Genomic DNA, 70,361 nt, shown 5'->3' with positions numbered 1-70,361 from the left:
CTGATCAAACAGATCATCGATCCGAGGAAGTGGATACTTGTTCTTCACAGTCACCTTGTTCAGCTGTCTATAATTGATACACAACCTCAATGACCCATCCTTCTTGCTCACAAATAGAACAGGAGCGCCCCAAGGTGAAGTGCTCGGACGTATAAAACCCTTGTCCAAAAGCTCCTGTAGTTGCTCCTTCAGCTCATTCAATTCTACTGGTGCCATCCTGTAAGGTGGCATCGATATGGGGTTTGTACCCGGCACAACATCAATGCAAAACTCTATTTCCCTTCCTGGTGGCAACCCTGGAAGCTCCTCTGGGAAGACATCCATAAATTCTCTGACAACAGGAACATTTTCCATGCTGATACCTTCTACAGATGTATTTCTCCCAATGCCAAATACCCTTGGCATCCACGCCTCAACATTTTTCTAGCAATAATTGCTGACACCAAATTATATGGAGCCACGCTCCTGTCACCATCAAAGCTAAACTCTTCCACACCAGGTATGTGGAAATACACCTTTTTGTTTCTGCAGTCTAAAGTGGCATAATGAGTTGCCAACCAATCCATCCCCAAGATTACATCGAAATCCATTACTGGTAAAGGAACCAAGTCTGCTGGGAGGATCTTTCCATCCACTACTACTGGGCTACCCGGAAAAATCATATCTACATCTATGTTGTCGCTAAGTGGGGTAGCTACTGACAAAGGGCACTCTAAAGTTGTAGGGTTTCTACCCAACCTCATGGCAAACACAGGGGAGACAAATGAGTGCGTAGCATCCGGATCTATCAAAACACGAGCCTCATAAGAATAGACCAGAAGAATACCTGCCACAACTGCATTTGAAGCTTGAGCATCCTGGTGGGTCAGGGTGAAAACCCGAGCTTGACCCCTACCTTGAGTGGCGTAACTCGACATCGACTTCTACCTCCCGACCGCCTCCAAATCCACGCCCCTTGTCCTCGCCTGTTGGCCATCGAATCGATCGCCGCCATGTTGGAAGTACCGGATACAATCAAGAGGAACATTTGCAATAGAACCTCGTGACCCCATCTGTGGCTCATCAAAACGGGCATTCTTCAGCAAAGTGACTGGTTGGCCACACTGGCATACTCTGATCCCATCAAACAAGGTTCTCAATGTCCTCTTCCACACTGTGCACAAGGTGCCAAGGAGGATCTGAACTGCACTTAATCGGCCAGACTGAATCTGTGACACCGCCGGATCCATACCAGTCCGAATCCTCGAGGTTTGTGTCTAAAACCACTCTTCTTGTTCCTACTTTTTCCTCTGTAATTACTCTGGCCACCACTGTCCGAGTACCCATGGAAGGAACACCGAGGAACCCTCGCTCTGCTTTTCTTTGCCCTTCCATTGTCATCCACAAAGATAGCTAATCTTTATCTGCCTAGCTCGATCAACTACCACATTAAAAGATCGACGACATAATGGCCGTGTTTGCATACCTCCCGCCCCTTTAGGAATCTCTTCACCTTCATAGTTTCAGTAGCTACTCAGTAGGGGCATACCGCTCGATTCTAGAAATTGTAGCATACTCATCTACTGCACTGCCATTCTCGCCTTAAGGCCTCAAAGGCCCATCGCTTTTGATCAAGCTTTCGCACAAACCGATTGATAAAAAGTTCCACAACCGAGCCCATGTCAAACCCTCCATCCGGTAACACGTAGTCATTCATCCATTGTCTAGGCATAGGCCCCATGACATGCCGCATACACTCTATCGCCTTCTATCACCAATCAGAATTCTATTCCCCGCTTGTCTCAGGAATCCAAAACCGATATGCATCGCCCGACACATCATAAGTACCGTGCACCAACTTCTTAAAATTGATGATCTGCTTGTAAGGTTCTCCTCTTGGTGCGGTGGATCGCTTTGTGGAGGGTGGACCATATATTGTGCCATCATATCGATGGTTCTCTCGCAACCCAAGAGTAGTCGCCATGGGGTCCATGGGACCTGTGTCATAAAGGATCGATCTCAGATCGGGGTGGCTGCTCCTCTACTTGAGCAGCTCTAGGCCTCCTACCCCGCCTTCTCAGGGCAGGCGCCTCATCCTGTGCCGACACCTCGTCTGGCACATCTGGTTCTGGTGCAGTGGTAGCTCTCCTGCTTCTACGCATTTCCCTGAAATTCAGCAGCATTAGCCCACAAAATTCAAAACTGCACATTACATAGCTCTATAGACTCATGTTTACACACAATATATAAAGCAGAAACTAGAAGCAAAGATGACAATGCAAGACGAATATGGACCCTATTTTTCCGCATGTGACTCCTAGTAGACTCTTCCCAACACTTAGACAATTTTTCCCTAAGAATCTGGAGCCTAAGCTCTGATACCACATTTGTCACGACCCAACCTATGGGCCGGACCGGCACTAGGACCTGGGCCAGCCTAAAGCCCCCGAGGCCCGTAGTAAGCCTAACTGTTCATTTACCCAATTCTAAGGCCCATTTGGGCCCAATTTCAAGAAACCAAACGGACAGAGTCCGGCCATAAAATGGACTTTCCAACGGGGAGTTTTCGACTCACCCGACCTGTAAACACAATAAATACTCAATTGGGGAGCTCAGCTCACCCTCCACATACTCATCAGCATAAAAATAAATGGGAGCTCAGCTCCCTCATCCAATCCATCAAACATGCATAGAATATTAAGTTTACAGGTCCAAAATAATAATTTAGTTTACAGACCCAAATCAAATAAACATTTCTAACACATGCGGAAATTCTAAGATTTAACAAGTTTATACAAACATTAGTAATTGACCTGCGAGGGAGAAAGCAGGTTAACCTCAAAAATATCCTCCTGTGGCCTGGAAAAATTTTTGAACAGGAGTGAGCGTTCGACTCAGAGAGTAAAATATCAATTTTACCATAATCTCTATAACTATCTAAAACTAATGCACCATGTAGAGTGAAATGCAACATCAACAATATTTTCACATCATAACATCAAAAAGGTAATTTGGAGCACTCACGCACCCTGTAGCATCAATCATAATATATGGGAGCTGATCCCCTATACAGCTCTCTTAAATCCAACCTGGTGCCAGCGAAGAACTCAAGTCGGACTTTCGCTTAATAAACCAAATCGGGGGTCCCAGCGAAGAACTCAAGCCGTGACTACCCCCCGAAGGATCGGGTCCCAGCGAAGAACTCAAGCCGTGACTACCCGTCCTGTCCATAGTCCACACCACATCACACGCACACCAACGCACGCACACTGCTCCAAATTACCACAATAACATCATGGCACTTTAACAGTTATCAATGCAACATAAATCGTGCCTAGAGTTTAACTACATAAATATATGCATATAAGTGATGCATGGGCATGCTTGAACATATAATAATAGTGAAATTACAATTAAAATTAATATTTTACTCACAGACTTGACGATGGTCACTGAGGCGGCTGGGTGGAGGAAGAAGGCTGTCCCGGCTCACCTGACAATTTTTATTACAATCATTTAATAAATTTGACTCAATACAAACAAAAAAAAAAGACCAATATGTCTTAAGTCGTGCCGAAAATCCGGCAAAGTCTCCCCTATACCTAGGACCTACCCAACCTGCAAAAGGGCTCAAAACACACTTCTATATTCACAATCCATATGTCCACAACTCAATCACATCACACAGCCCCTCCTGGGCCCACCAAATCAATCATCCATCACAACATGTAAAATTTCAATTTAGTCCCTATAATTGACCATTTTTGCAAAAACTGCCCAAATAAGCTCTAAAAATTCTAAAACTTTGCCCCGCGGTCCTTAGCAATATTACTAGGCTATTGCAAAAAGAATCATAATTTTCTAAGCTACCACGAATTTTTTATGGATTTTTAATCCTATTTAAGCACTAGAAAATTACGAAAAAGCAAGGTTCGGGTTTACCTTTGCCGATTCCCACTTTGGGGACGCGCTCAGGACGTTTGACAATGGGGGGATAGCCAAAACCTCGATCCAATTCGGAGGCTTTTCCCAGAATCAGTTCTGCCGGAAATTCACGCATCTTATTAACCGAATTTCCACAAATTGAGGATACCTACACGAAGCCCATAACACGGGGGTTAGTACATAAATTTTTCAGAATTTTCTAAGCTCATTTAATGCTCGGAAAAATACTGCGAAGTTCCGTGGGACCCACCGAAAACGGTGTCGGAAAATTTTAAAATTTATATCCCCGCGAAGCTCTCGATGTGTGGAGTGCTCTGGTACTCTCGGTTTTCTCGTGGGATTCACGGTTTTCGAGAAATCTAGCCCAAAAGTCGAAATGGGCTAAAAACTTCCCGAGCAAAAATTGGACAAACCGCTCGATGGATTTCGGCGTTCTTGGTGTCTATGGAAAGCTCTCGCCGAGTAGATGATTTTAGACACAAGACCCGGTCCAATTGGTGGCCGAATCGGCCGGATTTTGGCCGGGGAAGCCGAAACGCCGCGCTCGCGAGGGAGGGAGTTCGCGCGCGTTTTTTGGCCGTTTGGGGAGGCGGCCAGCTGGCTGGGGAGGCTGGGAGGCGGCGCCGGTCGGCTGGGGTGGCAGGGGGAGGTGGCTGGCCGGCGGCAGGGGCAGGAGGAGAGAGAAAAGAGAGAGAGAAGGAAGAAAGGTCGACGCGCGCGGGGAAGGAAAGAAGAAAAAGGAAAAGGCCGGTCCGATCTGGTCCGGTTCGATTCGGCCGGTCTGATTCAAGATACAAAATTTTGAATTTTTACTCTGCCTCGGGACCGAAAACGAGGTCCAAAAATTCCGAAAAAATTCCAGAAAACTCAGAAAAATACGTAGACTCCAAATATATTTTTAGTTTTGCCACGTGGTCTTTAAATTAATTTTTAAAAATCATCAAAGTTTATATTTTCGGAAAATCGAACTCGATTTTTAAAATCCGAAAAATCTCAAAAAAATTTCTAAAATTTAAATAAAATTAAAATACCAAAAATGCTCATAAAATTTAAAATTTTGAGTGTTACATGACTACCTTAGTGAAATAACGGTTTTATTAAAAATAAGATAGAATTAGTATGAGTTAAAAAGTTCAGAATTTAATTAATAATTTTTATAATATATGGTAGAATTACAAAAATTTGAAAAGCATATATATATATATATATATATATATATATATATATATATATATATATATATATATTTTTTTTTTTAGTAGTTATCCCTTTTTTTTTATTAGGAATTGTAATGAGGTGCATTAAGAGTAAGATCACTCCCCCAGTCTTTGTCCCATAGGAGATCAGGGTTAGAGTGAGACTTTCCTATAGAGAAACAGTATAGGATGGATTTCATACAAAGATTTTTCTTCCTAATTTTTATTTTAATTTATCATTATATGATATAAATTTATTTGCTAAAAATAAATTATAAGTTAAAAATATAAGTTTTAAATATAATTTTAAAAATATACATTTTTAAAAAAAGTAATATATAAATATATAAATTAAATTATTTTTTAATAAAAATAATAATATATTTTTATGTGGGGTTATAGAGATTCAAAATGAGGAGACCTTCTCCCATCCCTATCTTACACATTATCGAATTAAGAAAAATTTGATCAAGTGTGGTATGGGTCACATTAAGTTCGGCAACAATTGTCCTTCCTATTTTTTATTGAATAGATGATATAAAATAAAAATAAAAATATAAAAATAAAAATAAATTATAATTAAAATTTTCATATATATCGTACAATGGAATAGATTAAAATCTGAATAATTTTAGTTTTTAAATTTTAATATTAGTTTAAATTAATAATATTTTTAAAATATTAATGTTATATATATATATATATATATATATATATATATATATATTTTGAAGGGAAAATAATAATGAAAAAGTATATAGAAGGCATTTGAATATGTCATCTCAAATAACTGTTTAACATGACAAAATGTAAAGCAGATTCAAGTTATGCAAACTATAATCAATTCATCAACAGTGACATTTTAATGATTGAAAATTACACATTGTCCTTAATAGAAAGAAAAATAAAAAGAGATTAAAGGTGGATTAAAAAGAAAAGGCAATGACTTTTCTCAGTAGTAATAAGTACAATAATTAGTATAAAAATATTTTTTAAAATTATAAAGTCTTGAATTTGAGTTATAATTAAATTTAAAATATATAAAAAAAAAATTGCAAGTGATGATGTGGGCATGGAATTGAATGGATGGAACCATAATGGAATTTTGGGGCCATTTTGTGATTGAGCAAAGAATCAGACAAGTAGAGTAGGGTTGAAGATGAGATTTGCTGGATTAGATTACCACGTGGGGTGGCCATGCTCAATCAAACTCATGTGGGGTTTATTTTGCCTTTTTTTTTTTAATAAAAAATTATAATTTTTTAAAAAAGAAATGCCAAAAATAATAATAATAATAATTAATTTTTTAAGTAAAAAATTATTAAATTTATTAGTACTGTTAATCAAATGTTAATTTTCTAATTTAAGTTGTTTTTATAAAATTTGCTAATTACATCACTTTGAGTGGTTTTAATGTCTTTCTATTGCGTCTAGTCATTGTAAATGTTGTCCTTCTACTAGTCTGTTGTGTCATTAAAATGTATTATATTATATTTTATTATGAATATAAAATATAAATATATAAAATACACATACTTAATAGATAGATTTTAATATATATATATATATATATATATATATATATATATATATATATATATATAAATCAAATGAAATACATCAACACATCTTGCCAACTAGTTGAGTACCTTGATGGATGATGGTAAGTGGGCTTGATTAGAAAGGGCTACAGTTACATCAAGAGATGAAAAGGATGTCTTTACTCTTATCCTAACAGTAATTTGCTAGAGACATCAACCTAATCATTCTAATATATTAGAGATTTTTTCTACCTTTCTTTCCAAGAAAAAAGATATTTAGGCTTTTTTTTCTTAATTAAAAGAAGGAAAAAGAATTTAATTCTTACACAATAATATTATTTTTTGATATATTTTTTTAAATTAAAAAAATAAATTCTTTTATTTATTAGGTACAATATTTTTTCAAGAAAAAAAAGTAAAATAATTAATTTAATTTAAGCGACTTAACTAATTTTTTAGTAGGGATAGCAACAGGTCGGTCGGAGCAGGGATCGCTTCTGTCCCTACCCCACAAGAGTTTAGGATTAGGGTAGAAATTTATTCGTCTAATAGCGATTTTATTTAGCAAGAACTTTTTTTTATTTTAATTTATTATTATAAAATATAAATGTATTTATTAAAAAATAAAACAGAAATTAGAATTATATATTTTTAAATATAATTTTAATAATATATCTATATTTTTTAAATTATAATCTTTAATATATATATATATATATATATATATATATATATATATATATATATATATATATATATATTGTGTAGGGTGGGTTATGAGAAATTAGGATGAGAATAACTTTTTTCCGTCCTCATCCCACACGATATTAGAGTCGAGCAAGATTGAAGAAATTGATCGAAGCAGAGCGAGATAAGTTGGATTCAAAAATAATTGTCATCACTATTTTTAAGCCTTTAATTCTAAAATATTAATTTAAATTATTTTAATAGTAATTCAAATAGTCTAATCTCAAATAATCATTTCTTTATAATTCTAATTCAAACTTGACTCTAATATTAATTATAACGCTCAAATTTAATTGATTTAAATAACTTTTATCCCTAAATTATTAGTGCCAAAATGATAAGCACAAAGTGATGTGTAGGACGGGGCTTACTTGTACAGTTGCATAAGTGTTTATGTGGCACATGAGTTGCACAAAATTGGGGCTATAAACAAAGCACCGAGCATAAGCATAATGTGGGTAAGCAGACATATGTGTAAGGTATACATGTGGATGATGTCCCTATTATAAATACTAATAGACATGTGCACCAACCATGAGTTCTTCACCATCTAATATTTGGATTTCTTGCCATTTTTGAACATCACAAAACATTTCTCAAATAAATAGCTTCCATCACTTCATGATTTTGTCTTCTCATATCTATATATTGCTTATTTTCCCATTCAATTATTCTTATGTTTCAATTATTTCATGTATATATATTAAATTACACAAACAATATTTCAATTTAAAAATATATAACGTTAAAATACTTAAATTTTAATTTATAATATAAAATCTTGGTCTTTAATTTAAATAATATAAAACTTAAATGACTTTCCGTAATTTATTTTTAACTTATTTATATTGATTTAGCATTTGTCAAATTATATATATATATTTTGGTACCTTCAAATAAATAGATTCGAGGTAAAGGTTATTAAAATATCAATTTGTACAATTTAGATCAGAACAGGAGAGAGAGAAACTAGAAAAAAATTAATTATGAAATATTATTTTAATTAATTAATTTTTTTAAATAAATATCAAATTAATAGAGAAAAACATAATTTTTAAATCTAATAAATATTACGTTAACAAAAATAATATAGAAATTGATTACTGAAAAATACGAAAAAGTTTTATATTACGTAAATTAAAGATACATGTTTTATATTACAAATTAAAATTAAAATTTAGATACCTTATTATTACATACTCTAAGTTTAGTAGTTTCTCAAATCTCATTAAAGGCAACTCAAATTTTTTTTTTCTTTTTTTAAGTTATTTGAAGAGTTTTTAAGCCATTGGGTAAGAAATTTTAAATTTTATTTGAATTTGATTTACATAATCAGGGGAATTTATTTAGTGTAATTGTTATATATAATAAATACCCTCTAATCATTAATTAGGATAGATGTCATATAAAATTTATCATATGATATAATAAAACCGTTATACAATGACTGTATTGTAAATTTTTTCTCAACAAATGAGTTTGAACACAAATTTTATACAATAATGCAACTTTAGTTTGAGGGAAATTATGGGATAAATTGAAATTTATTTGAAAAATAAAAGTAAGAGAAGGCGAGGCATATGCGAATGCTTGCATATATAGTTCCCTGTGAATTAGGCTCCTCTCTAAGAATTTAAAATTTAATATTAAGAAAGTTTCTCATTACTGAGAGCTAGAGAGTTCATGCTTGATAAGATTCAAAGTAGTTCCTTGCAATTTGATATTCAACTCTGTTTCACATCCACTGTTATACTACTTAATGAATGAAAATTGAAGGCTTTTTTTAATCAATTCTTTATTGTTTTTAGAACATTACAAAACTATGAAGTCCAATTCTCCTTCTCCTAGATATGGTAAGAGCACTCTTTATATGGTAAGAATGCTCTTTATGAACAAGTACCTGAAACATAAACCACAATCTATTAACCTTTATTATTGGATTGGGTGAAATGGAGAGAGTTGAAAAGAAAAGATATTGCTAAAATGATAAAAATTTAAGTTGCATGCATAAAAGAGAATGAATCAAGCTTGATTTCATTTTAAAAACTAGTTTAAGAGAAGAAGATTTGTCCAAATCTTATATATAACACTAGATAATACATTCTCCTCACACCTAGATATGAACATCTGAAATATGAAATTTGCGTGCAAACACATTTGCAGGTGACTCAATATTAAAATAAGGTAAGCTGTAATACCATGTAGAGAAAATAAATTGTACATAAGGACGGAGCTATTTGATATTAACTTAAAAAAAATTCTCATATATAATAAATATAAACCATTTAAATAATTTTTTGACCCATTAAAATATTATTATATTTAATAAATCTAAATTTATTAGAAACTTCACTCTAATATTTATTATTTTAATTTTAAAATAAATAATAAAATCTAAACAAAAAAGTTAAAATCTATCTATTAAAAACTCTAAAAGATTAACTTTCCTTTCTATTTTTCTTTTTTTTTTTTTAACTTTCATATAAGGACGGAGCTATTTGATATTGACTTAAAAAAAATTCTCATATATAATAAATATAAAATTATTTATATAAGCCATTTAAATAATTTTTTTACCCATTAAAATATTATTATATTTAATAAATCTAAATTTATTGGAAACTTCACTCTAATACTTATTATTTTAATTTTAAAATAAATAATAAAATCTAAACAAAAAAGTTAAAATCTATCTATTAAAAACTCTAAAAGATTAACTTTCCTTTCTATTTTTCTTTTTTTTTTTTTAACTTTCATCTCTTCTCGTCTCATCATCTCATTTTTTTTTAAATTCTTTTCTCTTACCCTTTATCAATTAACTTTAACTTTTTTTCTTCTTATTTTTTTTATGTTAACAAAACTATATTAGACAAATTTAATTTTATAAGTAAAAATTTATTTTTTATTTTATAATTCATATTCTGTTATTTTACTGAAAGGACATTTTCTACAATAAAAATAGTATAGTCTCATTAACTAGGGGCAGATCTAGAAATTTGAATTTGAAGCTAAAAATAAATATTAAAAAGAAATTAAATGAAATTTCAGTAAAAATATAAAAATAAAAATATAATATATTAAGGGATTAAAATTACATATTATAACAATTTAAACGAAATTGACATATATTGAACAGGCCAAAAGTAATTTCCTTTAAAAAAAAAAATACTAAAAATTATAGACAAATTTATGAATTAAAAAATTTTGGGTGGGTGAACAACAATTTTTTAAAGAAATAATAAAAATTTGTAAGTAAAATTTTAATTTTAAAAAATCCACCCTTGCACTTAATTCCACCCTATTGTTGACGAAATTGAATGAGAGATCTCTTATAAAATATTCTTTAATTTTATTTATATATATATTAAAAAATATTTTATATAGTATTAACAATGAAATGATTATGCAAAAAATTTTAAAAAATAAGAAACTACTTATTAAATTTAATTGTAAATTTAATTCAATTATAAATTTAATATTATTGCAAAAATTTATTATTTTAAGAAATTATTTTTTATACTCAATTATAGTTATATATAAAATTTTGTATGTATTATTATATTAATTTTCTTTTAGTTGATAGTTTATTATTTTATATAGTAAATAAAATAATATTTTTTTGATCCCATTGATTCAAATTTCTAGTCATACCCCTATCCGGACCTTAGCACAAACACTTAATCCCAAATTAACATGGTGGAACAAAGTACATAATTACTAAAAGACCTAAGCAAATGACAAAAATTTATAAAGATCCCAATTTGTGCTGATAAACTAAAAATGATCTATTGGTGTTATTAATTACATGCAAAACAGAAACAATGATCTTTGGTTTAACCCAAAATTTGGGGAAGTTTGAACTTGTAGAATTTGGATTAAGTGCACATAAACAGTTATGTTATAGAGAAGCCAATCCAATCCTTCATCACACAATCCTTTTGGAGCAAAACAGAAAGCAAAAGGAAGGAGCTTATGAACTATCAACACCCAAAAAAAAATAAAGAAATAAAGAAGAAGAACAGAAAAAAGAAATGTAAAAAACCTCATGTAAAAAACCTCTAACAGAGATATTCCCTATATATCATCTTAATCACTCCAGCAGAGAAGCATGATAACACATCTTTTAATGAGGTAAAGTCTGCCTCTTCCTTCTCTGAGCAACCCACTAAATCCTTTATTACAAGAAAATCTTTTCTTAGAATCTGCAACTGAAGAACTTTTCATCTTCATGATCTTTGTAGGCAGATTCCAATAGTTTTGTTACTCTCTTGCAATGTTATAGAATGATGATGATTTATGAGGGTTCTGGTGAGAGGTTGAGCTTGCAGGAATGAGGTATGGTTAAAAAGAAAGCTGGAAGGTTTTTATAGGGTAGGAAGAGAGGATGTGGTCCAAGCTCAAAATGGTCCAATAAAAGAACCAAGTGCGGCTCATCAAGGTCACATATAATGTCCCTATTTATCGCCAGGCTGCACTTTGGGTCCCCACCTCTCTAAATGTTCCGCTTTACTGGCAGCCAATGTTCAATAGATAGAAATGTATTTAAAAAAAAAAATTAAAATGGCCAAATAAGTTTTTATACATTTTAATTAAACGCAAATAAATTTACATTTAATAAAATATTATTTTTTAAATTTTAATAATAAAATATTAAAAATAATAAATAATTTTTAATATTTAAAATTTAAAAAAATAATATTTTATTATTAAAAAAATATTTTATTAAATATGAACTTATTTATTTTTAATTAAAAAATTTATAAATTTATTTAATCCAAAACTTAATTTTACTGTTACTTGAACCTCAATTAAAAATATAGACATTTATTTGATATTTTTTAAAAAAAAATTTAAAAAATAAAAACTATCAAAATGAATGATATACTTTCTAACTATAACTGTACCAATTAGAAGTCAAATAATCTTACTCTATTTCTCTCTCTTTCCTTACCTTTTACCACGCTTTTCTCAATATTTGTATTTTTTTTGATAAATAAGTATTTTATTAATAATATTGTGTATTAATAATATTGTCCATTTTTACTCGTATTTTTTTTTAAATATTAAAAAATTCTAATATCCTAATAGCATGCACCAAAGCCGTGTCCAATAAAATAATTCACCTCTCGAAAGTCCTCGACAAGCAAATCGATTTCTTGATCACCTTTCACAGCCAAACCGATGAGTAAAGTTGCCGCGTACTTTGCCCAGGCCTTCCTGTTCATTTGAACAGTGTAAGAAAGGGTTTTTTTTTTTTTTTAGTGGGATAAAATAAGAATGGTACTCGTTTGCTTAAAAAAAATACATCTCAATTATTAAGAAAATACATAATCATATAACAGAAGGAGAGCGTTTGATTTGACTTTTTTTTTTTAAATTTTAAACTTAAAATTTATTTCTTTAATTTATAAATCAGTTTAAAAATAAATAGATACTGTGATTTGATCTCTTAGTTTTAATTAATATTATAAATTATTTTCTGTAAATTTTTAAAATATAAAAATTAAATTATAATATCAGTCGAGCTAAATAATAAATATTTTTTAATTAAATAAATAATATATTTATCTTTTTATTTAAATTAATGATAATATTAAATAAAAAAATATTTAATTTTGATAAAGGTATAAAGAACTCAATCATTTAATTTTTAAAATATAAAATTAAATTATAATATCGATCAAAACTAAATTTTCCTTTTTTATACAAGAACTTCAATTAATTGAGCTCCAAACTTCAATTAATTGAGCTCCAATTAGATGTTTATATCTTATTTTCTTGATCTTATATATTTGGGCATGACTGTGACTTTCCAGATGATAAACAAGACAGCTATATAATTTAATTTTAGATACATTAAAGTGTATAAATTATTTTATATACTCAATCAATCAAAAATTAAGGAAATGTCAACAAAAAAACTCATTATTATGCATCTCCTAATAGATACTTGAACTTTTTTTTTTTTGGCCCATCTCATACTTGAGTTCAACGAAAACCTATTGCTTAAACACAAAATTGCAAATGGACACGAGTGGGCTAGACGAGCATCTCATGTGGCAAGTATTTACCAAATGGACAAAAAAAAATCTACGGTGGCAAAATAAGCTATGAGAGAGATTTTAGATCTAAAAGACTTATTATAGGGAAAAATCCCCAAATAATATCAATCTCTCAAAATTTTGCTCTTTAAAGAATTTTAATCTCTTAGTCTCTGAAAATCTTTTTGTTCTTTGATAATTTTCATCTCAATCTTGCTCAGTACCCATATAATTTGAAGGAAAATACTCAATATGACCTCCACTACCATCACACCATGCAAAGGCGAGGAAGGATCAGAATGGTGGAGATGCGAGATATTATCACCATCGTCATCATTAGAATTAGAGTGAGAGTAAGGTGGGAACCAAAGTTGGAGCGTGAGTGGTGAGCTATTGTAAGAAGAATGGCGTTGATCAAAATAGGTCTGTGCAAATTGGACGAAATGGGTATAAGTGACGTTGTTGGTGCAATGAGTATATTACGTGGTGTTACTGAACGACAAGGGGATAGAGGGCCGCCTAGAAATAAAAAGTGCTAACAATCGAGCAGAGGAAGCTGGATAATGAAGACCCATGTGTAGTGGCAAACGATAGTATTGAAGACCTTGATGTCCGATTGGAGTAGTGAGCTATAAGAACTTGTAGGGGAAGAGAGGGTGTTGTGTGTGTTGACCCCGTGTAGCTCAAAATGAGCATTGATTTTGATGATAACAAAACTCAAAAAGAATCTATCTAACCTAACCTTAAAGTGATGTGTAGATTCTTTGTCTTATGCATAAAGAACCTTTGAAGTTGTATCTAAGGAGAAAGGATACTCAAAGGTATTTCAAGACAAATCCAAAATGAGAAAAAGGCTATGGAAATCAAGACTCAAAGCAAAGGTATGAAAAGCATAGTGTTAGAGTCTTAGGTCTTGTGTGAAAAAGAATGGATGAGAATTTAGTCATATGGAGCTCAAAAATGAAAATTTATTTTCTGATTACTTTTTCTCATCATGACCTTGAACACAACTATTGAAACATTTTTTAAAGGTCTAAATCATTTTGCATTGCAAGTTGAGACATGCAGCTGTTGACTTAGTTTCCTAACTGGTTTGCTAAAATTTTCGGTTTGCTAATGTGTTTGCTAAAAACATTAGTTTACTAACCAGTTTACTGACTGCTCCTAAAATTTTATTAGTTTGCTAATTTATCAGAGCTGCTCAACTTCGCACAAAAGGACAAAATAACGGCTATTTTGTCTTGGGCAGTATGTATAACGTTCCAAAAGGGTTTCAAACGGTCTAAAATGATTTGGGACTATAAATACACATTCTTCACTTCATTTACACTTAATGAAAGCTTACATTTGAACTCCAACATTGATTTTTCATTTATTGCTTTCATTCAAGAGCTTTAAAGATTTTGAGCTTCCATTGGCAAATCAACTCATCTCTTCTTTATAGTTTGATTTGTATTGAGTAAGAGTGAGTGTTGAAATATTAAATTGCATTCAAGAGAGGTTGTACAAGCACCTATTGAAGCTTGGGAGAGTTAGTGCTTGTGATTGCACTTGAGAAGGTTTCAAGCTACCTTGGTGTAAAAGCTTGGTGTTGAGAAATTGTAAAGGGCTTTTGGTCTCTTGCCTTCAAAAGAGCAAATAGTGGAAAGAAGACTCAAAGAGGGTTCTTTGAGAGAGTGGATGTAGGCTAGTTAAGCCGAACCACTATAAAAATCCTTGTGTTTGATTTCTCTAACCCTTACTTCCTTACTTTTGTGCAATTTTAAATTTTTCTCATATACATGATATTGAATGTTGGTTAAATAGATTGAGTTGATAAATTTGTTGACATTTTGAGTGACTTGAGAAATTGGTTGTATATTGTATGATAAATGCTTTGTTAGATATTGCCATATTAATTGATTGAGGCTTGAATTGAAACTTAGGAACACATTGTTGAAGCACATATTACTTTTATTTTACATAGAGAAACACCTAGTTGAACAAAGCCACAATTTTTCATTAGGCTACAAGCAAGGGCCGAAAAATTGTTAAAGTCCAATTCACCCCCCTCTTGGACTATTTTGGGACAACAGTGTGGGTTAAGATGGAGGAGATGGGTTGGGTTCTTTGGTTCTTGTAGGAATGATGAGCAGAGTGCTTAGATAAAGAAGAAACATGGATATGATTTTTTAGAAGTGGTGGTCGAGTTTTACGTCTTGAGTTTGCGTCTTTTTGGAGAAATGAGGGAAATTTCTACTTTGTTTTGAAGGCATCAGGAAGAAATGCCAGATTGACTAGATCGCCTTTTCTTTAAGAAGATAAATTAAGTTAAGAGATAAATGAACAAACTTAGAATCAGCAGAGTAATCTTGCCAACGTTTTCTTTGTGCTTTTCTGTTTGTTTCTTGAGAAAATTTATGTTAAGGTTAGTAGAGGTAATCTTGCCACCATGAAATGTGACATGTGCCCAGTCAGCAAAGAATTTCACTTTCACTTGCTTGTAAACACATGAAATTCGCCTTTTTATTGACTTGTGTAAATTTGTGTTTAAGTAATATATTTTAGCTGAGTTGAATTGTGAGATATATAAAAGAAAATGTTTAAGTTTCTATTAGACAAAAGCGTAATAGTTCATGTGTCTAAAAATATATTTAGTCTAATTTTTTTTTAATAAAATAATAATGGAGGAAGCCAATACAGGTATACCTCAGTGGCTATGGCACCCTTCTTCGAATTTCCGCATGGTAAAAAAAAGTAATGGAGGATATAATCATACAACCTCCTCATGACTGGGAGAAACATGAACATAAATCATAATCTTATCCGCTGTTTCATGAAAAGCTATATTTATAGAGGGAGGGAGGGGGCCCCAAAAAGAGTGGTTCCATACTTCAATAAGGAGAGGTCCCCATGCATTAGCAACCAATAGTTTCACATTTCATAGAAAAAAACTAGCTGTATAAATAGTACGGACAAGATCAAGGGTACACGTGAAGTTCACGAGAGAGACATGGCCTGTGTCCTTGACATGGAAGACAACCTAGTTTATGACATGTTTTTGAGCCACATTCTTTATTTGCTATACCCATTACCCCTACTTGTGTCTGTTTTTTATTTTATTTTTATGTGTGGAGAGCTTCAGCTTCCCATAGCTTTCCCTTTTTGGTAGAATACGGACCTCTTAGCCTCTTGTTTTTTACAAAGCTCCTTTTAATTTATAACTGGGAGTGTGTTTCTACTCTATGTGATTCATTATGTGATTCAATTTATTTTGAGAGTTTAACTAAGTTAAGGATAACAACGAATAGGGGATATAATCTAACTCTAGGGTTATCTGTATTTATTTATATAAATAAATAATTAATATAAAATATATATTTTTTTAATAATATTTATAAATATTTTTTATATTATATTTTAATAAATATATTTTAAATATTTTATAAATACATTAATTATTTAAAATATAAATTATGCATAAAAATGTATATTTTATAATATTGTTAATTAAAATATATAAAGTTAAACAAGTTTAAATATTAGTTAGTTATTAATTATTGAGTTTAGGATAAATTCGGATAATTTAAGATGAATTTTAATCGAATTTGATACTGGTTGATCACTCGAGTAACGAGAATAATAATTATATTCAAATAAGGTAATTTTTATTAACGTCTTATTCATTATTTTTCCTAAATCGAGGTTGTATGTACAGTAAATATATTTTTTTTATACAACACTAATAAATACACTTTAATCATTAATTACGATAAAATTTATTATAATTAATAATTATCATAAAATTATTTTACAACTAAAATTTCTCAAATGATATCCACACTTGCCTTCCAATTCTCTTGCATCAATTATTTCCTCTACCAGATACGAAAGGATGAGACGTAACTAGGCTTCACTTGGCTGGCAATCAAATCGTTGTTCCATGACCTTATAATTATTATTCTTCATTCAAGTTAGAAATTTATATTTATAATTTGAAGAAAAATTTCCTTATACGTAATGATTATTTATTTATATATATGCATTTTTTATATTGAGCCCCTCAAAACTTTTTGGGGTCCTAGCTTTATCAGCTTGGCAAAATTATTCCTAGAAGATGGCATCATCAGCCACAACATCTAAATGTTGAGATGACATATGATTTTTTTTTATTATTTCATTTGGTTTTAAATTTTTTAAATAAAAAATAATTAATCATTTAAGCTTTGTTTAGTTAATTTATTTTGTTATTTTAAAAAAAATAATTTAATAATTTTTTTATTTAATGAAAATATAATAAATTGAGTAATAATTAATAGCTATACAATACCCCTTCTCTCACTATTAAAGAAATAATGTTAAAATAGATAAATAACAATACTCAAACTTTAGACTTCTCATTTCTTAAATTTTAAAAGTGAAGAAAAATCAATCAAAATATTTAATTGGCTAATGTGAATTATTATGAATTTTACATAATTAAAGGTAAAAAAAATATTATTGGATATTAATTTTCTTTAATTTTTTACTTTGAAAATTTGATATTTGGTAAAAAAAAAAATTAAAAAAATACTAACTTTGTTTGGATGATGTGGACAATTATCACCCAGTTGGATATCAATAATAAGTTTTCAACCAATTTTGCTAATTAAAATTCAACTTAGAATCGATAGCACCGAATCAAATCTTTATTTATTTATTTATTTATTTTTATATTAAAATCAAATCTTCATTTCATCCCTTTTCTTTCAAGAATTTTTATGTACCTAAATAAAAGAATAATAAAAAAAAATTCAGTGACCAAGTAGTGTAATAGGTAAGAAATTTAAATCTTGATAATCTCTATCTTAAAAACATTTACAATATATATATAAAACATCATTTGGACGGCTTAATAGAAAACTATATTAGTAGATGCCATTATTATGGTGATCATCAGGACAAGAATAGTACTGAACATTACCATAAATGAATTTTGGTCTCCTCTAATATCATCCGCATGTTTGTTGAAGAACCATAAAAACAGGATCATAGCTAATGTCTACGAATCTACCTCTCTGTTCTGCTAAAATTTTACCTATTTGTAAGCAGTAAGCAGCCAAAGTCTCAACCAAGACGGACCCCCACCTGAAAGAGACCCAACAGGTATACACTTGGCGATAATGTACCAAAACTTGCAGTGAAGCCGGTACCAGACCCCTACCCAGCACTGACAACAGAAAAAGAGATTTGCATAACGATTCCACTAGGGCAAGAGCCTGTTGACCAGTTCTTCTGTCTGTAAATACTGTATCACTGCAAAAGCTTTTATAAGCTTGATAGCTCCTCTTCCCTAAGGTTCTATCAGTGCAAGTATTTGAACAGAAACAGTCAAACTTTAAATGAGCCGTAGTACTACAATAGTGTTGAGCTTTCTGCTAAAGTTTATAATATCACCGCTTGTAAATATGCTTCAATTTACCTCAGGAAATGTGTGCACATTTGGCACTGTAGTATTGCAAGAGAAGATCTTTCTGAGTCATAAATGCGTACAAATGATAATAATGACCCCGCTTGTAAATATGCTTCAATTTACCTCAGGAAATGTGTGCACATTTGGCACTGGAGTATTGCAAGAGAAGATCTTTCTGAGTCATAAATGCGTACAAATGATAATAATGACCCCGCTTGTTGTAATTTCACTCCAAACTGTTTCTTTCAAAAAAAAAAAAAAAAAAAAAAAAAACTCCAAGCTTTTCTACCTTCACAAGTTTATGGAATTCAGTACTTGAAGTGCAAGACTGAAACACTATGTTTATTGCCTCAAGCTGGTAAAAAAGAATGCTTGCTCAGAAAATGTGTAAATTTATATTTATATTTAAGTTTCCAATTATAATATATAAATATATTCACAAAAAAAGAAAATTTATTTCATGCAACATGTGCACCAAACTCGTAGCTCTTTTGTTTTCCTATTTTGTTGCTTAGAAATAAATTAGACTATTATCTTCAGACGGTATGCAGTAAAGGTTCTTTCAAAAAAAACAAGGTGTTTCGTGTTTGGAGAAAAATGATGAGAATTGCCTTATGGCCACAGCTTATAATAGGCCATTCTGTTTATAAGTTGCTGAGACGGTGAGGTTGATAATGTATTATTTAATTAAAAAATTAGCACATTGCTATTTAGCATTGCATTGAAACTGCATTTAAAGAAAATAAAATTTGCTTTGATATTTTAAGGAAAAAAAAATTAAGAAATGCTTTTGAGATGTTCTAGAATTTTTATAACAAACATTCCAAATAGCATTAAAATCAATTTTTAATTGCTTTCATTCAATATAAGAACAATGCCAAACATTTTATATATAAAATCTCAGTTGAAAATTGATGGAAAAGCTCAACCCCCTCTCCCCACACCCAACTTCCACAACCCAAAAGAAAAATAAAGAAGAGGAAAAAGATGCATCTGTCCATGCAAATATAACTTCAACTGCTTTTAGAGTGCATTTCTCTTAACTTCTACTTCTCACCATTGACAGAAAGAGAGTGAGACAGCAGTAGATATAGGCTAACTCATATTATATTTGCGTAAGATCATACATTACTATAGTCCATAGCATAGAAAAGATAGAAATTACTAGAAAGCAGTCATAAAATTGAGATTAAGACTTACCATTATTAGTTAAGAATGATGGTAGTTGAAGTTTGAAAGCAACATAGTCTTCAAAAGTCATCAGTATCCTTGAGCAATTTCTCATTGTCGTGGTTCCTATTTTGTATCTCAGCAAGTAAAGCTGCAGTTTAACAACTTGTAGAAGATCACTAAGAACATGATTATGATAAAACATATTTAAAATTTAAATATTCATATCCAATGCATAACTATACCACAAACAAATAGTCCAAGAAATATAAAACCATAAAATTTCTAACAGTGTATGATTTATGTTATCTACCTAATAATTCAGCAACTTCAATACCTAATCCAATGAAACCAAGTGGCAAAAACAAAAACATGATCTGCTTACTCAAATCTTTATTGTCTTTTTGAATGGGACAGCTAATCTGAATTCTGAACTACAGTTAAAATCTTAGATTAATTATGCTTCAGTAAAGTTACAATCTAAACGTGATGCTTCACAAAATCAAGATGAAGTTAGATGCTGATCCAAACATCAAGTTGAGTTTACAGGAAAATGACCAGATTTGCAATTAAAAAATGAGTACATTATCAAACCAAGCAACGTTAGTGACAAAAGTTAAACCCACTATCATGTATAATTTTCTTCTCTCAAACATATTGAATGTATCCTTTACATCATCCTGGTCATAGGTCATATCCCTTTAACACCTTAAGAGAAATATGTAGGATAGTTTGAGAGCACTAAACGACGAATCCAAAGCAGGGCGAAAACTAAAAAGGAATAAACTTAATGTAGAAAGAGATGATTCTCCTTAATTTCAATTAATCTGTACATGAGTATATATATACAATTGATTCCTATAATTGTGTTCTACTAATTAGAGAAATCCTAAATAGGAATACAGAATACAGAATATACAGAGAAATAATATAATGATTGACTTTCCATAACACTCACTCTCAAGTTGGAGTATAGATGTTAATCATGCCCAACTTGTTACAAATATAGTCAATCCTAGCTCCATTCAGAGCTTTTGTGAAAATATCTCCTAACTGCTATCCAGTTTTGATGCGTCCTGTTGAGATGATCTGTTGTTGAATCTTTTCACGAACAAAGTAACAATCAATCTCAATATGTTTGGTCCGCTCATGAAATACCGAATTAGAAGCAATATAGAGAGCAGCTTGATTATCACACCACAATTTCGCAGGCAGGGAGGTCTTAAAACTTGTCTCATCTAGTAATTGAAGTATCCACATTACCGCAAATACTGATTGTGCCATGGCTCTGTATTCGGATTCGGCATTAGATCGAGAAACTACACTCTACTTCTTGCTTCTCTAAGACACCAAATTTCCTCCAACAAAAACGCAATATCTAATAGTTGACCTCCTGTCAACCTTAGATCCAGCTCAGTCGGCATCTGAAAAACATTCAATATTCAAAAGCCCATGATTACCATATAACAAACCTTTTCCTGGAGCGCCCTTCAGATAACAAAAGATTTGTCCCAAGGCTTCCCAATGAGCAACAGTTGGGGAAGACATAAACTGACTTACCACACTAACGGCATAAGCAATGTCAGGACGAGTGACTGTAAGGTAGTTTAATTTTCCTACCAATCTCTTGTATCTCTCTGGATCTTCAAACAACTCACTATCCCCTGCTAACAGTTGTAAATTTGAAGTCATTGGTGCACTACAAGGCTTAGCACCTAATTTTCCTGTCTCTATCAATAGATCGAGGACATATTTTCTTTGAGACAAGAAAATACCCTTCTTACTTCTCATAACTTCAATACCCAAGAAATACTTTAACAATCCAAAGTCTTTGGTTTGAAACTGGGTTTGGAGGAAGGTTTTAAGAGATGAAATACCTGCAGAGTCACTCCCAGTGATGACAATGTCATCCACATAGATTACTAGGAGAATTAGACTAGCCTCAGATTGCCTATGAAATACTGAGTGATCACACTTACTCTTTTGCATGCCAAATTCCTGTACTGATTCACTGAATCTCCCAAACCAGGCTCTAGGACTTTGTTTCAAGCCATAAAGAGACTTCCGAAGCCTACAAACTTTACCCAACTCTCCCTGAGCAACAAATCAAGGTGGTTGCTCCATATACACCTCTTCTTGAAGATCACCATGAAGGAAAGCATTCTTGATGTCTAATTGGTGCAGGAGCCTATCATATGTAGTTGCTAAAGAGATAAACAAGCGAACAGAAATAAGTTTAGGTACAGGAGAAAGAGTGTCAGAGTAATCAACCCCATATGTTTGAGCATATTCATTTGCTACAAAGTGTGCTTTTAACCTAGCCACAGAACCATCTGGATTTACCTTTACTATAAATACACATTTGTAACCAATAGCTTTCTTACCAGTGGGTAAAGGCAACAGTTCCCATGTACCATTAGCATCTAAAGCCTCCATTTCCTCTTTCATAGCAGCATACCAGCTAGGATGAGACAGTGCCTCATCAACAGTATTAGGGATAGGAACAGAGTCTAAAGAAGTAACAAAGCACCGAGAACAAGAAGACAATTGATTATAAGAAACAAAAAAAGAGATAGGGTAAATACATGAACGTTTACCTTTACGAAGAGTAATGGGTAAGTCTAGATCAGAATCATGATCAGTATGAGGTACATGATCTCCCAACGAAGTAGCTGGTGGAGGATCTGAGTCAGGAATCTCCAATCTCCTGGAATAAGCATGAACAACGGGAGGTCGAGTAGGTTTAGAGACAGAAGGAACAGGCTGTGGGAGAGGACTAGACATTGGTTAGACAGTATATATTAAGAGATCATCCTCCTCCCCCTGACTCTCATACACAGATGATTGAGGAAAAAATGGAGTGGACTAAAAAAATATGACATCTGTAGAAACAAGATAACGATTAAGAGTAGGAGAGAAACAGAGGTACCCTTTTTGGAGCCGATAGTACCCAAAGAAGACACATTTGAGAGACTTTGGATCCAATTTAGTAACCTGTGAACGAACATCACGCACAAAACAGGTATAACAAAAAATACGGAGTTCAACAGGGAACAAAGATTTTGTAGAAACAAAGCAGTATAAGGAATATCCCCATTAAGGACAGAAGATGACATACGATTGATCAAAAAATATACCGTAGAAACTGTATCCGCCCAAAAGTATTTAGGAACTTTCATCTGAAAAAGAAGAGCACGAGTTAACTGAAGAAGATGCCGATTTTTTCTTTCGGTCATGCCATTTTGGGATGGGGTATCCACACAGGAAGACTGATGAAGAATGCCATTTTGTGTCATATAAGACTGAAATTGTGCTAAAAAGTATTCTTTGGCATTGTCACTTCCTAATATGCGCACAGAAATATTAAATTGAGTTTTGATTTCATTACAAAAGGCACGAAAGATAGAAAACAACTCAGAACGATTCTTTATTAAATATAACCAGGTAACACGAGAGTAATCATCAACAAAAGTAACAAAATAACGAAATTCAGTTTTAGAAGTAACAGAACAAGGACTCCAAACATCAAAATGAACTAACTCAAAAGGGGATGGGGCCCGTTTATTGACTCTAGACACAGAAGGCAAATGATGATGTTTTGCAAACTGACACGACTCACATTCTAGTACTGATAAAGACTAAAACGGAGGACACAGCTTCTTCATGGCAGACAAAGAAGGATGGACCAATTTACAATGAGTTTCAAGAGGTGTTAAGGTACTAGAGCAAACAAGCGACCTCAGTACATGATTTTCATAATATAGAGACCACCTGACTCACGTCCTCTACCAATAATCTGCTTCGTCGTAAGATCCTGAAACAAACACTGGTTAGGAAAAAAAGAAACCAAACAATTTAAGGTATGAGTAAGTTTACTAACACAAAATAGATTAAAAGAGAATTTTAGTGGACACAAAATAGATGACAAAGAAATTAACGAAGTCGGGTTTGCAGTTTCAGAACCCATGACACAAGAAGTAGAACCATCAGCTAAAGTAACAGTAGAGGAAGTGAGATTAGACTAAAAAGCAGATAGAAGACTAGAATTACCTGTCATGTGATCTGTCGCACCAGAATCAATAACCCATTTGGATGAGGAAGATACAAGACATGTAGTAGATTTACCTGACTCAGCAATCGCAGTGACAGGGGAACTGGTAGGCTTTAGAGATGCCTGATACTGGGAAAACTGTGCAAAATCCTCTGCAGATACCAAAATAGTTTTCTCAGAGGAAGATACTGTAGAATCCTCTGCTATCATATTTGCCATCTGTGAACCCTGATTTTTCCTCTGAAGTTGCGGACAATTATATTTTGTATGGTCAGGCTCATGGCAATAATAACAAATGACTCCTCTTGAGTCCTGATTAGAACTAGCCTCTCTATTACGCTGATTACTTCTGTTGCCTGTAATTCCTCCTCTACTTCCTTTTCTATTACCCTGTTGTCCATTTGGATTACGGCTAATAAGAGCACTACGGACAGGCTGTGAAGATTGGGTACTCTTTGTACGAAGGACCTGTTTGAACGTTTAATGCAAAGAGGAAATCTCAGAACTGGAGAGAATATGAGATTTAGCAGTCTCATACTCTGAAGGAAGACCTGCAAGAAAACTCATAACAGCCAGTTGCTCCCGTTGGGCCTGCTGAACTTTCACATCAGGACTAAAAGGCAACAATACATTAAGTTCCTCATATACCCGTTTAAAATCCATAAAATAAGCCGTGAGAGACTTATCCTCTTTCTCAACACGGTAGAATGCCTTCCAAATATCATAAATATGGGAAATATTCCCTTTATCAGAATACAGAAAATCTAAGTAATCCATCAATTCCTTAACAAATTCACAGTGATTAATTAAACTAATTATCTCACTGTGAATCGAGTTCCGAAGCTGCAAAAACAACCGAGTATCCTCCCTTAGCCAAGTTTGTCATGTATCATCAGTGGGTGGATCTTTAGTAAGGTGATCATCCTTATCAATGATACGCAAATAGACCCTAACAGTCTTACTCCACTCCAAGTAATTCGAACCATTAAGTTTGTGTTTCGTGATCTTAGTTATCACCAGAATCACATAAAAAATAACATTCTTATTGTCTGCCATTTATTGAGACAAAGAAAACTAACCGAAACGCTAATGCAAAGTGCTTAGCGCAGCAAAATAACCCAAAATCACAAATCAAGCAAATATTGAAATAGGATCTGCGAGCCAAACCTCAGAAGTCCATTAATGGTGTACTGGATCAGGCAACAGCACACAGTGGTGGAATGAGGGGGTTGAGGCGACGCTGGCGATGTTAATTGGAGTCGAAACGGCCGGTCGGCTGCCAAGGTCTCTCCTGAGCTGGGTGGTTAGAACAAATAGTCACCTTAGATAGATGACCTGCTCTGATACCACGTAGAAAGAGATGATTCTCCTTAATTTCAATTAATTTGTATATGGGTATATATATACAATTGATTCCTATAATTGTGTTCTACTAATTAGGAAGAAATCCTAAATAGAAATACAGAATACAGAATCTACAGTGATTGACTTTCCATAACACTTAAGAAGAAATATTTGGATAAATGAAGCACTTCACATGGGTTCCTACACTAACACATGGTAACCATCTAGATAAATTTCAAGTTTGATTACAGCCTTACTCTTTTATCTAGAAAATTCTATTATCTATGGACCTCATCAAATAAAAAGCATTGAATTAGTCACCCAAGAAATGCACAAATGTAAATTATGCAAACCAGATTTGTTAAGCTAAAATATCAAAGAATTAAACTGAACTGAATTTGAAACATAAAAAAAGGTAAAACCAAAACTGTAAACTCAATTTGGTTCTAATTCTAATGCAAGCCGCTACAACCAACGATGAGAATGGTAGTAAATAATAATGGTGGTTGATAAGAAGAGGAAATAATACCGTTGGTAGAAAGAGATGATTCTCATTGATTTCAATTAATCTGTACATGGGTATATATATATAATTGATTCCTATAATTGTGTTCTACTAATTAGGAAGAAATCCTAAATAGGAATACAGAATACAGAATATACAGAGAAATAATATAGTGATTGACTTTCCATAACATAGTGATTGACTTTCCATAACACTCTCCCTCAAGTTGGAGCATAGATGTTAATCATGCCCAACTTGTTACAAATGTAGTCAATCCTAGCTCTATTCAGAGCTTTTGTGAAAATATCTCCTAACTGCTCTCTAGTTTTGATGTGTCCTGTTGAGATGATCTGTTGTTGAATCTTTTCACGAATAAAGTGACAATCAATCTCAATATGTTTGGTCCGCTCATGAAACATCGGATTAGAAGCAATATGAAGAGCAGCTTGATTATCACACCACAATTTCGCAGGCAGGAAGGTCTTAAAACCTGTCTCATCTAGTAATTGAAGTATCCACATTACCTCACATACTGATTGTGCCATGGCTATGTATTCGGATTCAGCACTAGATCGAGAAACTACACTCTGCTTCTTGTTTCTCCAAGACACCAAATTTCCTCCAATAAAAACGCAATATCCAGTAGTTGACCTCTTGTCAACCTTAGATCCAGCCTAGTCGGCATCTGAAAAATATTCAACATTCAAATGCCTATGATTACCATATAGCAAACCTCTTCCTAGAGAGGCCTTCAGATAACACAAGATTTGTTCCAAGGCTTCCCAATGAGCAACAATTGAGGAAGACATAAACTGACTTACCACACTAACGGCATAAGCAATGTTAGGACGAGTGACTGTAAGGTAGTTCAATTTTCCTACCAATCTCCTGTATCTCTCTGGATCTTCAAACAACTCACTATTCCCTGCTAACAGTTGTAAAGTTGGAGTCATTGGTGCGCTACGAGGCTTAGCACCTAATTTTCCTGTCTCTGTCAATAGATCGAGGACATATTTTCTTTGAGACAAGAAAATACCCTTCTTACTTCTCATAACTTTGATACCCAAGAAATACTTTAACAATCCCAAGTCTTTGGTCTGAAACTAAGTTTGGAGGAAGGTTTTAAGAGATGAAATACATGCAGAGTCACTTCCAGTGATGACAATGTCATCCACATAGACTATCAAGAGAATTAGACCAGCCTCAAATTGCCTATAAAATACTGAGTGATCACACTTATTCTTTTGCATACCAAATTCTTGTACTGCTTCACTGAATCTCCCAAACCATGCCCTAGGACTTTGTTTCAAGCCATAAAGAGACTTCCGAAGCCTACAAACTTTACCCAACTCCCCCTGAGCAACAAACCCAGGTGGTTGCTCCATATATACCTCCTCCTGAAGATCACCATGAAGGTGATCAACCCCATATGTCTGAGCATATCCTTTTGCTACAAGGCGTGCTTTTAACCTAGCCACAGAACCATCAGGATTTACCTTTACTGTAAATACCCATTTGCAACCAATAGCTTTCTTACCAGTAGGCAAAGGCAATAGTTTCCATGTACCATTAGCATCTAAAGCCTCAATTTCCTCTTTCATAGCATCACACCAGCCAGGATGAGATAGTGCCTCATCAACAGTATTAGGGATAGGAACAGAGTCTAAAGAAGTAACAAAACACCGAGAACAAGAAGACAATTGATTGTAAGAAACAAAAGAAGAGATAGGGTAAGTACATGAACGTTTACCTTTACGAAGAGCAATGGGTAAGTCTAGATCAGAATCATGATCAGTATGAGGTACAGGATCTCCCAACGAAGTAGTTGGTGGAGCATCTGAGTCAGGAATCTCAAATCTCCTGGAATAAACATGAACAACGGGAGGTCGAGTAGGTTTAGAGATAGAGGGAACAGGCTGTGGGAGAGGACTAGACATTGGTTGGACAGTATATATTAAGAGATCCTCCTCCCCCTGACTCTCATACACAGATGATGGAGGAAAAAATGGAGTAGACTCAAAAAATGTGACATCTGCAGAAACAAGATAACGATTAAGAGTAGGAGAGAAACAACAGTACCCTTTTTGGAGCCGGGAGTACCCAAGGAAGACACATTTGAGAGATTTTGGATCTAATTTAGTAACCTGTGGACGAACATCACGCACAAAACAGGTACAACAAAAAATACGGGGTTCAATAGGGAACAAAGATTTTGTAGGAAACAAAGTAGTATAAGGAATATCCCCATTAAGGACAGAAGACGGCATACGATTGATAAAAAAACATGCCGTAGAAACTGCATCCGCCCAAAAGTGTTTAGGTATTTTTATCTGAAAAAGAAGAGTACGAGTTACCTCAAGAAGATGACGATTTTTTCTTTCGGCCATGCCATTTTGGGATGGGGTATCCACACAGGAAGACTGATGAAGAATGCCATTTTGTGTCATATAAGGCTGAAATTGTGCTGAAAAGTATTCTTTGGCATTGTCACTTCTTAATATGCGCACAGAAATATTAAATTGAGTTTTGATTTCATTACAAAAGGCACAAAAGATAGAAAATAACTCAGAACGATTCTTCATTAAAAATAACCAGGTAACACGAGAGTAATCATCAACAAAAGTAACAAAATAACGAAATCCAGTTTTAGATGTAACAAAACAAGGACCCCAAATATCAGAATGAACTAACTCAAAAGGGGATGAAGCACGTTTATTGACTCTAGACATAGAAGGCAAACGATGATGTTTTGCAAACTGACACGACTCACATTCTAGTACTGATAAATACTGAAATTGAGGACACAGCTTCTTCATGATAGACAAAAAACGATGACCCAATCTACAATGAGCTTCAAGAGGTGTTAAGGTACTGGAGCAAACAAGCGACCGCGGTACATGATTTTCCATAATGTAGAGACCACCTGACTCGCGTTCTCTACCAATAATCTGCTTCGTTGTAAGATTCTGAAACAAACACTGGTCAGGAAAAAAGAAAACAGAACAATTTAAGGTACGAGTAAGTTTACTAACAGAAAGTAGATTAAAAGAGAATTTTAGTAGACACAAAACAGAAGACAAAGAAATTGAAGAAGTCGGGTTCATAGTTCCAGAACCCATGACACAAGAAGTAGAACCATCAGCTAAAGTAACAGTAGAGGAAGTGAGATTAGACTGAAAAGCAGATAGAAGACTAGAATTACTTGTCATGTGATCTGTCGCACCAGAATCAATAACCCATTTGGATGAAGAAAACACAAGGCATGTAGTGGATTTAACTGACTCAGCGATCGCAGTGACAGGAGAACTGATAGGCTTTAGAGATGCCTGATACTGGGAAAATTGTGCAAAATCCTCTGCAGATACCAAAATAGTTTTCTCAGAAGAAGATACTGTAGAATTCTCTGCTGCCATATTTGCCATCTGTGATCGCTGATTTTTCCTCTAAAGTTACGGACAATTATATTTTGTATGGCCAGACTCATGGCAATAATAACAAATGACTCCTCTTGAGTCCTGATTAGAACCAGCCTCTTCATTACGCTGATTACTTCTGTTGCCTGTAATTCCTCCTCTACTTCCTCTTCTATTACCCTGTTGTCCATTTGGATTACGACTGATAAGAGCACTACTGGCAGACTGTGAAGATTGAGTAATCTCTGTACGAAGGACCCGTGTGAACGTTTCATGCAAAGAGGAAATCTCAGAACTTGAGAGAATATGAGATTTAGCAGTCTCATACTCTGAAGGAAGGCCTGCAAGAAAACTCATAACAGCCAGTTGCTCCCGTTGGGCCTGCTGAACTTTCACATCAGGACTAAAAGGTAACAATACATTAAGTTCCTCATATACCCATTTAAAATCCATAAAATAAGCCGTGAGAGACTTATCCTCTTTCTTAGCACGGTAGAATGCCTTACAAATATCATAAATACGGGAGATATTCCCTTTACCAGAATACAGAAAATCTAAGTAATCCATCAATTCCTTAACAAATTCACAGTGATTAATTAAACTAATTACCTCACTATGAATCGAGTTTCGAAGTTGCAAAAACATCCGAGCATCCTCCCTTAGCCAAGTTTGTCATGTATCATCAGTGGGTGGATCTTTAGTAAGGTGTTCATCCTTATCAATGCTACGCAAATAGACCCTAACAGTCTTACTCCACTCCAGGCAATTTGAACCATTAAATTTGTGTTCCGTGATCTTAGTCATCACCAGAATCACATCAGAAATAACATTCTTATTGTCTGCTATTTGTTGAGACAAAGAAAACTAACCGAAATGCTAATCCAAAGTGCTTATAGTAGCAAAATAACCCAAAATCACAAATCAAGCAAATACCGAAATAGGATCTGAGAGCCAAACCTCAGAAGTCCTTTAATGGTATCTTTGGATCGAACAACGACACAGTGGTGGAATGAGGGGGTTGAGGCGACACCGGCGATGTTTATCGGGGTTGAAACGGCCGGTCGGCGGCCAAGGTCTCTCCTGAGTTGGGTAGTGAGAACAAATAGTCACCCTAGATTGATGACCTGCTCTGATACCATGTAGAAATAGATGATTCTCATTGATTTCAATTAATCTGTACATGGGTATATATATACAATTGATTCCTATAATTGTGTTCTACTAATTAGGAAGAAATCCTAAATAAAAAATCCTAAATAGGAATACAGAATACAGAATATACAGAGAAATAATATAGTGATTGACTTTCCATAACATAGTGATTGACTTTCCATAACAGTTTTATATGCTGGGTAACGCGGCTTCAAATGAAGGCTCAGAATGAAATCACATGAGCCATTCAACCACAAGAAAAGAAGACTGCCAAGTAAGAGAGAAAAGCCTCTAAGGTTAATTCCTTCCATATATATGTAGATTATCATTGTCAAAAAATGATGAAAAAGAAAATTGATCTTCCAAAAATCCTAATCTGTGCATTACAAATTTACAAACATCACCAAGGCGAATACCCTACATCAAGGATACAACTTTTGATTGCAAAATCCAACCAAGATTCAAGTCATGCTTTCCTTACAAAAACTAGTTGGGAAGGCAACCAAGACTTGTATATTCTGCTGCTCTATCATTAATTACACTGGACTGAAGCATATATGGATCTATTTCAAGTCTTTACGCAATCATGTATGACAACTTGGTTCTAAAGATACACGTATGCCAAATCCAGAAAAGCAGGAAGCATAGTTACTTGAGTATCTCCTCCTGATTAAATGGTTTAATTGGCCTTTTCTCTTGACCTTGAGGCCTTCTGATTACATGGTTGCTTCTGCATGGGCTCCACAAGCAGCAAGCATGACATCACATAGGCTAACAGTTCTTCGTGGTGAGAGAATGTGAAGTCCAAGTGAGCATATTCATACTCTTTATATGATACATCCACACCAGCATCCTTCATCAACCTGTAATGGACTTGCACCATTGAATGCCGAATCACATTGTCCTTCCTTCCAGCGACCAGATCAACAGGAATATCAATGAGCCCATAGTATTCACCCAAGTCCAAAGGTTCTGGGGATCCGTACAATTCCATGTTGGCAGATGCACTTCCATAATCATACATTATAAATTTTTTTGCATGTTTAATTTGTGCAAGGTGGTGAGCTACATAGAATGAGAGTCCTGGCATGTCATTCATGTTGTAGTGCGGTAATCCTAATACTCCTATCCAATTTGAGCTGTCTCCACCGACAACATAACCCATTAGGGTCTGAACCAGTCCTCCGACTGCAGGGTAGTTATGAAAGTCTCGAGCCAACTTGTTCATCAACATACGGAAAAATTTTGTTGGTATGTACAAGCCAGGTACAATAGGCCCTAGAATTGGGGCCAAAGGAAGCATAAGATACTCCATAGCTGTAAATAGCAGAGGGGAGTCATGATGGAAACCAGCAGGTGACAATAGAATCAACCTGGAAAGTCTATGAGACTTTTCCTCAATACGGCGTGTTATAACATACATCAGCATGGCAGCTCCTCCCAAGCTATGGCTAATTGCACAGAGTTTGTAAGGCTGATCATCATTCATTTCTTCGTCAAGTTCAGGCTGGCTAATTTTCAATTCTGTAGTTTTAACTTGGTGAATCTTCTCTATCATTGCTGGGATATCCTCGATCCCATGCTCATTGACAGAATACCTCCAATACCTACATTAATTTGCTACAACTGAGTCATCACGTATTACAAATTGTTATCAAGTACACAAAAGAAACTGAGAGATCTATTTACATAAATTCCCCTAACTTCTCCTTTCCACATTTCAATGTCAAGATGGAAATAATCAAAGATATTTCCATGTTATAAGGCCACCATAATACCATATTGACTTACTTCCGTGAGGAAATGTTCTTGTCTATGTGCTCCCGAGAAACCAAACCACGAAAATTCCCGAGGAAAACATCAAACCCTGTGTAATAAGAAATCAGCAGCATATTCTTCAATTTTAATAATGATGCAAATAGTCTTGAGGCAAATATTACCAACCTTGATCATATGCTGCAAAAGCTGGAGAGCCAACAACCCCATTAGACACCCAACTAGACAACAAAAGGAAAGAAGTGAATACATGAGACAAGAATATATTATAAATTTACAATGAAGGATCACGAAGATGAATAACAAAATGAACCAGCAATTAATCTAATTAAATAAAACTTTATTGCAAAAGATTAAAAAGACAATATTTAAAATCATAGGAATCTTATAAAATGAGGCCGAAGGTGAAATGGGGAAAGGTGCATCCAAGATCTAACTTAATCTCATGGCAACCAAATCAAACTTATTCTCATGGCAAGAAATAATATAGCTAGAAGGCTACCAACTCCACACACTTAATTTGCCAGCTTTAAGCACGCTAAAATTTTAGACTTTTAAGAAGACTCCTAATAGCATGGTGATCTTAACTGGAGAAAAGATGATGGTTACTATATATTCCTGTAATCATGTTTTTAGGGGCTCCCACACAGAATGGGCAGAAATACCCATATTCAGAACAGTGTTGTTAAAGGCGAAAAAAGGCGCCAGGCGAGGCGTGGCAAGTCCACTGCAAAGAAGCCAGCGCTTGAGACTGGTCAAGCGAGAGGTGACGGGGCGACAAGGCAACGCCTTGGGCAAATAACGTACACTTCCAATTTTTTTTTTTTAAAAAAAGCATAAAGGTAATCTACTTCTCCATCAAAGAAAAGCAAAGAACGCCACAGAGCAAAGAAACAGAGTAAACCCAGGTATGTTCTTCCTTCCTTTCTCCCATCTTCACCTGCTTTCCTCTCTCTCCCCTACACTTCTTCTATATTTCTTCTTCTCTCACTTGCGCAACCAACCAGCAAGTCCATCCAGCACCTGCGATCCTTTTTTAATTTATTTTTTCTTCTTTTCTCTCCCCCTCAGTCTTTTCTTTTCTTCCTATATTGGTCCATCTTCACTCCAGTAGTTCCATCTTCAGCTTTTTTTTCTTTTTTTGGTTAAATTTGTTAAATGGCAAATGGGTAGTGTGATATACTTTTTTATTTATTAAGTGGTTATTGTTGTGGCATGATTTTTATTAAATGGGTATTGTGAATTGTGATATGTTTTTATTAAATTGGTATTAATGCTCTTGCTGTGATGTAGTGCAAGTGTACAAATTATTGAAAAAAAAAATCAATTGTTTAATACTTTAATTTCCTATTTACTTGAATTGGGACAACATTGATGGTTGTTGTTGCAGTTACATAAATTCTTCTATATGTTTTGAATTGGGACAGCCTTAATAGTTGTTTATACGTCTCTTTGAACTCAACTGTGACATGAATTCTTCCATATGTTGCCTAATTGTATATGCCAAAGCCATTAATCTGTCATTCATAACTCTGCCATTGAAAATTTAGTGATGGGTATTATTTTGTTAGATGGTTTTTAATTATATAGATGGTTTTAGTGATGGCTATTCTTCTATATGGTTTGTATATGATGCTTTTTTTGTTAGATGGGTATTGTTTTATTGTTAGAAGTATGAATTTTTATTGTTTTGTTGTATATAAATATAATTTTTGCAATTTAGGCTATAACGCCTTATTTCAAAAAGGCCATCGCCTCGCCCCTCCCTCGCCTCTCGCCTAAGGTCATAGGGTATCTAGTCGCCTTTCGCCTTAATAACACTGATTCAGAATGATCAAGTATCATGGTGCTCTAAAGTTAAAGCAAGACCTAAGATGAAATTTGGGCAGTGATTTGGATTACCTCGAGAAAAGCATCAGTAAATACCTTCAATTGGTTCCAATTCTTTCTGGACAGACATTAATCTAAACTCTGAGCTAAACAAATGACCTTGCTCAAGAGAAATACGCTCATCACTTCATTTTTTAGCTAAGCTATATACATAAAGACTACAGAAGGCATAACAAGATAAACATCTGGAAAGAGGGGTGATTGGACAACAGAACATTTTATGTATACAAATGTCTACCTGATAATTTATGTTTTTAATGCTGCTATCTCCTATATTTTAAATTTTGAACATAAATATATTAATTAACCAAGAGACCAAAAAAAAAAAAGAAAAAAGCCTTACCCCATTGATGAATCCAAGATCCCATGCTGAAGGTAAAGAGCTTTCTGTGAATCACGTCTGCAACATCAAAAGAGCAGGTTCGCTGGTTTAGGCAACAGTTGTTTAAGCAAAGCAGCTCATTTGGCTGGAGAAGAAACAAACAAATACCTGGGAATTCTTTCCAGAAGAAGAACATATCCATCAGAAGTGATCACCCGAATCGCTTCATATGGGTACCTATAACAGACAGAAAAGTGGAAATGTATAGAGCATATGCAGCTTAGCTTGAAGAAAGGAATGACTAATTAGAATAAGCAGTGCCCTTACCCAAGCTCTGTTATTACATCCTGACATGTCCGAGCATCTGTATTAAGAGACTGGTGAAAAGTGGTTTTCCTTTCTGTAGGAGTTGGGTCATTCTCTCCAAGTGTAGCAGTGGGCACAGATGTATCTGACATGCCATTACTATCTTCATGGCCAGTACTCTGAGATGAAAACCATCTATATGGTACTCTCAAAACTTCTGATGGAGAAAGAAGAAAATGTGCAGCTTTATGAAAAAAATCAAATATCGCTTCTATGAATATCTCAATTGCCAGATGAAGATCCTGTTGTGAAAACAGAAAAAAAGCATGAGATTATGCATATTAAGGACACAAGAGGCAGATAGGAGCAGAAAAGAAAGAAAAGGAACAGGGATTGATAATATATTGAAGTTCTTGCAGAAACCTCAATGACTCCACGTCTCCTGTCAGTGGTGCGATGAATGATATGATCCTTTGGAGTATGCACTCTCCTAAAAGAATGAAATCGGGAAGGCTTGTGGCCTCCCCCTATAGAGGAGGTTGTTGAACCCCTACTGTGAAATAAACGACAAAGTCGCAATGCTATCCCCAGCAGAAACCTCACAGGAAAGAGAATCCATGATAATAAGAACATAGTCCATCCTGTCCAGTACTCAATATTCTTTGCGTGAGAATTTGCACGCGACGCTTGTGAACTTCGAGATAATGGTGATGCAGGACATACTCCATCACTGTCTTCTTCGCTATCTTCTTCTGCTGATGAATAATCCTCGCTTGAAGTATCAGAATCCACGGACAGATCATGGATGAATTTGTTGAAAGAGGATACCCCACTATCATCATCATCATTCCATCCGCAAAACAGGAAAGAAGAAATAAAAAGAAAAAGAATAAATATCAGCAACAACTAGAAGTTTCTGCATAAACAAGCTCTAAGATTAAAAAAAAAAATTACATGGAAAGAATAATAAACAGAAATTTGAATTAAGTTACTAAAGGAATAACCAATAAGTGAGCAGGTGAAAAGAAATGTCACCACCTCCCTTGCTATAGAAATCTATAAGATTAAATTCTCCATTAAACTGCTGAGTCCTATGCAATCCCCCTGCTTCCCTTAACACAAAGTTTTAATTAACAAAGGTATACTCACATTAAGGAGCATGTTTTTTTTTTTAAAAAAAAAACTTTAACAAAAGCATCACATGAACACTAAGCCTTTGTTTGGAATGGTGAAAAACAAGGGAGTAAAGAAAATTAGGATGCAAAATACAAGTATTTTCTCTCCTTATCTTGATTGGAAGAGGAAAATTGAGGCAGAAAAAAAAAAGGGTGGAAAATGATAAGCGGGACCTACGATTTATTCTCCCCAATTTGGAGAGAAGTGGGAGGAAAATAGACAAAATTACATTTTTATCCCTTAAAATTTTTATTTTATTTGAAAATAAAAAGATAAAATAAAGATTTTACTGTTTATAAAACCACTTCCCTTCTCCTCTTTCCTCCTTAATATCCCAACAAAGGGAGGAAAACAAATTTCTTCCCTAAATATTTTCCTCCTTATTTTCCACTCCTTATTTCCGTTCCTCCCCAAAAGTTTTCCTAAACATAAGCATAAAAATCTTTCTAAAAAGAATTTTGCTAGCATAATAACTCACTATGATGAATTAGTTACAGAATTTCATATGTTTCATTCACTTTTTGTATCCCCGTTATTCACTTCTATATTTCATTGCCCGTTCCAAAATTTTCACATGTTTCATTCACTTTCTGTATTTGTCCACTGGCAGTCATTACGGTACTGTTCCCCGTAGTGACGACACCAAACGTTTTTGTTCTAGATAATCCAACTTAAATAAAAAAAAAAAAAATGAAAGATCTTGGTTGTCATATATAGAGAAGATTTTAGAACAATGATCTAAACTTACTGCTCCATCCAGCGGGGGTATCGAGGTCCTCGAACAGTTGGCCTAAGCTCCCAGCCATGAAGACCTTCAAGGATAGTAGCCTTCCCTGGCAATAGTGTCAACAAAAATGCTGACACCCCATTTATCAGCCTCACGATATTATGCAATGCCTCATAAGTGAATGTCTTCACCGACCTGCACTAAAAGCCAAAACAAACATTCCTAATGAAGAAGCACTAGTAACAGCCCATAACTTGCTGCCAAGCCTGTAGCTACCCTCAAAAGGAAAACATGCATTTGGATTAAAACAAGCCAACAGCAGATAAGCAATAATTCATAGCAGTTTTTTTTTTTGTTTAAATTATAGGCAGCCAGTTAACCATCGTTGCTCGAGAATTTATAAGCAATACTCAACCCCATTTTTCTGCTAAGAGTTCAACAATCCCACGTTACCTCCTCAAAACAAATACAAACCGCACTCACTTCACCCTGCAAAAAATTTCATTTCACTGCACTCCAGCATTTTTTAGCTAAATGCCGCTTGGACCATCTTCTTAACGCTTTTCCCACATTATTATTCAAACAAAATTCCAATTAAAGGGGACAAAGAAAAGCTCTAAAATTTCCTCAAAACCGCAAAATTAATCTGCACTGCAAAAATTTTAACACCTACAACAGTTTGATCAGAAGCTCAAAATTAACATGAAATACAAAACTACAAAACCAAAAACAAGGCAAACTAAATAGAACCCTAATCATTAAATTCCCAAAAAAAAAAAAGAAATGTAAATAAATTTCTCACATTCAACAACTCACGCAAAAATCATTACAAAGGCTAAAAGCAGGGAAAAAAATCTCACAAAACGCTCAAACAATCAAAATCAAATTTAAAAAGTTATTCAATGAACCTGAAAGGGGAGGCACTTACTCTTTGGATACAGCGAGGACGTTGTCAACGAATCGCTGCATAATTGAGCAATTCCGCGATTTCTTATTTATTAACGGAAATCAAAATCTTTGAAATCTAAATCGCAGCCAAAAAGAAAGAAAAAATCGGATAGTCAAATAACAGAGAAAGAGAGGATTTAGAAGAAACGAATTCTCAGCCCGCTTTATCAGGCGAAGCAATGGCGATTCTTGCATTACAAAAGTAGAAGGTTGGATAATAGTAATTTGCCCAGTATCGTAGATTTTGTGTTAAGAGTAGACGTGGCCATGCCTCATTGGAAATCCTGTGTGTGTTGCTTTATGGAAACACCTGTTTATGTGTTGGCAAGTTGGTTAGAACACGTAACGAGTCAGTGCTGAGTAGTCGGAGACGATATGGATAAAATGTGCGCGCGTGGATAACCATTTAATTTGGATCGTCGATCCCACAACGTGGGCGGCTACGATGCGATAACAGAGTTCCTGTGACATTCCTTTGTCCTAACTTCATTTTATAACTAGTAGGAGAGAAAAAGAAGACAAATTATATATATTATTATAAAACAAATTCGATTATTGCAAAGTTATCTCAATGTCTTTTTTTTTTATTTTGAAAAAAGATGGCATTTTTTAATAAAAAAATTAATAATATTTAGATGAGACAACCTTTTGGTTTGTGAAGGTAACATTGTGGTGCTATCTCATCGAACCTGTATAAAAGATGCCATTATTTGTTAATCAGGAACTTGGCGTGCTAGAATGAATTGATAAATAATTGTTATATCCAATTCAATGGATTGTAATGCTCAATTTTTTTTCGACTTTTATCGGCTTGTTTGGCATTAAATTTTAAAGATTGAAATTATTTTTTAATAAAAATATTATTTTAAATACTGTTAAAAAAATAATTTAAAAAAAATAAAATTATTTTATTATTTTAATATTTAATTAATACTGATCAAATTTAATTTTTAATTTTTTTTAATATTTTTTAATTAATATATTTTAAAAAATAATCTTTTTAATAGCAATTTCAACGAAAACAAATGGCTCTATATTAAAAATTTAATATATAAGAAATGAAGAAAGATAAAAAAAAAAAAAAAAAAAAAAGAGCACGCGCTGTGATCATTCTAACATATAGAAGAATTTGCTACATGTAAATTATTTTTATTGAAAGAATAAGCAAACAAAACTAAGTGCATCACTAACCACCAGCACATTAACTCTAATGATGTGACCTTGCAGAGGAGAAAGTAAGTTGATGGGACTTCCCACCATGCCTAGAACTAGAAGAATTAGCTGAAGATCCAGAGGCACGAATGGGAATTGGAGAGGGAGCAAACTGATCCCATGGAGAAGCAGTAGAACCTGTGCATTTCCAAAAATGAAGTTACAAGTCAAAAAATTAGGAAGAGAAAGTTATAACAGTTTCAAGACAAATTACAATTACTATTCAACATACCAATAGAAGAAGTTGTATGGCTGCCCAACCACGGGGATACTAATCGTGCATCAGGTGAGGCTCCAACAAACATTGGGGATGGTGAATAATGATGGCGCTGGCTTTTATTATTATGACTATCTCCATGAGGAGTTTCTTTCCCATCATCCCACTCTGCATGTCATTACAAACAATTAGCAAGGCTCCACTCCTGCATTCAATAAAACATTAACTCAATAGAAAATTTAAGTAGTGAAAATTGCCAAAACAATTTATTCTTCATCGTCATATAGGTGACCATACCAGAAGTGAAATCGCCACCGCAAGAGGCTGCGTCGAAGACAGAGGAGAGAACTTTACCGCCACCAGTAGCACTCGTACAAGTAGGAACTGAATGGGTCTCAAGAATAAATTGGGCAGTAATGAAGGAGGACGCTCATAAGAGTCCTGGGAGCAGTGGTTTGACCGGCTCGAACTATTTTGCCGCTGGAGCTGAGCTCAGCAGCTCGCCTGGGAATGGAGACCATATTCGTCAGTTGAAGAAAGGAAAACCAAAGAGATATTGGGTTAATTTATGGAGGGGAAGGAAGAAAGATAAATGATCACAGAATTTTGAGATTGTAGCATAGGATTTGAAGTTTGTATTTGGTATGTAATAATAATAATAATCAATGTTAAATTAAAAAATAAAAAAAAAACCTTTTTGAAGAAACGCCATTTTTAAAGCGGTTTAAAAATTGGGGAAATTACATAAATGGTGTAATTTAAAAACTAAATTACCAAAAGGGGTGAAGAAAAAATTATTTATCAAAAGGTGATATTTTTGATGATGTGAAGGAGAAAGACAGGTAGATTCAATTATGAGTAGCAACTAGGGACTAACTTGTAACAAAAAACTTTCTTTTGGACTGAAATGTAAAAAAAAAAAATTAAAACGGCAGCGGCAGCTGGGTACTACCCATGGTCAAGTCTAGCTGCAATGAACAGTGCAGATTCTCTCGCTTTTTGAAATTCTCCTGCTTTTCGAAAAGAATCTTCACACTTTTCAAAAAAGAAGAGAGCAGGCAGCTGGGTGCTATCCATGGTAGAGTCTAGCTACAGTGAATAGTCCAAATTCTTCCGCTTTTCAAAAAGAATCTCCACAATTTTCAAAAAAGATGGCAGACAGTTGGGTGCTACTCATGATAGAGTCTAGCTGCAGTGAACAGTAAAGAATCTCTACACTTGTCAAAAAAGAAAAGGCAAGCAGCTGGGTGCTACCAATGGTAGCGCCTAGCTACTGCAGCGCCAGCACCCAAACGCTACCTTTGGTAGCATCCAGCTTGTTCTCCCCCACCTCAGTGTTAGTTCACATCACAGTGTCAGTTTGCACAGTGAAATAGCAAGTAGTCTCTAAATATAATAGCGTCTAGTGGCACTATTTATACAGACCCAACTCCTCTCATTTCCTGCACTGGTTTTATGCATCAGCTCTTATATCCTGCTCCGGTTTTATGCATCGACACTATTCAATTTACAATATTTTGAGCAACTATTTGAAGCACCAACTCTCTCCAACATTTTAAGGTGTGTGTAGTATATATATTTATGTGTTTTTTTTTAATGATATGTAATAATAAATTTTATGTTAAAGAAAATAATTTATGTATTATTAAAATATTTTTAAAATTTTGTAGTGAAATTAAATATTATATAATTATATAATAGTGTAGTTAATAATTTGTATTAGTTAAAATAAAAATATTAGTAATAAAATTTAAATATTATGTTGTAAAATTTAAATTTGAAAAATTATTAGGTTTATAACATGATTTTATGTGTAAAGAAGGTAATAAAATAATAAAAAAAGGAAAAAATAATATTATTATTTTGAATATTATTCATAAATTTTATGAGGGAAAAAAAATTAGGTGAAAATAATATAAAATGTAATTGAAAAGTTGTAAATAATGAAAAAAATATTAAAAGTATAAAAAATAAAAAAAAAATGTTTGAGGTAATTTTTTTTAATGTGTATTATATTTTTTGATAAAACTAATTAGGTAAAATATAGATAATATATTACGTATTTTTTTAAGAAAAGTTTTATAGAGTGCTTAAAATAAATATGAGGTAAATTTTATTTATTAGAAAAATTTTATTATGTAGTATAAATGTCAATATATTATTAGATTTAGGAAAATAGAATAAAATCTACATATGTATTATTTTTTATGTCTAATAAATTTATTAGTGTGGTAAAAAAGTTTGTATTAGTAAAAATATAAAAAGAAAAATTATTATTAGTGAAATTAATATATTATGTTGCAAAATTGAAATTAGGAAAAGAATTGTTTAAAGTAAAATAATTTAAAAGAAATAGATTGAAATGATTTATTTTAATATGTCTTATATTTAAAATATTTAAATTTATATTATTATGAAAAAAAAATATAATTCTATAACTTATTTGTGAATATGTTATTTAATTTACAAAAAGATGATAATTTTTTTTTGTTTTTTTGCCTAGTTAATCATAAATTTATTACAAATAATTACATTAAAATTGTTTATTATTGCAGTTATTGGTCCTATTGGTTTAATGGAAAAGCTAATTATATTACGTTTTGTTTTGCCCTCATATATTAACTAGTCCAATTGTATGAAACGGTATTAAAATTTTTATGACCAAAATTTGTATTCTATTTATGTGTTATTTTACATGTATATTATAAATTGTAAAAAATATTATTTTTTACATGTAAAGATGTAAAGTCCACGTTTTAGTACTGTGTACTGGGACGGTGAGATTATTTTAGGTGATGATAGATATAATTAATGTGGAGGTAGATAAGCTGTGTTTAGTATTGGTAGTAGATTAAAATATGCAAATCTCGCGATGAGAATAGTGTGTACAATTTAGGAAATAAAAAATGAGCAAAGGTATTTTAAATTGGGCTTGCATGGATTTGAGAAATGATCTTGATCTGTCAATAATGTTTAATTTCATTGAGCAAATTTGGGGTTTGGAATCGATAGAATTATATGTTAACATTTACCGACCCGATGGTAGTGTAAATGTAGTAGATGAAGTGGGCCCATCAAATGCTGGTACATCAGAAAATGCTGAGGTTGCAGATAATGTCAATAACAGTGCAATTGATGTTTGAATTCAAGGTCATGATGTTGGTACAAGTCAATTGGATATTGAACATGAATCGAACGACAGTGATTATTGCATCAATGACGAAGATGAGGAAGATTCAGAAGACGAAGATGAATTTTTTTGTTATTATGATGACACAGATAATGATGATTGTGGTGCCAATTTGAATTTGGTTAATTACTATAACAGTAGTGTGTCAAACCCAGTTATCCCGATTGTGCCTCCTCCACCTTACTCATAAATAGATTTTTCCTTATTAACTGTTGACACATTCTCAAAACCGACGTCTTCTTCAAGTTGGTATGTTATTTTCGTCAAGAGAGGCTGTTAAAAATGCTACTAAAAAATATCACATGTTAAGACACCATGACTTTTGTAAGGAAGAGACCAAGAGTCGAACATATGCTATTAGATGCAGTGATAAGAATAGTAATTGTAAGTGGAGAATGTGTGTGTCCTGACAGGAAGTTCCAGATGTATGGAAAATTACTTGTTACAATGGACCTCATACGTTGTAACGCCCTTACTTTAGGTAGTTCCATACATTCTACTGTTTTGATGACTAACGTCTGTTCGGACAGTCAATAAGTCTGGAACTATACTTAAACTAGAGTGAGAAGTCATAAATTGATTGAACAAAGATCAAGTAAAGTTAAAGGAAAATGAAAGAAATGAAGTGCAAATGGGTTAAATGAGTACAAGCCGATAGCGATGAGTGACCTCACTAGGAAGCAATTGTGGATTCAGTTGCCATCCTAAACTCATGAGGAACCCAGTAAGACATTTATTTAGGACTTAATCAAGGTATTAATGGAAATGAATATGTCAAGAAAATGCAAGGAAACCAATGCCAATCGATAAAGACAAACCATGACCCAATGAAGGGCATTTTGATCATTTCACTTGAAGAGTTGATTTTTGATCAAAATGTTACATAAGTTAAATGAAATTTAAAGTACTGAAATGGACTTTAGTTAAGTGGAAAAGAATATGTATAAGAATAAAAATAATAGATGGAAAATTAAGAAAATTAATTACAAATTTTAAATGAAAATTAAATGGAAATTGCCTAATAAGACAAATTAGTTATTTAACAATTAAAAAAACTTAAATATCTTAAAAAAAATGAGAAAACATCCAGAATTGGTTCCTCCCCCAACCTGTCGTCCTCCCTCTCTCTCAATTCTCTCTCAAAAATACTCCATTAAAGAACATACTAAAAGCTTGAAAATTAGGTCTTCCACCATGATTTCTTTGAAAAATCATTAGAAAACCCTAGATGAAAGCTTGAATTGGATGAAGCACTCAAGAAAACACAAGAATTTGGAAGCTTAGGAGAAGGAAAAATTCTGCCAAGGTGGGTTCAACAAGGGAGAGAAGACTTTGGGTTGATTGAAGCTTGATTTGAGTTGAAGAGAGTATTGGGATCAAGGTTAGTGCTATGATTTCTTTCAAAATTTGAAGTTATAGAAATTTGGTTAGGGTTTGATATGTTTGGGAATTTTCTTGATTATACCTTGTTTATTAAAATTATGTATAAATTATGGCCATTGGGATAAGTTGTTGTTGGAATACTGTAAAGCAGGGGCATGAGACGAAATATCATCAACTAGAATTATATAAAATGCACCAGGCAATGCCCAAGAAAGATAGTGGAGTCACAATGGTCTCACTTAAGTACCACCTCCTTAGACAACATTTCCTAAACATGCACTTCATACAATCTGTGACACCCCTTACCCGTCTACAGTGTAGCCGAGCAAGTGATGTCACTCAGTGTGTCGGAACATCAATTCATGTTTCAATTAATCCCTTTTTATTCATTTATTTACAATTTTTGATAAATCTAAATTTTTCCGCAAATTTTATAGAAAATCCGACAGAGTGCCGGCTATAAATTGGAAAACAGTTCTTCTGAACCTGTTTAAAAACACTTCCAATAATATTGTAATCTCACTCTCAATCAACCACCAATATTTTTCATCCATTTCTCAAATCAATTCAATGTCTCAAAATTTACATTTATCTCATATCACACCAAATTCAATGTAAAATACTCATATTTATTTCTGAACACAGTTCATAGATAATTACAGCAAAAATATAATTACATGAGTTTATAATGTACATAACAAAAGTTTACAAAGTACAAAATATCAAAATATCCCAGATGGCCTAATGTCCTACCAAATGCACTGCAATGTGAGGTGACTCTGAACTCTGAGTGCAGATATGATGGCTCACCCAGTATGCGGTCTGCTGGACTCCCAACACGTCTCGATTACTGCGCGTGGCAAAAGCGACGCGCTAAGCAATTCTGCTTAGTGGTGACAATATAAAATAAAATAAAATATAATATAATATAATATAATATGCAGAATGTATATTTACATTTCTGAGTAGACTTAGTTTCTGATATTTATTGCAGTGTTATTCAATTTAAGTTTGATAAGATTTATTAACATTGCCCGAGTAACCTAATTTACTCAACTGGACTGGATAAACGGGTAAACTGGCATTGGGTACTAAGTACCTTGGACCATCACACCATCGGTCACATTGTTGTGTCTCCCGGTGTGCAACAGAACAGCTAATAAGCTGTAATAATTATCGGAGATTAAACCCAAGTATAACAACTCAATATCCTAGCCAAAAGCTATTATGTTACAGAATGGCATGGGAAGCCATGAAATACAGAATGGCATAAAGCCATATGCAGTACTGCTAACAGAACCCTATTGGCAAGCCAACCTATCCAAACCAATCACATTAGGCCTACTAGGGCATTTAACACTTTTAATTTGTGTAATTCTTTGAAATTGAAATTTTTATGACCACTATTCATTTCATTAGTCAACCAAAATGTTGACTTTTGCATTGACAATATGTAATTTAGTTTAAATATCATCAATAAACCATATTTTGCATTTAAAACTTGTTGGTATTGGTTGCCAATACCATTTCTAAGCTTAATGGTAATTAGACAAAATTTTCAGTTTTCATGCTTTGACTTTACTGTTCCATTAGTCATCTTTGCCGTAGAAATTTGGAAAAGTGATCAACAAGAAAGTTGTTCCTTATTTTGTCTAGATGAGTTTCTTTTTTTAATCACTCCATTTGGAGTTTTGTAGCTCAAGTTATGGCCTAAATACCATAACTGGCCGGATTGGACAGATTCCAAATTTCTGGGCAAAACTGGTTCTGCCAGATTTGGTAGTTCAAGTTGGGTTGGCAATTTGACTAGGTTATGGTCATAATTTGGGTCAGGTTTCTTCATGAAAGTTGTTGGTCTATATGTCACCTTGTTGCTGGTAAAATTTCAAGTCAATTGGACCTTTCTACATTGAGTTATGGCCAAATGAATAAACACTGTTCATTTGATTATTTTGCCCAGACAGAGTGCAAGTCACCCGGATTAGGGCAAGCTTTTGGTCAAGTTGATTTGGTTTTCTAGGCATGGTTTCTTCATCAAAGTTGTGTCATTATGTGTCTAGTTTCATGTCTAATTGGCCAAACACCAATTGAACCACTACAATTCAAGTTATGGCTGTCCAAACAGGCTGGACTCACAGCCAAACCTGCAGGTCACACAAGGCAGCCACTCCAACCTCAAATCCCACAACCCAATTCACTTCATTTCTGATTCAAACCAAACCAAATGGCCACTAATTGACCATTAAAACCTACTTCCCTCATCACAAGATCAAGGTTTCATTTCCCCACTCCAAACCCTAACTCAACATTATCAAACATGCATTTTCACTTTATTTCATCAATCTACTTAACAAATACTTATTGTGGGCAGCCCTAATACCCTTTTAACTTCATTAAATTCAATATCATCAAACCCTAACCATGGCTGCCAAAAATAAGGGATGGCATACCAATGTCTTTCCTCAAGTTTCTTTGTCATTTAATCACTAATATAGTGTTTAAACATGAAATTGAATTAAAATTTAAGGTTTTAGTCACTAACCTCTAATGGAGTGATTTTCCTCCTTGCTCAAAGTCTTGATTTCCTTTTTCTTTTTGCTCCCAAAAGACTTGCCAAGAGGTAAGAACACTTTTTTGTGTTGCTAGGTTATGATTTTGTTGGGTAGAAATTGGTGAATCAAGCTTTGAAAAGCTTGAATATGCTTAGCTATGGAAGAGGTGGTTGACGGCAAGGAAGGTGGGAGAAGCTTTCTGATTTTGTTTCTTCATTTTCCAGCCCATTAAGTCTCTTTTAAATTAGTTTAGGCCATGTGTCAACCTTGGATTGGTGGAGAGAATTTTAATGACATCATGATGATGTCATTATTCCATTTTATTTCAATTTCTCACCATTTCTTATCTATTTAATTTCAATTAAATTTTTAACAACATTTATTCATATTTTATGTCATATAATTCATTTACATAAATGGACAAGTTGGTCAAAAATTATCTCTGAAGACGAAATGACCAAAATGCCCTCCGTTTGGCTTACCGAGCCAAAATTGTGTGTACCGATAGAAAAATTTTTCTAAATATTTTCTTGGCATTCTAATGCCATAAGAACCTCAATAACCCTTCTTTGGAATCTCAAAAATTATTTTATAATTTTTTCCCACAGTCTAGGGCATGCGGCCTTCATAATCACTTCCCTTTCGGGTTACCCATCCCTGGTGTTTCGGCTCGTTTAACCTTAGTGTATTTGATTTCTAAAATTTTTTCTAAATTTTTCTTATTAATATTTGAGTTAATTATAGTCCCTCACTTTAGTTTAAATATTTTTCCATACATTCTAGCTGTCCGGACCGACACCGATCATCGGAACAGTAGGCTGTACGGACTAGCTAAAGTGAGGATGTTACACAATCCTAATAGAATCAAATCACTGGTAAGTACCATTTTCCCATAACATTATTGCGATACTAAGGATTTATGCCACAAAGACATAGATAGATAGGAGTCGCCACCAGGTAATAACTGAGACATATTCAGTGTTTCTTCCAAGGGTCATGGATGGCAACTTACTCCTTGCATAGTTTCCACAACCGTCATTATCATAGCTCAATGTCTAGGTTCGGGATAGTGGGTACGTAAGGGGAAGGTGTTAGGCACCCCTTATGCCCGGTTTTACCTCATTAATTCGAGTGTCAGTCATCTACTATTGTTTATAGAAGTTTCGTTTATTATTCATTTATTAAACTTTATCTAAAAATGCAATTCTAATCCTACACAGGCAAGTAATTCACAAAAGGGTTGTTATTTACAAATAATTTTTATGCACAAGTAATTCCTATCTATAGGGTTGCTAATTATTTAAATGATATTTACCAGATGACTAAAACTAATTTATTATTGAGAATTTAATTTACAAACAAATTCAATTTCAAATAACCCTAAGTTTCTATTTAATCTAATTAATTAATTTTTTTACCAAGTTACCCTAAGGATACTTAAACTAAATTAATTATGTACATGTGTAATTTATTCTAATATCACATAAGGCCCAAACAATCACAACTTAATAAAGATTTCTAATATGTAAATTTATTTTACAATTACCAAGTATTAAATTAAATTTATTTTACATGCTAAAGTTAGTTTAATTTACAAACAAGATTAATTTTAATTTACAAAATATTTATTTAAATTAATTACATAGAAAAGTCAATTAAATTAAAAACAAAGTTAATTTTAATTTATCAAATAAAAATCCTATTATTACTACAATTTCATGCCAATGGTTATTCCAGAAATTTAGGATTACTTACTTGTTAGTAATTGCATTTATCATTGGGGCAAACTACCCTTAAAAAATGACATTCTCTTCTAGTATAGCAAACTACCCTTAAAATTCCTAATCAATTACAACTAACTAATGGTCTAAGTCTTCTAACATAATCCAAACACTTCATAACACCTCTTAAATTAAAAGAACACAGAAAAATATATCAAATATCAATTAGAACTCAAGAACACACAATAACATGCATAAACATACAATTTTCATATTTTGGCAGATTGATAGTAGTAGGAAATTTTATTTTTGAAAAATAGTTAGACATGCCTAAAAATCATGAAAAAATTACAGGAGACAAGCAAAATATCATACCAGACTACAAAATTTATAGATCAAGCAAAATCCTAGCCAAATGGTCTACATAAATCATAATTTTTTCTAGTGACAAAACCGCACTACTTTTTTGTAAAATTCATAACTCATCAACCTTAATAGATATGAATGTAAAACCATTTGAAAAAGATTCATAAGATTCTAAAATTAATTTTAGGCACCAAATTCATATAAAAATATTAATAAATAAGAGAGATATGTGCTTCACAAATTGGGTATATTGAAAATCGAATTTTGTAGGAACCCTAATTTTAAATAGCTATAACTTACAAAATACGCAAGCTTTTTCAGTGATTTTGAGCCTAAAATTAATTAAATTTCGTGAAGAATGCGAATATAAATTTACTAAAATTTTTACAAATTCAAAAAATGACAAAAAATAATAAAAACTTGAGAGACAAAAAACTAAATATGTGTAAAGTTGTGTATCTCTTCAAATTAAACATAATTACATAATCCACATGAACATGCAAGATAAATTAAAAGACAAAGAATATAGAATTAAATATTACGTGGCATAGATCTTGAAAAGAAAATAACAAAAACCAATCTTTAAGAAATCTTGCAAGAAAATCTTTTTGAAGAAAAGAAAAGAAACAAGAAAGAACTAAAAGAGTTTTGAATATCTCTAATTTTTTATAGCTCTAAAATATCTCTAAATAGCTCTAAATATTTTTAAATCTTTCCTCCTCTTTTTTTTCTTCTCCTTTTTTTTTCTTTTTTCTTTTTTTTTTTGTGTCTTCTCCTCCTCTTTTTCTTCTCCCTTAGTAGGGTATTTATAGGGTTTTGAGAGAGAAGTGTGATAGGGTTTGGAGTTATAGGGTGATAAGGTTCATATAACTTAAACAACTAGGATTACAGAATTTAGGTGAGACTAGGATATGGGTGAGGCGTTTAAACCAATAGGAAGAGACAGAAAGGAGAAGGCACCAATAGGGAGTGAGGAAGAGAATGGGGCTAAGTGGGGGAGAGAGTTTGTATGGGAGACGGAGAGAGAAAAAGATATTTTCTTATTTTAATTTTCAGAAAATAAATTAAATGGGTTCTAATTAAATTTCTAACTAGGGTTTCTTAGGCCCATATAGCCCAATTAAACTTAATTAGGTCTATTTAAAAACTACCCATATTAAATTTAAATAAAATTCAACTTTATTTAAATTTAATTAAATTAATTTCCCAAAAAATATATTATTATTATTATTATTATTATTATTATTATTATTATTATTTCAAGATCATGCCTCTAAATTAATAATTCAGCTCCATGCCTCCAATTACATCTTACAGGCATACAATTTTTTCATCATTGGGTTCCCCACGGCTTCAATGCACATACTCATAATGAATCACAAAATAAAAGTCTGCAAATACATTGAAGAAATACCAAAATAATTGAAGAAATGTTGGGTTGTGTTTTGAGATAGATTCTGGACAATGGAGTCCATAGCACTTAATTGGCCATAACTTGGGTTGTGCTAAGTCAATTGTTGTGAAATTTAAACCAAATTAAAGCTAAGATACATATCTACAACTTTTGTATTTTGGCTCAGGCTAAATTCTTAGAGTAACCCAACCAAATTGCTAGGACAAGTTAAATTTGCTGAATCTGGAATTTCCTATAGTTCCAAAAATTAACTTGTGACCTATGAGTACTAAAAAGAGCATAACTCTCAATATATAACTCCAATTGAGATGAATCAAAATGATATGAAAACTTAAGAAATAGGCTTACAACTTTGATGCAGAGACTTGACATAAATTCTAGATGCAAGACACCTAAATATTGAATATAAAATTGACCTGGAAACTTGGAATCACAGGATTTTGCATCCGTGAACCAGGGTTGGAAAAATAGCTATAACCTTGGTCATTTGATTCCAATTGATGTGAGACCAAAGGCAAATGAAAGATAAAGCACTATACTACAATTTTCATGGAGAACACTTGACCTAAAGATGACTGAAAAATATCTAACTATGGCCAGAATCTGACAATGTAAAGCTAGAATTCTGAAAATGACTATATGAACAGTACTTATTCAATTATGCATAACTCATACTAGGAAACTCCAATTGACCTGATTCTTGAACCTATGAAAAGTTGAGACATAAGAGAACATTTCATATGAAGAACTTAAAGCCAAATTATGAACCTAACTCAACTAAATTGCTAGGCAAAATTGGTCCAGCAAATTTACCCTAATCCTGGACCAAATCTGAAAATTCTAAAAATTTAGGTAATCAAACAGTTTTGGCAAAAATGCCATAACTTAAGCTACAAAACTACAAATACAGTAATTTCAAAGCCAGAATCCTCATAAGACATAGAGCTATAATTTTTGTATTTTGACTAGAACCCAGATCTTAAGGCAACTTAGGGAAATTGTTAGAACAAATTAGAAATGACAATGCTAGAATTCTTGCAATCTAGCACAATTGCCTTATGAACTCCGGATAATTAACATGTTATAACTTTTTCTAAAAAACTCTAATTGAAGTGAATCAAATTGATTTGGAAACCTAAGAAAAAGGCCTAAAACTTTGTTTTAGGGACTTGAATCAGATTCTGAGCTTAAGATGCTCGGATGTGGGATGCAAAATTTGGTAAAAATCCTGACAATAGTAGACTTGCAGGGTTTAGTGCCCTGGAACAGTATTTGGTAATTTGACCATAACTAAAGCTACAAAACTCAAATTGACTGATTCAAAAACGAAATTAAAACTAAGACAATAAAGAACAACTTCTATGAAGGGAGTATGACCAAATGGATTCTGCATCTTGGTCAAATTGCTAGGGGAAGTTAAAGCATAAATTCTGGAATTTATGAAATCATTATAAAATGACTTGGAATGTGACTTGTACTCAACATAAATGGATTAATGAACACATGAATCATATGAATATGTTATTGAAACTTATGTTCCCATCATAAATGGAATGACAATGCTATGAACAATAAATTGTACATGAAGTGAAATAATGAGAATTGTGAATATTTAATGATAATAGTTGCCCATGTATGCCTAAACATTGTGTATAGGTTGGATAGATTGGCATGCCAAGAAGGAATAAGCTCAGCAGTACTGCTTATAGCTTTGTGCCATTATGTGACTATGGCTTTTGTGCCATTCTGTGACTATGGCTTTTGTGTCATTCTATGATCATGATTTTTATGCTATTCTGTGCTTATGGCTTCTAAGTCATTCTGTTACATACTTGATATTATGGCTTTTATGCCATTCTGTTGCACACCTAGTAGATATTATGTGTCTGATGGTGTGACGGCCCGAGGTACCTAGTACCCAGCGCTAGTAAAACCTACGTATCTAGTTCAGTCAATTTGTTATTATCACACCTTACCCTTCTATAAGGCATAACATGATCTTGTAGTATACCTAATGAATTACCAAACTTTGCCTACCGATAACCCATTAAATATACTACAAGGAATTTTAAAATAATTTTCATTCATTTTTAAAATGGTAGGTAATATTGAATAATTATTCAAACCATTAATTGAAGTTTAGGTCATAAATTAAATTTTTGATTAAATTAGGATTTTTGAAAATTTTACAGAAATTTCAGCAGAGTGCCGGCTAAAAATGGAGAAAACAGTTCTTCAAAACCTGAAAATAAAACACTTCTAATGTACTTTTCTCAACCACAACTCCATAAATGCTCAATTCAACACAAACTCAATGCATTTTCAATATCCATCAATTTTATTTAATATATTCACTATACATACAAAAGTCTTAATTTTTACAGAAAAGAAAACAAAAATAATATCATTGCAAACTTAATTGCACAACTGCTCGACTAGTTCAATAGATACACATGAACAAAAATATTTACATTAAACTAAGTTACAAGGGTATAAATAATATACTCGTACAAGATCCTAAAAATATGCTCCTCTGTCACTATAGCAGTTCACTCTACTGCAATGTCCTTTCCCCTATCTGCGACAGCAAATAAAAGCTATCGCTGAGTAATTATACTCTGTGGTACACAACTAAGAAAATTCAAACTCATTACAAAGCATAGTATCTCAAAGCATAACAAATCAAATTTTTCATAACCAATAAAATGTTTTCAAAATCTCAAGTTAATCTGAATCATTTATTTCAAACCACATTTCACAAATCACAATGTAAAGGTGTTGCCAAAAACACACAGTTTAGACCATGACATAAAATTTCACGATCAATGCCGTGTTGTACACTACGACAAAGCAATCTCAACCTCACTAACCATTATTAATGAGGGAAGGACTAGCTAGCTAATGAGTACTTATATAGTCTTACCCCATTAACCGTTATTAATGGGAGACATAAGTAATTTTAATTGCCAAACCCCAAATAGCCATTACTACTAGGGAGTTTCGAACGGGACTATCATGCTAACTGTGGTTTAAAAACAATTTCATAAAATTTTCATTCAACGAATTGCATTTCAATCACATAACACAGATCATTTAATAAAATATCCCTTATCGGGTTGGCAACACATAATTCATAAAAATTCAAGGAAAAATCACGATTGCAACCAAATCATTTATAATTACAATTCATTCAACTCATTTCCAAATTTAAAATTAATTGAATAAAATTAGTTGTGTACAAACCTTTAATAAGTCGCCTCTCTGCCTTGACTCACTTTTTCCTTATCCTTCCCAGTCTCTTTTTCTACTGAAATACACAATTTAAAGTGTTTCAATATTTATCCAAATTATTTCTAATAATAATTCTAACAATTGTATTTTGCATTTAAAATTTACTTATATAATCCCATAAATTGAGTTCTTTGTGTTCTTAGTTATAGTGGTTACTATTTACTTAACTAATTTAGTAAAATGTTGACTTTCTCATACTTAATAGGTATGCTAGTTCTAAGTACCCCCACATACCACATTTTGGGTTCTAAATTTGTTGGCATTGGTTGTCAATCTTAATTCAAAATTCATTGGAAGAAATTCCAAAAATTTAGATTTCCTAAGTTTACTATTCCATTAAATGTATCTACAGTGAAAATTTGGCCAACTTTTCTTCATCAAAGTTGTTCTTTAATGTCTTAGATTTAATTACCTTTTTGAATTACTCTATTTGGAGTTTTGTAGCTCAAGTTATGCCATTTTTACTAAGGCTGGATAGATTGGTCAAAACCTAGCAATTTTGGGCAAATTTAGGTCTGGCAGATTTGGTAACTTAAGTTTGGTTGGCAATTTGACTAGGTTATGGTCTAAATTTGGATTTGTGTTCTTCATGAAAGTTGTTCTACTATGTCTAAGCTTTCCATTGGTATAACAATCAGTCATTTGGACTTTTCTACACTAAGTTATGATAATTTGAATAAGTACTGTTCATATGGTTAATTTTGTTTAGTGGCAGGGTATCTAATTCGGATTTAACCAAATTTTACACCAACTTGTGGTCAGTTTTAGGGCATAGTTTCTATATGAAAATTGTTGCTTTGGGTCTTAATTTTCATATTCAATTAGCCTCATACTAATTGGAGCAACAAAATTTTAGTTATGGCCATTTGAGTGGACCAAGGTCAAGCTGTCTAGAATTGGACATTACCACATTCACACTTCAATTAATTCCATGCATTCAATCATACTCCTAAACACACCAATTGACCAATTTAAGCATCAATTATGTCAATTGGGCATCAATTCACCAAAATCTCCAAATTTTCCCATTGCCAAGAACCCTAATATCTAATTATCACAATTCACTCAATTAAAGTATACTAATCACCTATCCTTAGTCCTTTAGGTATGAATACAAGTCTAATTAGATTGAAACACTTCAATTCCCCTCAAATCCAAGGCTAGCCAAAATTTCTTCCCTTCCCAATCATGCATTTTTTTTTTCAAGTTTCTCAATATAAATTCATCCATTTCCACTTCAATTTACTCAATTATTCAAAAAGAAAGTTTGGATTTGCTTACCTCTTTCTTGAATTTCCAAAGCTCCAAATTCTTCAATTTTTTTCTCTTCCTTCTTGTTCCCAAATAGTTTATCTAGGTCTAAGGATGGATTGTGGCATTGGAATTTAGGAAAATTATGGGAGGGAGTTAAGAAAATTCAAGCTTTTAACCCTTATCAATGGAGGAAGAAATATGAGAGAGAGAGGTGAGAGAGAAGTGGATGGCACCCCAAAGAAGAAGATGGAAATTTTAATTATTTTTTCTTTATTTGTCCCTTTATGTAGTAATTATCCCATAATTTCAAAAATATAATTTATGAATTTTTATTACACCAAGCTTATCTAATGGTGATGTCATAATTCACATTTTTCTATTCTTTTCTTCCATTAACCTCTCTACTTTTAATCCATTTTTTATAATTTTAATTTCCTATATTTTATTGACATTTAGGCCAAAAGTCACCTCTAAGGGTGAATTGACCAAATTGCCCCTTACCGGTTTGATCCGTTTTTCTAATAGCATTAAATTGTTTCAGGAACTCTGGTTCAATTATTTGAGCTAGTTCTCGATTCTTTTCTGTGGTTTTCATAATACCACTAGCTTCAAAATAATTCTTAGGCCTGGGGTGCTATAAGGTCTCACTCGAAAATAGAGCAGCGACTGACCTTGCAGTCACTTTCCGGTTCGGTCACCCATCGTTGTGGCCTTGGCTCATTTAACCCATTATGCATTGTTTTCTTGATTTTCATTTCATCTCCATGTAATGGCTATTTATTTTTGTTCATGACTTTTCTAGGTGATTTACATATAATTTTACACATCCCGACTGTCCCGGCAGGCACTGGTCACCGGAACAGTGAAATGTACAGAACTACTGAATATATGGGTGTTACAGTTATAGGTTACTTGGGCATTGAAAAGAGTTAAGAAGTTTGATATTAAATAAATGAATGGGAAACATCCCAATTAAACAAATTGATACTAAATATTTATAAACTGTGAAAAGATATCATAATTAATTAGAAATGCATCTCTCATGAGACTTCAACCTAAATTAATTATTTTATTGTTTAGTTAAATTTTATTTTTATTTTATTATTGTACCACTAAGTAATATGCTTAGCGCGATGAATTTTCCTTATGTAGGTACTGAAGATAAAGCCTAGTAGATATCGGACTGGGATTTGGAGATCGGATCTGCAGTAGTGTCATGTTGTGTCACCTACTCTCAGTAGTGCATTTTGGTAGGGTCTGCCAAGCTATATTAGTACATCTTTTATACATTGTAATTACTCATTAAGTTTGTAATGTAAATTATGGATTTGTTTAATAAATTGTACATTATGTAAATTAATGGATTTGATAAATTTCATGGATGAAATGAATTTGAACTTTGTATAAATATGAGGAAATGTTTGGAAAATTTTGATATGAGCGAGATTATGATTCTTGAAATTATGAGATGATGATGGAAATAATGAGAATTGATATGAAACTATTTAAACAAGTTATTGATTTTTAAACAAGTCAAATATTAATAAAACAGGGGAAACTCTATCGGGTTCTCCATTTAAATCTTATGAGTTAATTAATAATGGAAAATTAATTAATAATGAATAAAAATAAGATAAGATAAGGTGCTCCGACACAGAATGTAGCATTCCTTGCTTGACTATAGATCGGGTAAGGGGTGTTACATACATGTTCAAATCCAGCCATCTCAAAGGATCATTGCAAATTGGATTCGAAAATTATTTGTCATTTCATAATGCCTATAGTTGAACAACAACCGAGTGTAAAGATTTTAGCCTTACAAGCTGAATGTAAAGACAAAATCGGTTATGAACTGAGTTATAGGAAAACTTAGAAGGCAAGGCATATGGCAATTGTAAAGATTTATGGAGGTTGGGAAGAATCTTATGGTCGGTTGAGACGATTAATGACAACATTGTGCAAGCAAAACCCTGGATCTCCTGTCCTAATTGAAGACGATGAATTATTTATCGATAATCATTTAGTTTTGGGATACAGGGTTTTTGACAGAATGTTTTGGTCATTTAAACAATTAATCGAGGGATTTAAGCATTGTCGCCCTATTATATGCATTGACTCCACTTTTCTGTACATGAAGTATAAAGGCTGTTTATTTTGTGCAACAGCCCTGGATGAAAATAACCATATCTTTCCTATTGCATGGGCCATTGTTGATTGTGAAGATGGAAGGAATTGGGACTAGTTTATGAAATGTTTAAGAGTGTTTATCATTGACCGAGAAGATATATGTGTCATATCAGACAAACAAAAAGGAATTATAAAGGCAATGCAGGATGATTGGTGGCAACCTCCTACAGCTCATCATCGGTTTTGCATTCGGCATATCTTAAGCAATTATAATACCAAGTTCAAGAATCCAGTCATGAAAGATGCATTACGTAAGGGTGGTTAGTACAAAAACTATTATGTATATTTTAAATTTAAATAGAGTAATAATATAAGGCAATAACTGATAAAAAAAATTTTCATTCTGAATGATTACAGCGCATCAAAACCAAAAGAAGAAATTTTATGAAGTAATGAACAAAATTCAAGATATGCATCAAGAAACATATGATTGGGCAGTAAAGATAGATTTGCAAAAGTGGACTCGATATCACGACGAAGGTAAAAGATATGGTTTAATGAAGACAAACACTATTGAGTCAGTGAACGGAATGCTTAAAGGATTACGTGCATTACCAATAACTGCAATGGTAAAAAAAATATTTTACTAATGCGTGGAGTATTTTGATGCACAACGCACGATGTTTCGGAAAGAAGAACAAATGGGCTTTAAGTTCACGCAATTGTGTAGCAAAATTTTGTAAGAAAATGTACAAAAAGCAAATGGACATCATGTCCATGTCTTTAATACTAATTGTGATGAATTTGAAGTGAGGATTGGTAGGCAAGGTCATAAGCAGGTGGTCAAGTTAAATGATCAAACTTGCAATTGTGGAAAATTCCAAGAGCTGAGAATCCCATGCTCTCATGTCATTGTAGCATGCCAATATAAAGCAATAGATTATGAGCAATATGTGTCTGATTATTATAAGTTGGAACAAACATTGAAATATTATGAGTTAATGTTCCATGCTTTTGGAGATGAAGCTTATTGGCCAGAATCGAATGGCGATCCTCTTGTTCCTGACTCAATAAGGAAAAGGCAGAAAGGGAGACCAATGTCCAGTAGAAGGAAGAACGAAATGGATTGGATGCTTAAGTGAAAATTAGGGGAGAGATCAACAATCTACTGTTCAATTTATCGTGAACCAGGACATAATAGACAAAGTTGTCCTATAAAGAATGTAGATCGCTAATATTGTTGTTTATATATTTCATGAATTGATGTATTTTTCTAAGTCATTAATGAAATTGAATATTTTCAATTGAATAAATTCTCGTAATGTTCTAATATAAATTTATTTCAATTTTGTCGCTAATGTAACAGGCAATATGAGTAGGATAAATGTTGGTGGTGAAACATCGAAGAAGAAACATTTCATACGATCATGTGTTCATGTAGGTGGTGATGTTGTAGACAAATATACTGATCCCAATGGATGCACATGGTATGGTCATAAAATACCTTTTGTCAACTTGCCTAGTTACACATGTATTCAAAGAGGCTATGCAAACCATATATTTGTTGGAAAGCATTCAAATAATATTGCTGATTTTAGTAGAGTTACAATTTCTCCACAACATGAATGAGAGAGATTATGAGAGGTACGTTGTGAGATAGAAGCATATTGTAGATTTCACGATTTATTAGTCTCGAAAGTGTATTCAATTGAATTAAAATAGAATACTGATGAAGAAATATGCAAAGTGAAAGCACAATTATAACTTGAGATAAATAAAATGAATAGTCGTCTTGAGCATTTTCACAATCAGTTTAGTCTATACAAAAATGCAGGTAAAACAAAGTCTAACTACATCACAATTAATTATTGATTATGATGAAATTTCTGATTTCAGTGATAGTGACAATAATGATTTTATAAAATTTCTTCCATATTGTCTTCCACCATATTGTTAGTGAATTGATATTATTATAATAAATTCATAACAATTATTTCTGAGGATTTAACCCAAACTCGTTTAGAATAGAGAAAGATAATCCATATAGCCGACCCCAAACTCTTGGGATAAATGCTTAGTTGAGTTGAGTTGAGTTGTGTCACTCACGTGTATTTGACTTGACGATGTGTTGTTAATTTTCTGCTTTATTCATTATTATGTTTTCTTAATTTTTAGTATATTTAATAGTTCTATTATTTATTTATTTTGTAGATGGTCATTATGAAATTCACTCCAAGCATTTTAAGAGGGCAATGGGCAATAGAAAATATTAGGTTTAGGCTGCAGAACATTGATGAACTTAAACGGAAGCCTAGAAGATGCATAACGGAGCATGTTGTTGAAATTAATAATTTCTTACAAAAAATCATTAATACTGGCTATTAGATACGAGAAACCAAAAAGTTAATGTCCTAATTGAAACTGTTCCCATTCGATATTTCCATTTGCTATCTCGAATTTGGGAAGAAGAAGGTGTTGACACCTATAATGAACTAGTTTTAGCTTTTTTCATCCCAAATACAGAGAGTACCTTAACATGGATGGAAACTCTATATGTTCCATAGGAGATATATTGTCATAGAGAAAACAGGAAAAGATCAGGTATGTTTATAATTATAGTGTTACTTAAAATGGATTGTAAATTTATTTATATTGTTATGTTTATACTATGTTTCAATATGTTCTTAGTGACAGTAATATACTTGATAAAAATTAAATTTATAATTAAAAAAATTAGAACAAAATTTCAAACTCAGTTAAGACAAAATTTGTAACACTCCTAATTTTTAAATTTATTATTTTGTAGGTAAATATTAATATTTTATTTTATTTAAATTTTGAGATATTATTTGAGATTTTTCGAGTTTTAGAAATCGGGTTCAATTTTCCGAAAATATAAAACTTTGATAATTTTTAAAAATTAATTTAAAGACCACGTGATAAAATTAAAAATATATTTGGACTCTACAAATTTTTCTAAATTTTTTAGAATTTTTTCGAAATTTTTGGGCCTCGTTTCGGTCCCAAGGCAGAGTAAAAATTCAAAATTTTGTTTTTGGAATTGGACCGGCTGAATCGAATAGGACAGGATCGAATCGATCAAATTTAACCGGCTAGCTCCTTTTCTTCTTCTTCCACGGTCGTCCCCGACCTCTCTTCATCTCTCTCCTGTTTTCTCTCTCCTCCCTCCTCACCATGCCGCACCGCCGCCACCTAGCCCTCCCCACTCACGATGCGCCTCACCTTTCTCGCCAAAGCAGAAACGATGCGAAGAGGCGCGACACAGAAGCGCCATTTCGACTTCCCGACTGAAATCCAGCCGTTCCGGCCACCGATTGAGCCGGGTCTTATGTCAAACACCATCTACATCTCGAGAGTTTTCTATAGATACCAAGAACACCAAAATCCATCTAGCGGTTTACCCAATTTTTGTCCGGGAAGTTTTAGCCCATTTCGACTTTTGGGCGAGATTTCTTGCAAACCGTGAACCCCACTAGAAAACAAAGAGTACCAGAGCGCTTCACTCGTCGAGAGCTTCGTGGCAATATAAATTTCAAAATTTTTTGACACCGTTTTTCAGTGAGTCCCACGAAACTTCATAGTATTTTTTCGAGTATTAAATGAGCTTAGAAAATTCCGTAAAAATTATATACTAATCCCCGTGTTATGGGCTTCGTATAAGTACCTTCAATTTATGAAAATTCGACGATTGCCCGGGTCTGTGAATTTTCGGCTAGACAGACCGGCTACCGAAAAAGTCTTAGAATTGAATTGAGATTTTGGCTACCCCACCATTGTCAGACGTCCCGAGCGCGTTCCCTAGGTCGGAATCGGTATAGGTAAACCTGAACCTTACTTTTTCGTAATTTTCTAGTGTTTGAATTAGAATTAAAAAATTCATAAAATATTTGTGGTAGCTCAGAAAATTATAATTCCTTTTGTACTAGCTTAGTAATGATGCTTAGGACCGCGGGGCAGAGTTTTAGAATTTTTAGAACTCATTTGGGTAGTTTTTGCAAGAGGGTTAAATTATGAGGACTAAACTATAATTTTACATGTTGTGATTGATGACTGTTTGGATGGGCCCAGGAGGGGATGTGTGATGTGATTGAGTTGTGGTTGTATGGCTTATGAATATAGAAGTGCGTTTTAAGCCCTTTTGCAGGTTGGGTAGGTTCTAAGTATAGTGGAGACTCTGCCGGATTTTCGGCACGACTTAAGACATCTTTGGTCTTTTTCTTAGTTTGTATTGACTCAAATGTACTGAATAATTGTAATAAAATTGTCAGGTAAGTCGGGACAGCCTTCCTCCTCCGCCCAGCCGTCACAGTGACTGCGGTCAAGTCTGTGAGTAAAATATTAATTTTAATTGTAATTTCGATATTATTACATGTTCAAGCATGCCCATGCATCACTTATAAATATATATCTATGTAGTTAAACTCTAGGCACGTTTTATGTTGCATTCACAACTGTTAAAGTGCCATGGATGTTATTGTAGTAATTTGGAGCAGTGTGCGTGAGTTGGCGTGCGTGTGGTATGGTGTTGGGTAAGGGCAAGACGGGTAGACACGGCTTGAGATCTTCGCTAGGATCCCGTCCTTTGGGGTAGACACGGCTTGAGTTCTTCGCTGGGACCCCGATTTGGTTTATTAAGCGAAAGTCTGGCTTGAGTTCTTCGCTGGCACAGGTTGGATTAAGAGGGCTGTATAGGGGATCAGCTCTCATATATGTATTGTTTGACCTTATCGAGTGTGTGAGTGCTCCAGATTACCTTTTTGCTGTTATGACGTGAAAATATTAATGATATTGCATTTCACTCTATAGGGTGCATTAGATTTAGATAGTTATAGAGATTATGGTTAAAATTGATATTTTACTCTCTGAGTCGAACGCTCACTCCTGTTCATTATTTTTCTAGGCTACAGGAGGATTATTGCTGTGATTAACCTGCTTTTCTTCTTCGCAGGTCATTTATTTATGTTTGTGTAATTCTGTTAACTCCTAGAATTTTCGCATGTGTTAGAAATATTTATTTGATTTGGGTCTATAATATAATTTGCCATGTTGGACCTGTAAACTTATTATATGCATGTATGTTGGACTGGATGAGGGAGCTGAGCTCCCATTTGACTTTATGTTATTATGAGTATGTGGAGGGTGAGCTAAGCTCCCCAATTGATTATATATTGTGTTTACATGTAGGGTGAGTCAAAAACTCCCGGTTAAAAGGTCCATTTTATGGCTGGACTCTGTCCGGTTGACTTCTTGAAATTGGGCCCAAATGGGCCTTAGAGTTGGGTTGAGGAATAGTTAGGCTGACTACGGGCCTCGAGAGCTTTAGGCAGGCCCAGGTCCTAGTGCCAGTCCGGCCCATAGGTTGGGTCATGATAAATGTGGTATCAGAGCGTAGGTTCCAGATTCATAGGGAATACTTGTCTAAAGTGTTGGGAATAGTCTAATAGGAGTCACATGCGAAAAATAGGGTCCACATTCGTCTTGCATTATCATCTTTGCTTCTAGTTTCTGCTTCATATATTGTGTGTAAATATGTGTCTATAGAGCTGTCTAATATGCAGTTTTGAAATTTTGTGGGCTAATGCTGCTGAATTTCAGGAAAATGCGTAGAAGCAGGAGAGCTGCCACTGCACCAGAACTAGATGTGCCTGACGAGGTGTCGACACAGGATGAGGCGCCTGCCTCGAGGAGGCGGGGTAGGAGGCCTAGAGCTGCTCAAGTAGAGGAGCAGCCACCACCAGATCAGGAACAGTCTTTTGTGGCCCCGGGTCCCATGGACCCAATGGCAGCTACTCTAGCTGGTTTGCAGAGAACCATCGATATGATGGCACAGTATATGGTCTACCCTCCCCAACAGCAGCAGTCCACCGCATCAACAGGGGAACCTTATAAACAAATAATTAATTTTAAGAAGTTGGTGCCTGGTACATATGATGTGTCAGACGATGCTTATCGGTTTTTGGATTCCTGCAAATAGGCAGGGATGGAGTTGCAGTTGACTGACAGGAGGCTCATAGAGTGTGTGCAGCATGTCATGGGGCCTATGCCTAGACAATGGATGAATGACTACATATAACCTCGGATGGAAGGTTTGTCATGGACCTAGTTTGTGGAACTGTTTATCAACCGGTTTGTACCAGAAAGTTTCAGAGATCAAAAGCAATGGGCCTTTGAGGCCTTAAGGCAGAATGGCAGGTCTGTAGATGAATATGCTACAGAATTTCTGGAACTGAGCAGATATGCCCCTACAGCAGTGGCTATAAAAAGTATGAAGGTGAAAAGGTTCCTAAAGGGGCTGGACAGGAGGTATGCAAACCTAGCCATAATGTCTGATCAGTCTTTTGATGTGGTAGTTGATCGAACCCGACAGATTGAGATTAGCTACACTGGAGATGACAGTGGAAGAGTAAAGAAAAATAGAGCAGAGGGTTCATCAGGTGTTCCCCACATGGGTGCTCCGGATAGCGGAGGCCAAAGTAATTACAGAGGAGAAAGTAGAAACAAGAGGAGTGGTTTTAGACATAAATCTCAAGGATTCAGACCAGGGTACGGATCTAACAGTGGTCACAGTTCGGGATACAACAGTTCTGGGTCTGGTTCAAGATCCTTCTTGGCACTTTGTGCACAGTGTGGAAGAGGACATTCAAAACTTGTCTGATGGGTTTAGGAGTATGTTTCAGGTGTGGCCAACCAGGTCACTTTGCTAGGGAATGCCCCGTGTTCAGCGAGCCACAGATGGGGTCACAGGGTTCTGTTGCAAATGTTCCTTATCAGTTTTATCCTGGTGCTTCCAGCATGGTAGGCAGTCAGTTTAGTGGCCAACAGGGCTGAGGACAAGGAGGACGTGGATTTGGAGGCAGATCAGGAGGTAGAAGTCAGTATCAGGGTTCTGCAACCCAGGGTAGGGGTCAAACACGGGTTTTCACCTTGACCCACTAGGATGCTCAGTCTTCCAATGCAGTTGTGGCAAGTATTCTTCTAGTCTGTTCCTATGAGGCTCATGTTTTGATAGATCCGGGTGCTACGCACTCATTTGTCTCCTCAGTGTTTGCCATGAGATTGGGTAGGAACCCTATAACTTTAAAATGCCCTTTGTCTGTAGCTACCCCGCTTAGTGACAACATAGATTTAGATATGATTTTTCCAGGTAGCCCAGTAGTAGTGGATGGAAAGATCCACCCAGCAGACTTGTTTCCTCTACTAGTAATGGATTTTGATGTAATTTTGGAAATGGATTGGTTGGCAACCCATTATGCCACATTAGACTGCAGGAACAAAAAGGTGTATTTTCACATACCTGGTGTGGAAGAGTTTAGCTTTGATAGTGACAGGAGCGTGGCTCCATATAATTTAGTGTTAGCAATTAGTGCTAGAAAAATGTTGAGGCGTGGATGTCATGGGTATTTGGCATTGGTGAGAGATACATCTGTAGAAGGTGTCAAAATGGGAAATGTTTTTTTTATCAGAGAATTCATGAATGTCTTCCCTGAGGAGCTTCCAGGGTTTCCACTAGGAAGAGAAATAGAGTTCTGCATTGATGTTGTTCCGGGTACAAACCCCATATCAATGCCGCCTTATAGGATGGCACTAGCAAAATTGAAAGAGTTAAAGGAGCAACTATAGGAGCTTTTGGACAAGGGTTTCATACGTCCGAGCACTTCACCTTGGGGCACTCCTGTTCTATTTGTGAGAAAGAAAGATGGGTCATTGAGGTTGTGCATTAACTGTAAACAGCTGAACAGGGTGACTGTGAAGAATAAGTATCCACTTCCTCGGATCGATGATTTGTTTGATCAGCTCCAAGGAGCTAGATTCTTTTCCTAGATAGACCTACGATCAGGCTACCATCAGTTGAGAATCAGGAATGAGGATGTGTCCAAAACAGCATTCAGGATAAGATATGGTTATTATGAATTCTTGGTGATGTCTTTTGGACTCACTAATGCACCAGCAGCCTTCATGGACTTGATGAACAGGGTGTTTAGGCCATTCTTGGACCGTTTTGTCATCGTATTCATAGATGACATTTTGGTATACTCTCGGACCGAGGAAGAACACTTGTGGCATTTGAGGATGGTGTTACAGACTTTGAGGGAGCACCAGCTATATGCCAAATTTTCAAAATGTGAATTTTGGCTAGAAAGCATCTCATTCTTGGGACACGTGGTTTCTAATGAAGGCATTTAAGTGGATTCCAAGAAAATTGAGGCTGTAACTGATTGGCCTAGGCCTACAATAGTCACTGAGGTGCGAAGTTTTTTGGGCCTACTTGGCTACTATAGGTGTTTTGTGCAGGATTTTTCTAGGATAGCAGCTCCCCTAACTAAGTTAACTCGAAAGAATGTTCCATTCATTTGGACAGATGACTGTGAGGAGAGTTTCCAGAAGCTTAAGGAGTGTCTAACCACCGCCCCTGTGTTGACTGTAACGATGAGTGGTGAAGGATATACCGTATACTGTGATGCCTCCAGAGTTGGCTTAGGGTGTGTTTTGATGCAAAATGGTAAAGTAGTAGCTTATGCTTCAAGATAGCTAAAGAGACATAAGCATAACTACCCCACCCATGATTTGGAAATGGCGGCTATAGTCTTTGCACTAAAGATCTGGAGACATTACATGTATGGTGAAGTGTGCGAGATATACAACGACCACAAGAGTTTGAAGTACATCTTCCAACAGAGGGATTTAAATTTGAGATAGAGGAGATGGATAGAGCTTCTGAAGGACTATGATTGTACCATCCAGTACCCCCCTGGGAAGGCTAATGTAGTAGCAGATGCTTTGAGCAGAAAATCTTCTGGCAGCTTGGTGCACATATCAGTGGAGAAGAGACCGTTGATTCAGGAAATACATGAGTTGATGGATCAATGTCTGATCTTAGATCTTTCAGATGAGGGGGTATTATTGGCTCATTTTTCAGTGAGACCAGACTTGCGAGATAGAGTCAAAGTTTCCCAGCACAGAGAACAACAATTGATGAAGATCATAGAAAGAGTACAGCAGGGTGAAGGTGGTGAGTTTGGATTTGCCAATGATGGCGCCCTTATGCAAGGTTCCAGGATATGTGTGCCCGACGTGGATAATCTCAGAAATGAAATCATGTGAGGGGCACACTATATACTATACAATGTCCACCTAGGCTCCACCAAGATGTACCGTGATGTGAAAGATAGCTATTGGTGGAATGGCATGAAGAGAGACATAGCAGACTTTGTGTCCAAGTGCTTAACTTGTCAGAAGGTAAAGTTTGAACACCAGAGGCTGTCAAGGAAGCTGCAAGAGCTCCCTATCCCAGAATGGAAGTGGGAAATGATTACTATGGATTTTGTGACTGGGTTGCCTTGTACCACGCGAGGATATGATTCTGTATGGGTAATTGTAGACCGCTTAACTAAATCAGCTCATTTCTTGCCTGTGAAGACCACATATTCTGTTGCACAATGCGCCCGACTCTATATTCGAGAAATAGTTAGATTGTATGGAGTTTCTGCTTTCATAATATCTGACAGAGAGCCCCAGTTCACTTCTCGGTTTTGGAGGAAGTTGCAGGAGGCACTTAGCACACAGTTGAACTTAGTACCGCTTTCCACCCTCAGACAGATGGATAGTCCGAAAGGACAATCCAAAAACTTGAAGACATGTTTCGCATGAGTGTTTTGGATTTTGGAGGTCAATGGGATGATCAGCTACCTTTGGTGGAGTTTGCCTACAATAACAGTTATCATTCCAGCATAGGGATGGCACCCTATGAGGCACTATATGGCAGAAAGTGTAGGTCTCCTCTGTGTTGGACGAAGATGGGAGAAGCAAAGGTACATGATGTAGACCTAGTGTAGTACACTTCAGAGATAGTTCCTTCAATCAAGGAACGATTGAAAACAGCTTTTAGTAGGCAGAAGAGTTATGCAGACCCCAGACGTAGGGATATAGAGTTTGCAGTAGGCGACTACGTATTCCTGAAGGTTTCTCCGATGAAGGGAGTCAGGAGATTTGGAAAGAAGGACAAGTTGGCACCTCGGTATATTGGACCTTTTGAAGTTACTGATAGAGTTGGAGCAGTTGTCTACCGGTTAGAGTTACCACCTAACCTTTCTCATGTTCATCTTGTATTTCACATCTCCATGCTCAGGAAATACACACTTGATCTTTCTCATGTGCTACAGCTGGATGTAGTAGAGCTGAAAGAAAACTTGACGTTTGAGGAACAACCTGTAGTCATAGTGGACTACCAAGTGAGGCAATTAAGATCAAAACAGATCCCTATGGTTAAGGTTTTGTGGAGGAGCTAGTCAGTGGAAGAGTGCACTTGGGAGTCAGAGCGGGACATGCGTAGCAAGTACCCTTATCTATTCAATGTGTAATTTTGTACTTTATTCTGCCTTGTGTAAAATTCGAGGATTAATTTTCTATAAGGGGAGAAGAATGTAACACCCCTAATTTTTAAATTTATTATTTTGTGGGTAAATATTAATATTTTATTTTATTTAAATTTTGAGAAATTATTTGAGATTTTTTGGGTTTTAGAAATCGGGTTCGATTTTCCAAAATATAAAACTTTGATGATTTTAAAAACTAATTTAAAGACCACGTGGCAAAACTAAAAATATATTTGGACTCTACGAATTTTTCTGAATTTTCTAGAATTTTTGAGCCTCGTTTTCGGTCCCAAGGCAGAGTAAAAATTCAAAATTTTGTATCTTGAATCTGACCGGCTGAATCAAACCGGACCGATCAAATTGAACCGGCCAGATTTTGTATCTTGTCCAATTTTTGTTCGGAAAGTTTTAGCCCATTTTGACTTTTCGACTAGATTTCTTACAAACCGTGAACCCAAGAGAAAACCGAGAGTACTAAAGTGCTCCACTCGTCGAGAGCTTCGCGGCAATATAAATTTCAAAATTTTTCGACACCATTTTTTGGTGGGTCCCACGAAACTTCGTAGTGTTTTTTCGAGCATTAAATGAGCTTAGAAAATTCCGTAAAAATTATATACTAACTCCCGTGTTGTGAGCTTCGTGTAGGTACCTTCAATTCGCGGAAATTCGATTGTTGTCTAGGTCTGTGAATTTCCAGCCAGACAAATCGGCTACCGAAAAAGTCTTGGAATTGGATCTAGATTTTGGCTACCCCACCGTTGTCAAACGTCCCGAACGCGTTCCCGAGGTCAGAATCAGCATTGATAAACTCGAACCTTACTTTTTCGTAATTTTCTAGTGCTTGAATTGAAATTAAAAAATTCATAAAATATATGTGGTAGCTCAGAAAATTATAATTCCTTTTGCACTAGCTTAGTAATGATGCTAAGGACCGCGGAGCAAAGTTTTAGAATTTTTAGAACTCATTTGGGTAGTTTTTGCAAGAGGGTTAAATTATGAGGACTAAACTATAATTTTACATGTTGTGATTGATGACTGTTTGGATGGGCCCAGGAGGGGGTGTGTGATGTGATTGAGTTGTGAGTGTATGCCTTGTGAATATAAAAGTGCGTTTTAAGCCCTTTTGCAAGTTGGGTAGGTCGTAGGTATATGAGAACTCTGCCGGGTTTTCGGCACGACTTAGGACATCATTGATTTTTTTCCTTAGTTTGTATTGAGTCAAATGTACTGAATAATTATAATAAAATTATCAGGTGAGCCGGGACAACCTTCTTCCTCCGACCAGCCACCACAGTGACTGCAGTCAAGTCTGTGAGTAAAATATTAATTTTAATTGTAATTTCGATATTATTATATGTTCAAGCATGCCCATGCATCACTTATAAATATGTATCTATGTAGTTAAACTCTAGGCACTTTTTTATGTTGCATTTACAACTGTTAAAGTGCCATGGATGTTATTGTGGTAATTTGTAACAGTGTGCGTGAGTTGGCGTGCGTATGGTATGGTGTTGGCTATGGACAGGACGAGTAGACACGGCTTGAGATCTTCGCTGGGATTCGGTCCTTTGGGTTAGACACGGCTTGAGTTCTTTGCTGGGACCCCGATTTGGTTTATTAAGCGAAAGTCCGGCTTGAGTTTTTCGCTGGCACAGGTTGGATTAAGAGGGTTGTATAGGGTATCGACTCCCATATATGTATTGTTTTACCTTATCGAGTGTGTGAGTGCTCTAGATTACCTTTTTGTTGTTATGACGTGAAAATATTGATGATGTTGCATTTCACTCTACAAGGTGCATTAGCTTTAGATAGTTATAGAGATTATGGTTAAAATTGATATTTTACTCTCTGAGTCGAATGCTCATTCTTGTTCATTATATTTTCAGGCTACAAGAGGATTATTGTTATGGTTAACCTGCTTTTCTTCTTCGCAGGTCATTTATTTATGTTTGTGTAATTCTGTTAACTCCTAGAATTTCTGCATGTGTTAGAAATATTTATTTGATTTGAGTCTGTAATATAATTTGTCATGTTGGACCTGTAAACTTATTATATGCATGTATATTGGACTGGATGAGATGTGGAGGGTGAGCTGAGCTCCCCAATTGATTATATATTGTGTTTACAGGTCGGATGAGTCAAAAACTCCCCGTGAAAATGTCCATTTTATAGCTAGACTCTATCCGGTTGACTTCTTGAAATTGGGCCTAAATGGGCCTTAGAGTTGGGTTGAGGAATAGTTAGGCTTACTGCGGGCCTCGGGAGCTTTAGGCTGGCTCAGGTCCTAGTGCCGGTCCGACCTATAGGTTGGGTCGTGACAAAATTATTAAATTAAGTATTACTTAATGCTAATTAATAAATTTACAATTAAAAAATAAGTTAAAATGAAAATTTAAATTTAATATATATATATATATATATATATATATATATATATATATATATTTATTAATTAGATTATATATATTAGATGGCCCTTATTTTCAATATTATTAATTATTAACTATAAGATTATATTTTTTATATTAATGTCAATTATAAATATATATTTCTTTTTTTAAAAGAAAAAGAAAATTAAAATTTAGAAGTATATATATATATATATATATATAAGTGTTAAAAACTGTGAATCGCTCATATGTTATTTTTGATAAAGTATTTATATAAGTTTTTTTTTACAATATTTATTAAATATTAAACTAACGTGTCTTTTATATGCATTTATATATATTAAAAAATGTCACAATTTGAAAACATTTAAAATAAGTAACAAATATAATTTTTCTTCATCTTAATTATATTCTATATATTTATATGTAACTATTTTATAAAATAAATTATATATATATATATATATATATATATATATATATATATATATATATATATATATATATATATATATATATATAATTGAAATGAATTACCTGTAAATTAATTATTAATTTCTTATATATTAACAGAAATATTTATTTTAATTATATTATATATTTTACAATAAAATTATGAAGTTAAAGAATTTTCTAATACAAATAATTATATTCATAAAGAAGATAAATTAAAAAAAATATAAAATTTTAAATATTTTATATTTTAAAAAAATTATTCTTTTTAATTATATCATGTGTCAATTAATTATATATATAAATGTTAAATATCTTTTATTAAACACTTTTGAATCTTTATATATATATATATATATATATATATATATATATATATATATATATATATATATATATATATATATATTTAAATATTATCTAACACTAATAATTAAATTTAAAAAAGGATGAATTAAAATAAAATTTAAATATTTTAAAATTTATAAATTGTAAATATTTTACATTTTTACATAAAATTATCACATTTAAATTATGCCACGAATCAAGGTCGCTGTCACTATTTTTTTTTTAATCTGTATATGTATAAATTATTTTTTATATAGAATTTTCTCTTAATTCATTTAATTTAAATGATTTTTTTCCTATTCTAATGGTAATTTTTTTAATTATTTTGTAGTTTAATTAATTAAAAATAACTTATTTATTTTTTTAATAAATAAATTAATGATAGTATC

At 33.8% G+C, this 70,361-nt stretch overlaps 1 protein-coding gene and 2 long non-coding RNA genes across 6 annotated transcripts; all 3 read right to left on the bottom strand.

Annotated features, from left to right (window-relative positions):
* Positions 1-18,233: 18,233 nt before the first annotated feature.
* Positions 18,234-19,534, bottom strand: LOC110671421 (uncharacterized). Its single transcript, XR_002498099.2, has 2 exons — positions 19,004-19,534; positions 18,234-18,915 (listed from the first exon to the last, which is right to left on the bottom strand). It is a non-coding gene; the product is annotated as an uncharacterized LOC110671421 (long non-coding RNA).
* A 350-nt stretch (positions 19,535-19,884) lies between these two features.
* Positions 19,885-37,936, bottom strand: LOC110641453 (uncharacterized). 4 transcript variants are annotated; one of them, XM_058136736.1, is made up of 10 exons: positions 37,641-37,936; positions 36,734-36,907; positions 35,233-35,641; positions 34,831-35,111; positions 34,672-34,740; positions 34,525-34,581; positions 32,460-32,512; positions 32,307-32,382; positions 31,168-32,122; positions 19,885-20,201 (listed from the first exon to the last, which is right to left on the bottom strand). In XM_058136736.1, the coding sequence occupies exons 1-9, from the start codon at positions 37,679-37,681 to the stop codon at positions 31,195-31,197; spliced, it is 2,088 nt and encodes a 695-aa protein (XP_057992719.1). In that variant the 5' UTR covers positions 37,682-37,936; the 3' UTR covers positions 19,885-20,201; positions 31,168-31,194. The 4 variants fall into 4 exon arrangements, with proteins under 4 accessions (XP_057992719.1, XP_057992717.1, XP_021648858.2 ...); XM_058136734.1 differs by lacking the exon at positions 19,885-20,201 and adding an exon at positions 30,686-30,782; XM_021793166.2 differs by lacking the exon at positions 19,885-20,201 and having other exon boundaries at positions 30,791-32,122.
* A 924-nt stretch (positions 37,937-38,860) lies between these two features.
* Positions 38,861-39,676, bottom strand: LOC110641455 (uncharacterized). Its single transcript, XR_002492295.2, has 3 exons — positions 39,387-39,676; positions 39,105-39,294; positions 38,861-39,010 (listed from the first exon to the last, which is right to left on the bottom strand). It is a non-coding gene; the product is annotated as an uncharacterized LOC110641455 (long non-coding RNA).
* Between the last annotated feature and the right edge of the window lie 30,685 nt (positions 39,677-70,361).

The sequence above is a fragment of the Hevea brasiliensis genome, chromosome 2 (genome assembly GCF_030052815.1).
Source record: "Hevea brasiliensis isolate MT/VB/25A 57/8 chromosome 2, ASM3005281v1, whole genome shotgun sequence".
In the NCBI taxonomy this organism is placed as follows: Eukaryota; Viridiplantae; Streptophyta; class Magnoliopsida; order Malpighiales; family Euphorbiaceae; genus Hevea; species Hevea brasiliensis.
This window is presented reverse-complemented; position numbering and strand designations above follow the sequence as displayed.

Bases quoted from the DNA above. Each gene is read 5' to 3' on its own strand.
- LOC110641453 (XM_058136736.1), bottom strand. From the start codon at position 37,681: ATGCAGCGATTCGTTGACAACGTCCTCGCTGTATCCAAAGA. The intron at 34,582-34,671 runs GTATTTGTTTGT...TTGATGTTGCAG, and splicing joins CTTCTGGAAAGAATTCCCAG to ACGTGATTCACAGAAAGCTC. The intron at 32,513-34,524 runs GTAAGGCTTTTT...TTTGTTGTCTAG, and splicing joins ATCTTGGATTCATCAATGGG to TTGGGTGTCTAATGGGGTTG.